General features: G+C 46.7%; 1 protein-coding gene across 1 annotated transcript; it reads right to left on the reverse strand.

Moving 5' to 3' along the window:
* Positions 1-7,289: 7,289 nt before the first annotated feature.
* Positions 7,290-57,729, reverse strand: LOC140398259 (V-set and immunoglobulin domain-containing protein 2-like). The gene is made up of 7 exons (XM_072486713.1): positions 57,271-57,729; positions 35,721-35,884; positions 32,731-32,938; positions 23,343-23,504; positions 20,230-20,349; positions 14,183-14,321; positions 7,290-10,192 (listed from the first exon to the last, which is right to left on the reverse strand). Exons 1-7 carry the CDS (start codon positions 57,323-57,325, stop codon positions 10,078-10,080), a joined length of 963 nt encoding a protein of 320 aa, XP_072342814.1. The 5' UTR covers positions 57,326-57,729; the 3' UTR covers positions 7,290-10,077.
* Positions 57,730-58,246: the final 517 nt, after the last annotated feature.

Below are 58,246 nucleotides of genomic sequence, written 5' to 3' on the forward strand. Positions count from 1 at the left end.
CGTGGTGCCTGTGCTCTGGGGTGCTGTCCTTCATGTCTGCCCTCATTTACCCATGCTGGGTCCTGATTAGTCCTGACTGGGTGCATATTCGCCTCTGCCTTTTCCTGATCTGCCTTCCTATGTAGATTGTTCCCAAGCTCTGGAGAGTCACTTTAAAACCCAAACTTAGTTACGTGTGGCATCTGCGGAGTCATAATTTACACAAGCCTTTTGACCTGCTTCTGTGGTGTGGGAGACTAAAGTAAGGGCCCATTTAGTAGTGTCATCGTTATCTAAGTGTGTGCGGTTCAAATCCCCAAATACTGCTTTAAAATGGATCCAAAGGTGACCTGCAAATGCAGTCGGATGCTCTCCCTTCTTTTGCCTACAAAGGCTCAAACCTTCTACTGGGTCTCCCTTGTTGTTCCCAATCGCATCTAAAATCGCCATTTTCATTTCTTCTAGGCTTCCTCCTCTACATTCTGGGGTTCTGGTAAAGCTGAGCTAATGAACGGGTCAAGGCTCATGACTATAACCTTAACTTCCTCCCTTTCGTCTAGACCGTACATAACCGTTTGCTGTCGTACTCTCTCAAAGAAATTATGTGGGTCTGCAGTGGGTTCAATTGATTCAATTTTGGCACAGGCATCACTCAATTGGGTGATGGTTAGTGGAGTGGTATAAACAAAATCAGTCTCATCCCGATCTGATGACGTGCGCTGTGTGGTGAATGGATTCATGGGGGTGTGTGCTGCCTGTGCAGTCGGTTGTGCGGGTGCTTTCCTTTTCGGGGCCTGGGGGGCTCTATTGTGATTTTTGGTATTCTCCACATATCTATGGGCAGTTTCATTTAGTTCTTGCCAATTGGGGCCATTCTCCTCATCGAAATCTTGTCGAAAGGGTCCTCTGAATCCGTTTTGCACTGACAGCAGTGACTGCAACTTCTCTATTTGTCATCTACATTTCGTGTGATCTACTGTGCTCTGTCTTTGTTCTTGATAGACATCAATTCGGTCGAGATGCTGAGTGGTAGTGAACCGATGCTGTAATAGACTAAAAGTGTGCCAACCTGTAGCTCCTCCCGTACTGCAAGACTGTCCCAGATCGACGGGCTTTATACCTCCACAGAGGGGCGGAGCCAACAGCAGCACCAATAACAACATTCCAACAGTACAACAGCAACAACCAATAACAGAACAGCAATAACAGTAAGTATATACAACAGTGGAGATAATGATAGTACTAGAACAGTAGAACAACAGTGAGCATATATATAACAGCCTTACGTAGCCATACGTGGCTCACCACATTCACCCCGTTAAGAAAAAGGTCCGGCGGGGGTGAAGCGGACTCACAAGTTCAGTCTCACAGGGGGATGAATTGTTCGCTGCGAATGCCTCAGCTCCGGCTGTGGCGTGGACACTGGCGTCAAAACCTTCGGTTTCGGGAGCACATCGTCCACACAACAGGGTCCCGGATAAGGTGACGACGCAGAGGCAGGGCTAAAGGACCACAGTGGCTTGTGCCTCCTTCTCGACAGAGGAGTGACGAATTTCAGAAGCATGGAGGGTACCGGAGAAAAAGGCGGCTGGCCTTCCTGCCTGGTTGAGGGTAGCGGCCAGGGCAAAGTCAGATGCATCGCTCTCCACCTGGAATGGAACCACAACGTGCATTGTGGCCTTGGCAATGTTGGCTCTGATGCGGTTGAAAGCCAAGCGGGCCTCAGCCGTCAGCAGAAAAATGGTGGACTTAATGAGTGGGCGGGCCTTGTCCGTGTAGTTGGGGACCCACTGGGCATAATACGCCAAAAACCCCAGGGATCGTTTCAGGACCTTGGGGCAGTGGGGAAGGGGGAGCTGGAGAAGGGGGCACATGGGGCGGGCCCTAGGACACCATTTTCCACGACATAGTCAAGGATGGCTAGCCGGGTTGTGCGGAAAATGCATTTCTCCTTATTGTAGGTTAAATTAAGGAGTCGGGCGGTGCGGAGGAATTTGTCTAGGTTCGCGTCATGGTCCTGCAGGTCATGGCCGCAGATGGTGACATTATCCAAGTGCGGGAACGTGGCCAGCAGCCCGTACTGGTCCACCATTCGGTCCATTGTTCGTTGGAAGACCGAAACCCCGTTGGTGACGCCAAAGGGGACCCAGAGGAAATGGAAGAGGCGGCCATCTGCTTCGAAGGCAGTGTACTGGCGTTCTTCCGGCCGGATAGGGAGCTGGTGGTACGCGGACTTCAAGTCTACCATAGAGAAGACTCGATACTGCGCAATCCGATTGACCATATCAGATATGCGCGGGAGGGGGTCCGCATCGAGCTGCGTGTACCGGTTGATCGTCTGACTGTAGTCGACTACCGTCCGGTTCTTCTCCCCAGTCCTGACGACCACCACTTGCGCTCTCCAGGGGCTGTTACTAGCCACGATGATCCCTTCCTCCAGGAGACGCTGAACCTCTGACCTGATGAAGGCCCTGTCCTGAGCACTGAACTGTCTGCTCCGGGTGGCGACGGGCTTACAGTCTGGGGTGAGGTTCGCGAAGAGGGAAGGAGGGGCGATCTTCAGGGTCGCGAGGCTGCAGATCGTGAGAGGGGGCAGGGGTCCCCCGAATTTTAGAGTTGGGCTTCTAAGGTTGCACTGGAAATCTAAACCGAGCAGGAGGGGAGCGCAGAGATGAGGAAGGACGTAGAGCTTAAAGTTAGTGTACTCCACGCTTTGTATTGACAGGTTTGCGACGCAATACCCCCGGATCTGCACCGGAGGCGAGGGATATAGTCTGCGAGACGGGGAGGACCCGGAGGGAGCAGCGCCTTACCATATCTGGGTGGACGAAACTATCTGTGCTCCCGGAGTCGAAGAGGCAGGACGCCTCCTGCCCGTTGAGTTTGACGGCCATCATAGAATTTCGCAGATAGTAAGGCCGGAACTGGTCGAGCTGGACCGAGCTGAGGTAATGCGGAGAACTATCTGTGGCAACAGCGTGATCACAACATGGCAGCATCGATGATGTTGGCCAGGATGGCGGCCCCTACGGGTCGCACGTGGCGGGCCGCGTCGACGACAGCGGCCAAGATGGCTGCCCCACGGGTTGCACGCGACGGATGACGCGTCGGAAGGGGGCGGTCCCGGCAGGCACAATGCCACGTTGCGAGGTCTGTGAGCCTCATGCCGGCCCTGACAGGCTTTTGATTTTGGAGCTTTAGAGCAGCTCAGACATACCTTCGCAAAATGACCTTTCTTGCCGCACTCATTACACACAGCGCTGCGTGCTGGGCAGCACTGCCGGGGATGCTGGCCCTGCCCGCAGAAATAACAGCAAGGTCCTCCGGAGCTGGCCGGCAGCTGCGCGGCGCAAGAGTGAGGTACGCCTGGGTCGGGTGATGGCTTCACCTCTGACGTCCCCGAGGATGCCGCGTGGTCGGATGGGAAGGCCTTGAGGCTCTGGAAAGCCACTTCTAATGAGGTAGCCAGTTCATTGTCGCCTCAATGCCGAGAGTCCCTTTTTCGAGGAGGCGCTGCCGGATATAGCTGGACCGGACTCCAGCCACATAAGTGTCCCGAATCATTAGCTCCGAATGCTCCGATGCAGAGACCGCCCGGCAGTTACAACTGCAGGCGAGTACCCTCAATTCACGAAGATATTCTGCGAGTGACTCACCCTGGCGCTGACGCCGCGTGGTCAGGAGGTGTCGAGCGAGGACCTCATTGACCGGCCTCACAAACTGTCCGTTGAGTACATCTACAGCCTCCGTATACGAGGCCGCGTCCCTGATTAACTGGAAGATCCTGTGGCTCACTCGGGTGTTGGGGAGATGCTGTTTGAGTGCCGGGGAGACCACAGCAGTGGAGGAGTCGAGGTAGGCCTCGAAGCAACTGAGCCAATGCTCAAAGACAGCTGACGCTTCAGCGGCCTGCGGGTCCAGTTCGAGACGTTCAGGTTTGAGGGCAACATCCATTATCAAAAAAAACTTTTAGTCTATTAAATTGATAGACATCAGTTCAGTCGAGACGCTGAGTAGTAGTGAACCGATGCTTTAATAGGCTAAAAGTGTGCCAACCTGTAGCTCCTCCCGCACTGCAAGACTGCCCCAGATCGACGGGCTTTATACCTCCTCAGAGGGGCAGAGCCACAGACGGAGCCAACAGCAGCACCAATAACAACATTCCAACTGTACAACAGCAACAACCAATAACAGAACAGCAATAACAGTAAATATATGCACGACAGGTGGTGATAACGATAGTACTAGAACAGTAGAACAATAGTGAACATATATACAACAGTCTTACGTAGCCATACGTGGCTCACCACAGTTCTGTAGTGGAACTATGGAGCGCTCGTAAAGCTGCCTTTAAATCTGCGCATTGTCTTGTTAACTGTGCTACTTGTCTCTTCTCGTACCAAATTTGCGCGCTGTGTGTCTTGGTAGGCTTTATCGTACTGGGTCTGAAAGCTGCTCAGGTGAACTAAGCAAGATTGGTGTGCCTATTTGACTTCTGCCATCTCTTTATCTTTAGCTGCCAACTGTTCCCGGAGTTGCTCATTAATCTTTTCACATTCATTATAGTTTCCCTCATTCTCCTCCTCTTTCTCAACTAGCTGTCTGCAGAGCATCCTCACGACCTCCTCTGTGCCTCGCAATTGTGCCAAACAGGACACTATTGCCATCGGCTTACGAACTTTCGCTGCATTCTTCTGATGTACCTCGGTTAGGTTGTCCCACCAGATTTGGCCTATGCTTCCTGGACCTGACTCATCATTTGAACAAAACTCGGATCAAAAGGGCCATCCTTTCCCCTTCAAATACTTCCTCAACTCTTCTTCCCATATGGGACACTGCTCTGCTCTGTTGGTCGCTGCGACCTCGGGTTCCTGCGGGCTCATTAGGCGTTCCATCGCTTTTGTGGCCATTGCTACTATTATCTCTGTTTTTCCAACCGTTAATCTCTGTTTTCCTCCCGCTAAGTTCTCTTTTGCTTTGCTTCTAACTTCTCTTTTCCTACCATCAATTTGGGACAGGGGGAATAAGGCGGTGATTCGAACAGCGGGTATGGCCTAGGCTATTTTCTGATTCACAATACTCCTGATAGTTTTATGCAAAATCTAACGAGTTTACTTTATATCCCTATTAGTACGCATGCAAGTTAATACACACTTCCGAATCTTGGTGATTTGATCGATACGGGCCTTACACTTGTGGTGTCTTTCACTTTTCCTCAATTGGATTTCTAATGCAAAGTTTTGTGGGTTCTCTCGGAGTGACAAAATCACCTCTAATTCGAGTTCTGTCAGAGTTCGACAATAATGTTGCCAATTGGCACCGGAGACGCCAATAATGTTGCTCTTTTTAATGAGTGGAATACTATCCCACCAATCGGCACCAGTAATGTTGCCAAATTAACTAGATATGGCAGTTATTAATGATATTAATGCTTTTCAGAGTCGCCAGTTGTCAAATGATACCACCACAAGGCTTTACCGGATATCGATCAAAGACCAAACAACCAGTTAGTCAGTTCAAGTTCAAAGATAGTTTATTTACACACAAGGATTACTTTGACATGCAACATAAAACGCTACAAGTTAAACTACACCTAACAACTACAATAACCTATACTTAACATCTGCTCTATGCAGATGAACAAGGCCTTTGTTCGGATCTTGCGTGGCTGGGTAGAAGAAGTGGCTTTGTTTCTGCTGGGCTCATCCGTCTGGTAGCGTTCGTTGGTCTTGAACTTGTCTTCTGGTCATAATGCTACACTTGGTTTTAGACGTAGGCCGGGGCCAAGAGAGACCGACACATGGTTGTGTCTCTTTTTATTCCTCTGGGATTTCGCGCTCTTTAGGACGGTCTTTATCTTTGAACCCAATAATTCGACAGGCTGCGATCACTGCCTTCGATTTTGGCCAATAAAGGGGCGGGTGCCTTGATGGCTGGGCGTGTCCTGAGCGGTCATTGACCTTGGCTGTTTGGGCTTTCTTAGCAAAGGGAGTGGCGCGGGTTCGTCTGCATCTGTATAGGTTACCTGAGTACAGTCCTTTTGTTCTGGGGAAATGGGCCATTAGAATGCAAACTAGAGGGGGTTTCAATCGGGTCTATCTGGGTTGCAAATACACACACAAGCTCTGAGTGTGTCTGAGTCCTGTGTTGGCCATAATTCCCATGGTCCTTTGCAGGTGGCTATCTGAGATGGCTACAGTACCCAACCACTACTCCACATAGAATAAAGCAAATTGGCTGCCCGCTAGTATCTATGGTGAAGAAGTCATCGGGGGGAGGCTTAGAGGATCATTCACTTGGTACTTTTGGGTGAAAATACTTTCAAATACTTTACTCTGGCCTATTCACCACATGCTGAACTCCGCCATGTTTGAGATTATGGGTGTTTCTGGAGCCTCCTCTTTGCATTAGATGCTTGGTTCTACATCAGCATTATTGACTGGACAAGACAGGGCAGCCATGATGTCCTCTTACCAATTGATTATGTGACTGTTTAGCTCTGTCTATAGCCAGTTGCTTTGGAAAATCCCATCAGTGGCTTCCATACGTTCATGCCTTATTCCAAGACATATCTGACACTGCTCCTAGCATGCCCTTCTAAAGAATACATTGATCCAGAGTTTATATCCTGGCTTGATGGTAATTACAGAGTGAAAGATATGCCTAATATCAGGTTACAGGATGACACAATTCTATTACTGGTTACAGGACATTTTCAGCCCAAGAATGGTCAGTTTTGGGCAGCTAGACAGACCCTTAATTTGCTCTACTAAACAATTGAGGACTACCCCACAGCAGAAACAATACTTTACCTTCACAAGAAGTGTACAATAGCCACTTCTATCAATGTCACTGTGGACAGACAGGTCTGAAACAGGTGGAGTATATTATAAGGCTGATGAAAAATGCCTTCATGGAGAATGCAGATCAGGGAATTGTAGCTATAATTTTGTATCCCTATCTTCAATTTAAACTCCATATAGGATTTCTGCATTGCAAGATAGCAATCACCCTGAATATGCAAGAATTCATGCAGTAGAATTTGCACATCATAATTTCAAGGACTGAATGTGTTTTGCTGAGTTCAGTCCATTCATTGGCCTGGACTGCTCCCATTCTGTGTCATAACATAACTAAAATGGATTAAAGTTGTGAATTCACTGTGGCCAAACAGCGGCAACTCCAAGGAAATTCCTGGCCTTTAGCAAGTTCATGGTCTACTGAAAATGCTCCCCCACCCAACCCAGCACACGGCATGTCCAAAGACCTTTTATATTACAATGTTTAAATGGAATGGCAATAACACTGCATAAAAACAAAAAACAGTTTATTACAACACAAGAAAATGAAATTATCCCTCAGAGCACACATACAACTTCAGGTCAGCGCATACAATATACTTGAAACAACGTCAATAATACGTTTAATGAGTTCAGTTTCAAATCCTACACTCAGTATGGTGAAGCATGCATATTTATCAAATGGAAATAATAATTGATTCGAAAGATAACAAAGGCATTTGGTTCATGCACCGTACTTGCTAAATTAATCCAGGCGCACTATCAGAGAAAACGCTAAAGCTGCCAACAATACTAAACTACTATTTAATGAAAGGTTGTGGACCTGAAATGTTGGCCAGGATATGCTGTTGGAGCGCAGTAGAGAGGAGTAATGAATGGGAAGCCCGGACAAATAGGTAAAACATGGATCTCATGCAACCCAGAAGTAAATTTGGTCATGAAGACTTTTCCACCAGGGCTCAATGCCACTAACATGAATCATGGTAAAAATGTTTCAGCAGTGACAATATTGCTTAGGAGCTGCACACATCTTTCAAAACAAAACCAAGTTATACCAGCTGTTACAAGAACAGTATCTGAAGATGATAAAGAGTCTCTATCCTCCAAACTTAGGTTTCCTTCATTGATACTTCTCCAAATACCTCCTTTGGTGAGACTGGGTGGGGTTGAGGTTTTTGTTTCCATTAAAATAGGTAAATTGGAAACAAAGGTGTGTAGCCTTGCATTGACTGGTGATTCAATTACTAACATTATTCAAATCCCATTATCATCCATGTTGTTGTGACAAGCAAAAGTCAGGTAGGTTCAATCAGAACCAGCCATTCTTCAGAATATTGTAAGGGTCCTTCCTGTTTATTCGCCTCATTTCCCCTTTTATTTTGCCATTCTTGTTTTGATCCAGGGACGATTAATGGACATATCTCTTTAAGGCAAGCAGCCTGTATCTTTAGTTCAAGCAGAATAATCCAGAAGTTACAGGAGAGGTCACTTTGCTGGCCTGTGCTGAATTGAACAGGAGACCACAGACTTGCCGGCACCAGTGAGAGTGATGGGTTAGGACTCGGTTTGATTGATTCGCTGGTGGCTAATGAATTGGCCCAAAAGGCAGTACTCTGTCTGGTAGCAGGTGGTGATTGGACCCTGTCCCAATGGGATGCTGTTTAGAGTCCTAAGGAGTTTCAGTTTTGATTCTAGCAGTGCAGAGGGAGAACCGACTATCGCTCTCTCCAGAAAACCTTTTGTGAGTGCTATATTCCTCCAGAAATTCTGAGTGCTATCTCTATCCAGAAAGCTGTGAGTGCCATCTCTCTTCAGAAAGCCTGAGTGCCATCTCTCTTCAGAAAGCCTGTGAGTACTGTATTTCTAAACTACAAAGAAACTGAATGAATGAATCTACAGAGACCATTGCAGGCTGCAAACAAAAACTTTAACCTGCAAATTTGCTGTGAAGGTGTGCTAAAAACCATCATTTGAAACAAAGACTCTTTTCCCTTTCACTTATTATTTTTACCCCTTTCCAACCCTGTGTGTCCGTCTGTCTTGGGTGTGTGTAGCGGGTGGGGGATAAGTTAAAGTGGGGAGTTAGCAATTAGTTAATAGTTAATCAGTTGTATTTGCTGCACAATTCATTGTAATTCTTATTATAAATAAACAGTAATTGTGTTTAATCTTACAAACCTGGCGAGTGTAATTATTGTGCAGCTAAGGGCCAAAGACTTTTGGTTTTTTTCAAAGCATTATTGGTTAATTCACTTGTGTCGTGACTCCGGGTCAAGTGGGCTGCAATTGACTGCGCAGTATCCCAGGGTGTCGTAACAATATCCTCATTATCAGTTGACAACAGCATTATCAGAGGCCTGGAGGCAGGTCACCTTCCTACTTTATCAGAGATGGACAGCCAGTTAAGGCCAAAAGGTGAGAAAGGAAGGAAGAAAAATTTGGATCTTGCAAATAACATGCTTTAATCATGACAATGGGCTGGATTCTCCAGTCTCTCTGCACCGTGTTTCTTTGCGGCACACTGTTCTGTGGTACAGCAATTCACTGCTCCCGCCACTTGTCAATGGGATTTCTCATTGAAGTCACCACACACCGCCGAGAAACTCAAGGGTGGCGATGCGCTACCAGCAGGAACAGTGAATCCCAACAGCTGGAGAATTCCAGACAATATTTTTGATCTGGATAGTAGATCTCTCTATATAGTCCTCACTACTAACTAAAGCAGAGTGGATAGCACTTTTGTTTGCATTTAAATGAGGTCTACTTAAATTCTAGATTGCTCCCCTCAGCCCAGAGCATGTCCAAAGTCCCTTTTTATTCCAGCATTTAAATGGAATGATGATAAAGCTGCATAGAAACAAAAACAAGTTATTAAGACACAAGAAAAGATTGACTATCACCGATTTTGCCTCACGCTATCAAAGTCTATTCCTGCAAATTGCCCAGATTTGCAAACAAACTGAGAACTGAATTGAAGATGCCCATCCACTGAAGAGAATTCAGTTACTAAGGCTATCCAATTAACATTTCTGTTTCAAAATAGTGAGCCTATTAATAGTCTGTTTTTAATTGCATTCCTCTCCCAGTTTCATGGATCTACAACTGAAGTAACTGATCATCCGTCGGATTCACAGCCAGTAAAACTCAGCTTGGTAATAATGGTAACAACGTGCAGAAAATTGCTTTGGTAGTACACAGCCAAACAAATATAAAGTACAAGAAGAATTTTTTTTTACAAAACTTCAACCTCTTTGGTCCAGAATTTTGTGCAGTGCAATGCTTGAGATCTGAGTGGGATTCAGACAACAATATTATATTTTGAATTCATGCTGTTTGTGTTGGTTTCGTGACTGTGTACAGATGATGTCAGAAGATGAGAGTTCGCTTCTTTACCAGGAGCCACTGCATCCTCTCTGAAAACAATATATTAAACCATTAAAAAGGTGTCCATACCACATAGTTAAATACCAGTATTTAATGTTGCAACATTGTACTTTATTGTATTGTATTGGACTCGGTGTCGGTCATAAAATGGACGTTGAGGGGTTTACAAAAGAAAAATTCAAGTGTTTCTTGACATCAATTAACCTCAGGAATAAAGTTCAGCTTTCATCATCATTCCCACACGTTCATTATTTCAGGTAACATATTTATTAAAATCTCGGTGTAGATGAAAACATTTTGGAAACAGATGGGTTAACTAGGAGCAGACAACTTGGCTTCAGAATGTGAATCATAAACCAGAGGAAGGTTAAGATTAAAGGTTTCAATAGAATTAGTGGATAGAAGAAAGTTCTGCTATCCTGAGGAACTAACTGCCAGCAAAAAGTAACTAAGGCTGCGATTATTATTTTTTCCTTATTCTTTCATGGGATGTGGGCGTCACTGGCAAAGCCGCCATTTGTTGCCCATCCCTAATTGCCCTTGAACTGACTGGTTTGTTGGGCCATTTTAAAGGGCAGTTAAGAGTCAACCACTTTGCTGTGGGCCTGGAGTCACATGTAGGCCAGACCATGAAAGGACGGCAAATTTCCTTCCTGAAAGGGCGTTAGTGAACCAGATGTGTTTTTAGAACAATCAATAGTTTCATGGCCATGTTACTGAAACTGGCTTTATACTTCAGATTTTATTGACTGAATTTAAATTCCATCACCTGCCATAACGGGATTCAAACCCATGTTCCCAGGGGATTGGCCTAGCTCAGTGACTTTGCCACCATCTTCCCCTAATTAGAATCTTCATAATAATTAGAATCTTAGAATGATATAGCGCAGGTGGCCATTTGGCCCATCACAGCTATGCCCCATCTTTGAAAGAACTATCCAATCTCAATGAGGTGATGGTGTAGTGGTATTGTCACTGGACAAGTGACGCAGAGCAATAATCTAGGGACCTGCGTTCTAATCCCCCACAGCAGGTGATTGTGTCATTTGATTTTTTTAAAAATTAAATCCAGGAATTATAAAGTCGAATGATGACCATGAAATCATTTGGTAAAAACCCATCTACTCACTAATGTCCTTCAGGGGAAGGAAATCTGCCATCCTCACCTGGTCTGGCCTACATGTGACTCCAGACCAATAGAAATGAGGTTGACTTTTAACTGCTTTCTGAAATGGCCTATCAAGCCACTCAGCTGAAGGGCAGTTTGGAGATGAGCAACAAATGCTGGCCCAGCCAGTGATGCCCACACCCCATGAATGAAGTTTTTGAAGAAAACTGGTTCCATTCCTCCATGGCCTGTAAATGTTCTCCCTTCACATTCATATCCAATTCCCTGGTACCGCTGAATCTGCTTTTATCACGTGTTCTGGCATTTTATTCCAAATCACTGCATAAAAGCAGCTCAATTCGCCTCAGTTTTTTCATCTATTATCTTACAACTGCATACTCTGAGCTCCAGTCCATAGACAGTTGCTCTTCATTTACTCCATTCAAGATATTTTAACACATCTATCAAATGTCCTCTTAACCTTCTCTTCTGTTACCAGTTCTAACTTCTTCAGTCCCTCCATGCAGCTGAAGTCCCTCTTCCTTTGAATCATTCTAGTGAACATCTCCATAGAACCAGAGAACCATAGAATTGCTATAGTGCAGAAGGAGGTCATTCGGCCCATTGAGTCTGCGCCGACCATCTGAAAGTGTGCCGTATCTAGGCCCACTCCCCCGACCTATCCATGTAACCTTGTAACCCCAACTAACCTGCACATCTTTGGACTGTGGGAGGAAACCGGAACACCTGGACGAAACCCACACAGATACAGGGTGAAAGTGCATCTACACATAGACAATCACTCAAGGCTGGAATTGAACCCAGGTCCCTGGTACTGTCAGGCAGCAGTGCTAATCACTGTCCCTCTATACTAGATATTCTCCTCCCCTTCCCTAAAGTCTCAAGATCTTTTCAAAAATATAGCGCCCATATTTGAATTCAACAGTCCAGCTGAGATCTAACCGGTATTTTCAAAGGTTTAATCTTGCTTTTGTACTCCAGACCTCTATTTATGGAGCCATGGATTGTATGGCTGCAAAATCTCTGGTTTTGAGACTAAGTACGGCGTGAATCCCGCTGGGACTAGGCGCAACGAGAAGATGGGATTCCCTCACTTTTAGCATGCTGAAATATGCATAGCGGCTAACATGCCGGCCAACCTGCAGCCGGCTTAGCATCCAGAGACAGGCCCCCTCCCCCTCCACAATGGAAATGGTGACCCCCGTTGACAAGGAGAGCACCCCCGACCCCTCATCAAAGAGGGGTACCCTCCCCCTCACCACAGAAATAACGGGTCACCCTCCCCACACCATACACGCATGAGGGTGACCTGACCCCGACTCCTCCCCACCCCCAACCACCCCCTCAGCTGCCCCCTTAGCATTGCCTCTTGGCATTGCCAACAGTACACTGCCCTTTGTCACCTTGACAGTGACAGCCTGGCCAGGTGAGTTGGATCCCGAGGGGTCCCACTCTGTGCAGAAAGCCTGTTTGGCTAGCAGAGCAGCACTGGAGATTTGTGACGGGTCTGCCACCCAGCGCAGATCCTGTTTTGGGGCCAATGTGCTCCCGATCTTACCCGTGGGGAGCAGAGAATCCTGGTCCATGTGTTTTATTTTTTATTAACATCCTCATCAGCTTTTCCTGCCACTTTCAAAGATTTATGTACACACCCGCAGGTCTCTGTGTTCCTGTACCCCACTTAAAATTGTGTAATTTAGGTCATATTGCCTCTCCTCAATTTTCCTAACAAAATGAACCACATCATAGTTCTCTGAATTAAAATTGATCTGCCATTTCACCACCTATTTATCTCCAACTCTTAAAGTCTTTTATCATCCTCCTTACTTTTAGCCTTACATTTAGAAAATCATAATACTCCCAGGCAGATTCCCCATGGATTTGCGAAAAGAAAATTACTTTCCCCAAGTGCTGGGAGAACTAAAGGCTGACAAATCCCCTGAACATGATAACCTTTGGTGGGAAGAATAGAAAAACAGAAAATTATTTAAATGAAAAGAAAATGCTGAGGGATTTGGGTGTCCTTGTACATGAAACACCAAAAGTCAGCATGCAGGTATACTTGCAGGTATAGCAAGTAATTAAGAAAGCAAGTGGTACACTGGCCTTTACTGCAAGAGGGATGGAGCATAAAAGTAGGTAAGACGTGCTGCAACTTTGTGGGCATTGGTGAGGCAGCACCGAGAGAAGTATGTATAGTTTTGGTCGCCTGACTTAAGGAGGCACTTAGTTCCATTGGATCCAATTCAGAGAATGTTCACTAGGCTGCTTCCTGGGATAACAAGGTTGTCTTATGAGGAAAAGTTGTGCAGTTCGGGCCTATACTCATTGCAGTTCAGAAGAATGAGAGGTGATTACATTGAAACGTAAGATCTGAGGGGGGCTTGACAGCTTGCTGAAAGGATGCTTCCCTCATCAGGGAATCTACAGCTAGGGACCACAGTTTTAAAATAAGGGATCTCCCATTTAAGGCGGAGGTAGGAAACAATTTCTTCACTCATAGGGTCTTTGGAATTATGTTCTTTAATTTTTTTCTCTTTCTGTATCTAATTTGATTCTGATTCAACCTGTTTCCTTCTCTGCCACTCACTCTGTTTCTTTATCCTTAAAACTCCCCGGTTAAGGCAACAGACTGCTCATCACTTCATTCTCCAAGACTTTGCCTTTGTTATCAGCTCACATTTCTGACAGTCGACGGTGGAAAGTAAAATTGAGCTGAAGGTGAGGGAAAATAAAATTGAGCTGAAGATGAGGGAAAATATCCACCTCGTGGAGCATGCTGCGATTGCTGGCTCCAGCAACTTATGGCCCAATGCATGGAGTCCCAAAAGTGACCTGATTTTCTATTCCCTAGCCCAGGAGTATTGAGGCTGACTATAAATATCCAAACCTCAATTCATGTCCAACAACAGGAACTTTGGGGTTCTTCCTTTTCTGGCGAAGTAAGTGGTATGTAACAACGGCAATCAGAAGCAGACCCACGAGGGTACCAATCACTGCTCCAACAATTGCTCCAGCCTCATTTTTCACTGTAAAAGAGGAAGAAAGATCAAAATTCATTAATACTCACAGGAACAAATCATACAATTCAGTAAAACACTGTATCTAGCTCCGATCCAAATCAGGCTGATAAGATGGATGTCATATCTTTCTTGCAGATGTAAAAGCAATTCATTTTCAATAGTCACAATCAAGTCGATCAGAGCTACTTCCAGGTCAGGCAGACCATTCAGTCCATATTAAATACACCAGCTCAGAACAACTCTACTCTTCAGTCTTGCACCTCAATATTTCTTCAATTGTTCCACCTCTTTACTTTCACGGTTTATCCATTCCAAACATTGATCACTCTCTGCACAGCAAAGAATCACTTGGTATCCATCCGAAAATTTGGTTTTACCTGTTTGAACCAGTGTCACATCATCCTACTCCTGCTGTTTAATTGAAAATAATAACGTAGGTTAACTTTTTCTGCACTATTGATGAGCAATGCATATCTACCAAATGGCTTCCCTCTAACGAGCAAACAGGATCAGTATTTTAGCCTTTAATGTTGAAAAATAAAGTCATGGAGTCATAGATGTTTACAGCATGGAAAAGGGCCCTTCGGCCCAGCTTGTCCATGCCGCCCAGTTTCTATCACTAAGCTAGTCCCACTTGCCCGCATTTGGCCCATATCCCTCTATGCCCACTGATATACCTTCAATTCACCAAGAGGCAGAGAGAGTGAGTGAACATTAGGCTTTATTCGTCATGAACTTGCCTAGCCAGAGTCGGTTGTACAGATGAATGCCGCCCACAGGCGGCCGGTCTATATATGGCCCCGGTGAGGGCGGAGCCAGAGACGGAGCCCATCGGGGTTACAGTACAGTACCTGGAAGCAGCTCGTATCGCCACTTCCAGGTCATAGGTCATAGGTTACAGTATCATGCATGCATTAGGTGAATATATTCACCACACCCACCCTGCCCATGTAACTGCCTAACTTTTTGAAAGGAAAAAATAGTACCCATCTCTACCACTGCCTCTGGCAGCCCGTTCCAGATGCTCACCACCCTCTGTGTGAAAGATTTTCCCCTCTGGTCTCTTTTGTATCTCTCCCCTCTCACCTTAAACCTATGTCCTCTAGTTCTAGACTCCTCCAACTTTGGTAAAAGATGTTGACCAACTACCTTATCTATGCTCCTCATTATGGGGCAGCACAGTGGTTAGCACTGCTGCCTACGACGTCAAGGTCCCAGATTCAATCCCGGCCCTGGGTCACTGTCTGTGTGGAGTTTGCACATTCTCCCCGTGTTTCTGTGGGTGTCACCCCCACAAACCAAAGATGTGCAGTGGATTGGCCACGCCTAATTGCCCCTTAATTGGAAAAAATAATTGGGTACTCTAAATTTATTTTTTAAGTGTTGGAAAATGTCTTGCAGGCACATCAAAGGTGCTACCAAAATGGTTAAAAACAGAAACATTAGCAATGGTCAAATAGTCTGGTCAAGGAAGTGGCATTTAACGAGGATCCCAGACTTTTTATGGAAAATTGATATTAAACTAATTTAGAATTGTGGTTGAGAATGCCTGACCATTTTAATATTAATGCACCTGTATCTCCTTGCTATATCACAAAAAGAGAAAACTTTATATTGTCAAAGATGAAAAGTTGTTTGGAAGAGTGTAATGAAAGCAAAGCTTCATTACAAGTGAAGGAAACAATAGCTGAAAATCACAATCAATTTTATGATCCATCATTTTCCATGTTGCTTAAATAAAGAAAAAAACATCTTCAGCTATTTAGGATTCCTCACGACCACCAGATGTCTCAAAGCACATTTCAGCCAATGAAATCCCATAGTTTAGAGGACAACTTTGGCTGTTGCTCTGATACTTGGATTGAAGTATATGCAGAGTTTTTTAAATTCTTTCATAAGATATGGGCATCACTGGCAGGGCCAGCATTTGTTGTCCATCCCTCTTTGGGGTGGCACGGTGGCACAGTGGTTAGCACTGCTGCCTCACAGCACCAGGGACAAGGGTTAAATTCCGGTCTTGGCTGACTGCGTGGAGTTTGCAGGTTTTCCACGTATTGCATGGGTTTCCACCAGGTGCTCCGGTTTCCTCCCACAGTCCAAAGATTTACAGGGTAGGTGGATTGGCCATGCTAAATTGCCCCTTAATATCCAGGGATGTACAGGTAAGGTTACAGGGATAGCGCGAGGAGTGGGCCAAAGGCGGGTGCTTTTTCAGAGGATTCGTGGAGACTCGATGGGCCGAATGGCCTCCTTCTGCACTGTAAGAATTATATGATTATTTTCCCTTGAAACTCAATGACTTGCCAGTTCATTTCAGAGGGCAGTTAAGAGTCAGCCACATTATTGTGGGACTGGAGGCACATGTCAGCCAGACCAGGTAAGCATGGTAAATTTCCTTTCCTAAAACTCTTAGGAATATAGAAAGTCAGCGAGATCTGGGCATACAGGTCCACAGATCTTTGAAAGTGGCAACAGAAGTGGGCAAAGTAGTCAAGAAAGCAGACGGAATGTTTGCCTTCATTGGACAGGGCATCGTGAATAAAATCTGGCAAGTCATGCTACAGTTGTATAGAACCTTGGTGAGGCCACACTTGGAATATTGTGCACAATTCTGGTGGCCACTCGACCAGAAGGGTGTGGAGGCTTTGGAGAGGGAGCAGAGGATGTGCACCAGGATGTTGCCTGGTCTGGAGGGTGTTAGCTACGGAGGGGCTGAATAGATTCGGACTGTTTTCATGAGAACGACAGAGGTTGAGGGGTGACCTGATTGGGGTCTACAAGACTATGAGGGTCATGGATAGAGTGGATGGGCAGATACTCTTTCCCAGGGTGGCGAGATCAGTCACCAGGGGGCATAGGTTTAAGGGACGTGGGGCAAAGTTTAGAGGAGTTGTGCGAGGCAGGTTTTTTTTTTTTTTTTACACAGAGGGTGGTAAGTGCCTGGAACGCGTTGCCAGGGAAGGTTGTGCAAGCAGTTACATTAACGGCTTTCAAAATACATCTCAACAAATACATGGATAGGATGGGTAGAGAGAGATATGGCACTAGGAAGTGCTGAAGGCTATGGCAAAGGGTGATATCATGACCGGTACAGGTTTGGAGGGCCGAAGAGCCTGTTTCGCTGCTGTATTGTTTTTTTCTTTTTTGTTCTTAAAGGGCATTAGTGAACTACATGGGTTTTGACGACAATGGTAATAGGCATGGTCACCATTACTGAGCTAGCTTTGTATTTCAGATTTATTCATTGAATTTAAATACCGCCAGCTGTAGTAAGATCTCCTCTCCCGTTGGCGTTAACCCCTTGCTCCGATAGTGGCCATGCTTTGCATGTGAACTCAGAACTCAGGAAACACTAGCTGACTCTCCCTTTGTAAAATCAGAGTGCTGAAGCCAATTGGTAGTGCCCTCCCTTCCTCCGGATTGCAACGCGATAACGCATCAGCTCAGTGGGGATTGGAAAATGAACCTGGAATCTCACTACAAAAGTGAAATAGTGGGGATACTGGAAATCAGAAATAAAAGCAGGAACTACTGGACCCCATAATTTAGGCAGCCGGAGGGAGAGTGAACATTTCAGGCCGATGACTTTCAGTGGGACTCTTCTGGGGACTAAGTCCCCACACCGGTGGGAAAAGCGGCGCCAACCACTCTGGCATCAACAGCGCCCGAAAGTGCGGAATTTTCCGCACATTCGGGGGTTAGGTGAACGGCGGAGTGGTTGGCGCCCCTCCAGCTGGCGCCGAAGGGCGAGCGAACAACGGCGCGAGTTCGCACATGTGCCGAAGGGCCGGCGTGATCTTAGACCATAAGACCATAAGATATATGCGCAGACTGGCCAGCGTATTTTGGCACATGCAAGGGGGGTTCTCTTCTCCAAGCCGCCCATGGCTAAGCCCTACAGGGGACAGCGCGGAAGGAAGAAATGCCCCCACGGAATAGGCCCGCCCGGGGTCAGATCCCCCGCGCCTCCACCCCCCGAGGACCGCCACCGCCGACATACCTGCCAGGTCCCACCGTGTTGGACCATGCGTAACCCACGCCGGTGGGACTGGCCAAAAACGGATGGCCGCTCAGCCCCTCGGGGCTGCCCCCGCTCGGAAAACAGCGCCGGAGAATCTGGCAGCCGGCGGCGGGATTCACGCCTGGGGATTCTCTGACCCGGCAGGGGTTCGGAGAATCCCGCACCTTGCGTCAGCATTGACCAAAAGTCTCACTCATTCCAATACCATGCGGTGTCCGTCATAGAATCCCTACAGTGCAGAAGAAGGCTATTCAGCCCATTGAATCTGCATCCGACCTTCTGAAAGAGCACCCTCCCTAGGGTCAGACCCCCACCCTATTCCCATAATCCAGTTACTCCACCTGACCTTTTGGACATTAAGGGACAATTTAGGATGGCCAATCCATCCAACCTGCACATCTTTGGACTGTGGGAGGAAACCGGAGCACCCAGAGGAAACCCACACAGACACGGGGAGAAAGTGCAAACTCCACACAGACAGTAACCTGGGGCCGGTATTTAACCCTGGTCCCTGGCGCTGTGAGGCAGTAGTGCTAAACACAGGGCAGTGCGGTGACATAGTGGTTAGCATTACTGCTTCACAGCGCCGAGGTCGCAGGTTCGATCCCGGCTCTGGGTCACTGTCCGTGTGGAGTGGGTTTCGCCCCCACAGCCCAAAGTTGTGCAGCGTAGGTAGATTGGCAATGCCAAATTGCCCCTTAATTGGAAAAAATGAATTGGGTACTCTAAATTTCTTTTTTAAAGTAGTGCTAAACTCTGTGCCACCATGACCCCCAGGTGGACCACCATCATTCAACAGCAGCATCAAAATGGCTGAAACTGTGAGAATTCCTCCAAGGGTAAGAAGATTATTCTTTGTAAAACATTCCCTCTAATAACAGTGAACTCACAAGGAACTCACATGAATTCTGGGTTTACCAAACTAACGGAAATTACAATATTGAAGATCTCCAAGGTCAGACTCAGTGCCAATGTTATGTCATGCAGATCCCCCTTTAGATTTTGCCAACAGAATATCTTTAGCTAGTCTCATGAAGCATTCCCTACTGGTCGAACATGACATTTATATTTCTCCCACTGCCACATTCTGAGTGAGGTTGGCCATTAAGTCATCAATTACAGGCAATGTTGCTCACTGTTCGCTGTCATCCACTAGTGATTAGATTTGGACAGCATGGACTAAGTGCACATAATTAGCCATTAAAAAGTGGACTGCCTTTCACTTTTATTACACTGAACTAAATTAGATTCAAGTCCCAGAAGTGAAATCACGTTTTTTAATTCTTTGTTCAAAATCTGATACAACTTAACACGCTTATGCTTCACAGTGGCATGACGTTAGGTGTTGGACTCTAGTCAACTGCAGGTGCACTAGAATCTAATCCAATAGGTACCCTGTAATCCTTTGGTTGTAACCATGCAGACATTCTCAAATGGTGTTGCGATCGAACTGAACTAATAATAGGGATAAGAATGCCTCAAGTTCATTGGCTGTTGTGACATCATTAAACCAGTTTCGGCAGAGTTCCTCTTTTAGTGAAAATCGTGCAAAAAATAATTTTTGAACACAAGACCATGTTTACAAATTTGCTATATCTGGTGAATTGATGAATTGATACCATATTATCATGTCTGCGCTTTAATTGTCAAAGTTCTTTTTCCCTCAATTTGCTAATTCCCTGCTGATTCCCACCCACACCATTCACAAGATGCCACAGGGCTGTGAAGTCTTGTTTCTCAAAAAAGAGCAAAAATAAAATGACGGTTATATTGAAAACTGAAAGATAGCTCAGTGCCATCTGTTTGCAGTGCCATTTGCTCCAAACTATATTTAGGGCTATTTTTTCTGAAAGTACTACAAGGCTGAACTCCACAGAAGAAATCTATCCTTGCCTGTGACTGTGAGAACCAGCTGACACGACCGTTCCCCAAGGACGTTGGATGCCACACATATGTACGTTCCTGAATGCTCCATCGTCAGGTTCCTCAGAAATAGAGAGCCTTTGTTGGAATCTACAATAATGGAAGAGAAGAAAAGAAATGTCTGAAGTAAAACTCAAGATGCTTACAATTAAGGAGGAATCAGATGAAGGAATAAAGGATCACTGCAGTCGCAAACCACTAAGCCACAATCAAGTGGGCTCGGCGGCAGCAGGACTAAACTGCTAGACTCCTACTCAGAGCATTAATTAGTTTCAGACCGACACTGTTGGAGTCTGACTGACAATTTACTTTGCTGGCATTTGAGCTTTGATGAGAGAAGAGCCATATGAAACATATGAAAGTTAAGAATACAATGTTAGCATCGTTATGGGTTATTCGATTCAATACAAAATGACAGATTTCCACGTAATATGGTGGCTAGCACAGAAATGCTGGGCGGGATTCTCCCCTAACCAGCGGGGCGGGGGGTCCCGGCGCCGAGGAGTGGAGTGAACCACTCCGGCGTTGGGCCGCCCCAAAGGTACGGAATCCTCCACACCTTTAGGGGCTAGGCCGGCCTCGGAGTGGTTTGCGCCGCGCCAGCCGGCGGGGAAGGGGCTTGGTGCCATGTCAACCGGCGCCGAAGGGCCTCCGCCGGCCGGCGCGAGTTGGCGGAAGCGCCAGCGTGTGCTGCCGTCATCCCAGCGCATGCGCAGGGGGGGATTTTCTCCGCGTCGGCCATGGCGGAGGACCACAGCAGCCAACACGGAGGAATAGAGTGCCCCCACGGCACAGGCCCGCCCATGGATCGATGGGTCCCGATCACGGGCCAGGCCACCGTGGGGGGCATCTCCCAGGGCCAGATCCCTCCATGTGTCCCCCGAGGCCCCGGAGGCCCCCCGCCCCACCAGGTCCCGCCAGTAAGGACCTACTCTAATTTATGCCGGCGGGATCGGCCGAAAATGGGCGGCCACTCAGACCATCGCAGGCCGGAGAATCCCCAGGGGGGGGCCAGCTGCCAGCAGCCGCCGACCGGCGCAGCGCGGCGCAATTCCCGCCCCCGCCAAATCCCTGACGCCGGAGAATTCGGCAGCTGGCAGGGGTGGGATTCACGCCGCCCCCCGGCAATTCTCCGACCCGGCGGGGGGTCGGAGAATCCCGCCCGCTAAATCTCAGCCGGAATTCTCCAATCATTGGGATTCTCTATTCCCACTGGCAACGCGCCCCTGTCTGCGTGGGTGGACTACCAAAGTAGTCCTGTGTTGTAGCTTCACCAGGTTGACCCCTCATTTTTAAGTATGCCTGGTGTTTCTTCTGGCATTCCCCATTACACTCTTCATTGAACTAGGATTGATCTCCTGTCTTGGTGGTAATGGTACAGTGGGGATATGCCAGGCCATGGTTGAGTACATGTCTGCTGCTACTGATGACCCACAGCGCCTCAAGGGTACCTCGTCTCAAGTTGCTAGATCTGTTCAAAGTCTATCTCATTTAGCATGGTGGCAGTACCACACAACGTGATAGAAGGTATCCTCAATATAAAGGTGGGACTTAAACTCTACAAGGACTGTGCAGTGGTCACTTCTACCGATACTGTCATGGACGCAAGTTGCGGCACGCAAGTTGATGAGGATGAGGTCAAGTATGTTTTTCTCTGTTGTTGGTTCCCTCACCATCTGCCGTAATTCCAGCCTAGCAGCCATGTCTTTAAGACTCAGCCAGCTCAGTCTGTGGTGGTACTACTGAGCCACTCTTGGTGATGGACATTGAAGTCCCCAACCCAGAGTCCATTCTGCACCCTTGCCACATTCGGTGCTACCTCCAAGTGGTGCTCAATGTGGAGGAGTACTGATTCATATCAGCAGAAGGTTCAATTAGGCCTTGGGTCACTGTCTGTGTGGTGTTTGTATGATCTCCCCACGTTTGCGTGGGTTTCCTCCGGGTGCTCCGGTTTCCTCCCACAGTCCAAAGATGTGCGGGTTGGGTGGATTGGTCATGCTAAATTGCCCTTAGTGTCCAAAAAGGTTAAGTGGGGGTTGCTGGGTTATGGGGATAGGGTAGATACGTGGGCTTGAGTCGGGTGCTCTTTGTAAGGAACGGTGCAGACTATATGGGCTGAATGGCCTCCTTCTGCACTGTAAATTCTATAATTAGCAATTGACAAAGAAAATGGTGCTATTGGCATGTTTATTAAGACTGTTAAAGCCCTTACACAGCCCCTGTTTTACTGTACCAATCCACAATTTTCCACTTTAAATAGGAATCAAGATTGTCCCATTGTTCTGTAGTACAGACTACTGATACTACTTCTAATGGATGACAAGTACACAGTGCCTTGCCTACATGTTCAATGGGTGCTGGGTACAAATTAGCACAGTCGTTTAAATTCAAAGTGAACTACAATGCGCTGGCAGAACACTTGAATAACTAAGCACACCTGTGGAGGAGGGTGTGACAAGTGGAGAGATAATTATATTTGGCTGTCCAAAGAATACGAATAAATGAAAAGAAACATATTTGCACTTACAAAGCACCATATCACAATTAAGATATCTCAAATCATCTCACACAATGACATTTTTGAAGTGTAAATACAGACCCATATGGGTGCCAGCCTGGAACTGCTAGGGTGCCCAGGTGGCATTTTACCCGAGCCAGGGATCGGGCCCAGGGTGCCCTGCCCATTTGAGGTAGCATGCAATGTGGCTTGAGGACCCCCCAACAGGTGAGCTGGGGCATTGGGAGATGGGGGGGGAGAGGATCCGGCAGTCATTTTGGGATGTCGAGAGATCAGGGTGCCATTTCTGACAAGCAGAGCTCATTAATGCATGAAATGCGACTGAATGTGGCCTCGGCAGGGCAGGCCCGATTGAGGCCCTAAAACAAATCCAGAGGGCTGTTAGATTGCGGGGTCATTCTCAGCACTATAAAAGTCAGGAACGATCCCTCTAATCCCGCCCAGAACATGCTCTGTTTTCTTTTAATTAGATTGTGCACTATATAGGCACAATTTTTTAATTTCTGCTTTACTAGAGTTAAGAATTGACCAAGTTCTTCATGAGGAATGCCTGCATCCAGCATACCTTTTATCGTGAATTTTGATGAAGATTTCACAGCGCTAGGGTTAATCTCTGACCATGTGTACCGAGGCATTGGCCAACCCTCTTCTGATCTGCACAGCAACGTCACATTGTTCCTGAGGTATGGTCCTCCAATCACTTTGCACTCTGGAGTAGATGGTGGTACTGTCCAATTAGAAAGAAGTGGCACATGTCAGTATCACAGACTAAAGGTATTGGAGGATTTAATGAATTTATGCATCAATAACTATAAGGTTGATTACTGGGATTACAAGAATACAGAAGTTCAAAGGGACCAAGGCACATGAATGGTTTATTATCAATTACCTGGTTCCTAACTAATCTGAGCCTTAGTTTCCCACTGTTGGAGTTCAGTGTCCACAATTTGCCTGCACCATACTCAGAGTATGTCTGCCACTATGTATTCTAAAGGAGGTGAGATGCATGCTATCTCTCCAATTAACAACCTCCTAGTGAATTTCTTTACTCAGAAACACCACATCTTCTAGCAGCGAGTCCTCCTGGGTTTTGTTAACAGGTCAATAATTAGAAAAAGGCAGGCATTTATAGGTACAACTCGAAATTTTCTACTTTTTTCTATATAGAGAGCAATAGAATTCACACTCAAATGCTGCACTCAGGCTGTTGAGAGAGAGCTGCGGTGCAACAGAAATCTCGAAATTATATGAAAATGCAAATTAGGAGGAGGAGTTGGCCACTCGACCCTCAAGCCTGGTCTGCCATTCATTAAGATCCTGGCCAATGTGTTTGTAACCTCAGCCCCACATTCCGGCATAACGTTTCTCCCCCTTGTTAATAAATAATTAATCTAGCTCGGTCTTAAAAGTATTTCAAGACTCTGCTTCCACTGCCTCACAACTCTAAGTGAATAAAATTCTCCTCATCTCTGTCTTAAATTGGGCAGCGCGGTGGTGCAGAGATTAGCATTGCTGCCTCATGGCGTTGAGGTCCCAGGTTCGATCCCGGCTCTGGGTCACTGACTGTATGGAGTTTGCACATTCTCCCCGTGTTTGCGCGAGTTTTGCCCTTACAACCCAAAGAAATACAGGGTAGGTGGATTGGCCACGCTAAAATTGCCCCTTAATTGGAAAAAAATGAATTGGGTACTCTAAAATTTAAAAAACAATCTGTCTTAAATGAGTGACCATGTATTTTTAAACAGTTATCCCTAGTTCTAGATTCTCCCACATGAAGAAACAGCTTCTCCTCATCCACCCTGTCAAGAACCCTCAGGACTGTAAAAGGTTTCATTCAAATTGGCTCTGCCCCAATGTAGACTGGGACAGTGGTAATGTAAAGGGTGAATGGGGGCAAAGATTGCTAGATTGTGTTCAGTAAAGTTTTCTATGGAAGAATGTGCCTCGCCCAACAAGTGCGTCACAGTATCACTGATGCTTCATAGCGCCAAGGACCTATGTTCGATTCCGGCTTGGGTCACCATCTGTGCCGAGTCTGCACGCTCTCCCAGTGTCTGCGTGGGTTCCCTCCGGGTGATCCGTTTTCCTCCCACAATCCTGAAAGCCGTGCTTGTTAGGTGAATTGGACATTCTGAATTCTCCCTCAGTGTACCCGAACAGGTGCCAGACTGTGGTGACTAGGGGATTTTCACAATAACTTCATTGCAGTGTTCATGGAAGCGTACATGTGACATTAATAAGGATTATTATTATAAAGAGGGAATGCATTGTTGGACCTGGTTTTTGGAAGTGAGGTGGGCCAAGTAGATCAAATGTCAGCGAACAAAGAAAAGTACAGCACAGGAACAGGCCCTAGGTTTGATCCTGGCCATGGGTCACTGTTCGTGTGGAGTTTGCACATTCTCCCTGTGTCTGCATGGGTCTCATCCCCACAAACTAAGGATGTGCTGGGTAGGTGGATTGGCCATGCTAAATTACCCCTTAATTGGAAAAATTAAAAAATCAATAAACTTGTGAGAAAAGTTATAGCTTCTGAGAGGGGGGTGGGGGGGGGGGAGGCGTCATCCATGCCTTTGGGGAGGGGGGGTCTGGGGAGGGGGACGTTCTGTGCTGATCAGGGTGCCATCTTCAAAGATGATGCCCCAATCTCTATGGTTCTACCAGACCTCAGAGAAGTGACAGCAAAAATAACACCCACTCGTTTTTTTTCAGAATTCCAGAAAACCTGGTCTAATAGCTCAGCTGTACAGCTGAAGAAATATGGGAAAATTCCACCCAATGATCAAGTCTGGAATGTACTGTCTGGAAGTGTGTATGAAGGTACAATCCAGGCATTAAAGAGGGCATTAGATGATTATTTGAATGGACATGATGTGCAGGGGTATGGGGAAAAGGCAGGGAAATGGCACTAAATCATGATACTCTTTTGGAGAGCTGGTGCAGACACCAGGGGCCAAATGTCCTCCTTCTGCATCATAACAATTTTTGGTTCTTACAAGTCTAACCTGCGCAACCTAGCCTCATAAGACAACCTACCCATTCCTGGTCTTAACCTGGTAAACCTTTTCTAAACAGCTTCTAACGCATTACGGGCATGATTTAACATGCAAAAAAAAGTCCCGTTTTGGACGGGTTTAGCTGCCAAGGTGGCGCTTAGCTCATTTCCTACACTGAAGAGCTCAGCTCACCTTGTCAGTGCATGCAGAGATCAGGGCGCCATTTTTAAATGCCGCCCCGCTCTCGCGACCAATCGGACACCACACCCTGGCCTCCGGACCACCTCTCTGCCCCAACTTACCTCTTATGCAGTCCTCAAGCCACCCCCCCTCCCCTCCCCCTCCCCCCCACCCACCCCACCTCTTAAGGGCAGGGCACCCCCGGGCCCAACCCCTGGCACGGGCAATTTTGACACCTGGGCACCTTGGCACTGTCAGACTGGCACCCTGGCAGTCCCCCTGCCAGCCATGGGGCCAGGGTGGCAGTACCAAAGCCAGGATGGCAGTGCCAAGGTACCACCTTGCCCTGAGCCCGACTACCCAGGGAACTCTGATGGTCTGGGAGATCCCCCTCCCAGGTGCTGTTACACCTGAACCATAGACTCATAGAAAAGGTACAGCACAAAACGAGGCCATTCGGCCCATCCTGTTCATGCCAGCCCTAGGACACCCGGGTGCCCTTTCAAATCCCACCTTCCTGCACCCAGTCCATAGCCCTGTAGCTCAGAGCACTTAATGTACAGATCCAGGTACCTTTTAAGAGTTTACGTTCTCTGCCTCCACCACCAACTCAGGCAACGAATTCCAGACTCCCACTACCCTCTGCGTAAAAAAAGTATTTCCTCATGTCCCCTCTACAACTTCTGCCGTTTATCTTGAATCTTTGTCCTCTAATTCTAGAATTCTCCACCAGAGAAACAATTGTTTCCTGTCCACCCCATCTCTTCCCCTCATAATTTTGTGCACCTCATTTAAGTCACCCCTCAGCCTTTTTTGTTCCACGGAAAATAACCCCAACTTATTCAATCTCTCCTCGCAGCCACAATTTTCTCGCCCTGGCAACAGTCTTGTAAACCACCTCTGCACTCCAGAGCAATAACGTCCTACCTGTAATGTGACCAGAACTGCACAGATTGGCCTCACCGGTGTTTTATACAATTATAATATATCCTTCCTTTTTTATTCTATACCTCTGAAGGAGAGCATTCCATATGCTTTCTTAACAACTTGTCTACTTGAACTGCTGCCTTTAGAGACCTGTGTACCTGTACGCCAAGATTCCTCACTTAATCTGCCCCTCTTAGTATATTCCCATTTATTGTGTACTCCTTACAACTGTTCGGTCCCCCTAAATGCATGACCTCACACTTATCTGCCACGACTTCCGGTGACGGTGATGTGCTGAGCAATTGCACATCAGGTGGCTCTCCTCCAGAATACAATCAAATAGGCACTTTTAGTCGACTTTAACCTGAAAATTCAGACTTATTTTACCCACAAGTAAGAAAGGGAGAGAATAAGTACAACATTCCAGCATATGGGAGCTCAAGAGGCCGCAGAGAAGGCAGAAGCTCAGGAAAAGGCCAAGTGCAGTGGGTGAGAGAGACGGCAGACACACCAGGCGAGGTTTGAGTGGACCAGTGCTAAACGGCGCCATGGTGTGGTCTCCCAGGTACGGGCGTTCGTTACCAGGCCTCAGGAGAATTGGTCGTCTCACATCGCTCAGTGAAATATGTTAATCTGGATCTTGCCCAGCAAGGGCCTGATCCAGGTTTTGACGTCTCACGAGATCTGAAACCTTTCAAGCATTGCAAATCTTGCGAGATTTATCAGTCTCATCGTGTGACTGAGGCTGGCGCAACAAGGCCATTTGATCGCACCCTACATCTTTCAATCAATCACCGTGTAGTGCAGAACTTATAACCAAGTCCTTTGGTGGTTCACTATCAATCAGGAAATAATAGTGTCTGAGAGGAACACTTAAATCACTGAACGTAATTTCACATTCTTTCCACCTAACCTCCCAATAATAGTCACCAGAGGCCTGTCAAAATAATTTTATTAGACAATTATAGATTAGATATTTCTAAAGATAGCAAGAACAACAATGTTGGAAGTACCTGCTATTTTCCTTCTTTCCGATTAAACCTCAAGAATCTATTTATTAAAGACTGATTCTATTGGTCATTCTGTTGAAGAATTGCATTTTTCTGTCTTTCCTTTTGGTTTGAAAATTGAAGCACTGGGTGGCACAGTGATTAGCACGGCTGCCTTGCAGCGCCATGGACCCAGGTTCAATTCTGGCCTTGGGTGACTGTCTGTGTGGAGTTTGCATATTCTCCCCTTGTCTGCGTGGGTTTCTTTTGGGTGTTCCAGTCTCCTCCCACAGTCCAAAGGTGTGCAGGTTAGATAGATTGGTCATGCTAAAATTGCCTCTTAGTGTCCATTTAACGAGGTACAGAACGAATATATACCCCCTGAGAGGAAATAGCTCCGTTTCACAAAAAAAACAGCCAAAGACAGCACGGTAGCTCAGTGATTAGCACAGTTGCTTCACAGCTCCAGGGTCCCAGGTTCGATTCCGGCTTGGATCATTGTCTGTGCGTTCTCCCCGTGTCTACGTGGGTTTCCTCCGGGTGCTCCAGTTTCCTCCCACAGTCCAAAGATGTGCAGCTTAGGTGGCACAGTGGTTAACATTGCTGCCTACGGCACTGAGGACCCGGGTTCGAATCCCGGCCCTGGGTTACTGTCCGTGTGGAGTTTGCACATTCTTCCCGTGTCTGCGTGGGTTTCACCCCCACAGCCGAAAAGATGTACAGTATAGGTAGATTGGCCATGCTAAATTGCCCCTTAATTGGAAAAAATAATTGGGTACTCTAAATTTATTTTAAAAAAGATTAGGTGGGGTTACTGGGTTACGGGGATAGGGTGGAGGTGTGGGCTTAAGTGGGGTGCTCTTTCCAAGGGCCGGTGCAGACTCGATGGGCCGAATGGCCTCCTTCTGCACTGTAAATTCTATGACAATTAACATGCTTAGGGACAGCATAAAACTAAAAGAAAGGGTTTACTAAAGTGCAAAGCATAGCACAGATCTGGACGAATGGGATAGATACAAAGACCAGTAAAGGGTCACAAAGCAGCTCATAAGGGCTACTAAGAGGGATTATGAAAGGAAACTTGCAAGGGACATCAAAATCAACAAGAGGAAATGTTATAGTTATATAAAGGGAAAGTGGGTGGTCAAGAGCAATGTAGGCCCACTGAATGCTGAAATTGGAAATATTGTCATTGATAATGGGGAAATGGCAGATATGTTGAACAATTACTTTGCCTCAGTATTTGCAGTTGAAAAAGAGGATATCTTGCTGGAAATTCCCCCAAAATAATAGTTGACAGAGGATAGGGGCTTAATACAATTAACATAGTACGAAGTCTTACAACACCAGGTTAAAGTCCAACAGGTTTGTTTCGATGTCACTAGCTTTCAGAGCGCTGCTCCTTCCTCAGTTGAATAAAGAGGTATGTTCCAGAAACAAATATATAGACAAATTCAAAGATGCCAGACAATGCTTGGAATGCGAGCATTAGCAGGTGATTAAATCTTTACAGATCCAGAGATGGGGTAACCTCAGGTTAAAGAGGTGTGAATTGTGAGGCTGAATGCCCTTGATTACTGAAGTGTTCCCCGACTGGAAGGGAACATTCCTGCCTGGTGATTGTCGCGCGATGTCCGTTCATTCGTTGTCGCAGCGTCTGCATGGTCTCGCCAATGTACCACGCTTCGGGTAAGCGTTCTCCAAGGCGGCCTTCAGGACGCGCGACAACGCAGAATCGCCGAGCAGAAACTTATAGCCAAGTTCCGCACACATGAGTGCGGCCTCAACTGGGACCTGGGATTCATGTCGCATTACATTCATCCCCCACCATCTGGCCTGCAAAATCCTACCAACTGTCCTGGCTTGACACAATTCACACCTCTTTAACCTGAGGTTACCCCATCTCTGAATCTGTAAAGATTTAATCACCTGCTAATGCTCGCATTCCAAGCATTGTCTGGCAGCTTTGAATTTGTCTATATATTTGTTTCTGGAACATACCTCTTCATTCACCTGAGGAAGGAGCAGCGCTCCGAAAGCTAGTGACATCGAAACAAACCTGTTGAACTTTAACCTGGTGTTGTAAGACTTCGTACTGTGCTCACCCCAGTCCAACGCCGGCATCGCCACATCACAATTAACATAAGTATAGCATCATTAACTGGGAAATTAATGGAACTAGAGAGTGACAAATCCACAGGACCTGACGGTTTCCATCTGAGGTTTTTGAAGGAAGTAAGGGAGCACAGTGTAGATGCCCTAACTATGATATTTCAGAGTTCCCTCGATTCAACAGTAGTCCCTCTGGATTGGAAAATCACACATGTCATTCCACTTTTTAAGGGTGAAAGGGGGAAACAAGGGAATTACAGACCGATTAGATTAACATCTGTGGTGGGGAAATTGCTGGAGTCTATAATCAGGGATGGGGTAACTCAACATCTCAAAAACTTTTGTTGATCAGGGAGGGCCAGCAGGGATTCATGAAGGGAAGGTCATGCCTGACTAATTTTATTGAATTTTTGAAGAGGTGACGAAGGTAGTTGACAGGGGAATGTCTAAGGATGTTATTTATATGGACATCCAGAAGGCAATTGATAAAGTCCCACATAGGAGATTGTGGAGGCCCACAGAGTTGATGGCAAATTATTTATATGGTGAGGAAATTGGTTGAGTGGCAGGCGACAGAGAGTGTGGATAATGGGTAAGTTTTCTAATAGGCAGGATGTGACTAGTGGTGTACCACAGAGATCTGTGTTGGGCCTCAATTATTCACACTATTCATTAATGACTTGGATGATGACATAGAAAGTTATATATCCAAATTTGCTGATGATACAAAGTTAGGTGGCATTACAGACAGTCTAAATTGCAAGAAGATATTGACAGACTAAGTGAATGGGCAAAATTGTGGCAGATGGAATTCAATGTAAATTGAAACAGGTTAAGTACAGTGGATGTCCAAAAAGATTTGGGGGTCAGGTGCATCGATCCTTAAAATGCCATGAACAAGTGCAGAAAATAATCAAAAAGGCTAATGGAAATTATATTTAGAAGATTGCGTAAAAAGACAAGTTATTCTGCAGCAATTCAAAACCCTGGTTAGACCCCACTTGGAGTATTGTGAACAGTTTTGGGCACCACACCTTAGGAAGGATATTTTGGTCTTGGAGGGAGTGCAACATCGGTTTAAGAAAATGATACAAGGACTATAGGGATTGAGGAGAGATTACACAAATTAGGCCTCTTTTTGCTAGAATTTAGAAGGTTAAGTGGTGATCTGATCGAAGTATAAGATATTAACAGGGAAAGACACTGGGTGGAGATTCTAAAACTTAGGTGGCATCGTCTAAAAATTAGGGGTAGACTGTTCAGGAGAGATGTGAGGAAGCGCTTCTTCCCGCAAAGGGTGGTAGAGGTTTGGAACTCTCTCCTACAGTTGAAGCTATAACAATTTTTCATTTTATATCTGAAATAGATAGATTTTTGTTGAGCAAAGATAGTAAGGAATATGGGCCCAAGGCAGGTATATGGAGTTAGGTCACAGATCAGCGTTGATCTCATTCAATTGCGGGACAGCCTCAAGGTGTTGAATGGCCTACTCCTGTTCCTATTCTTATGTTCCCATGCCTAAAGATGTGCAGGTTAAGTGGGGTTACGGGGATAGGGTGGGAGGGGTGGCTCTAGATAGGGTTGGTGCAGACTCAATGGGCCGAATGGCCTCCTTCTGCACCGTAGGAATTCTATGGATTCTAAGGAGGCCATTTTGCCTATCATGTCTGTATCAACTCTGCAAGGGGAACTCAGCTGGTTCCAATCTCCCTGCTGTTGTTTGTTCTATTTCTTCCCACACCTAGTGGTGCACAAGACAGACTTTAATCTTTTCACATAGCTACTTTTTTCCAGAACAGGTCGCTAGCCTGCCTCAAGGGGCTTATAGCTTGAGGGGCGTACTCTGCATCAAAGACAACTGACCAGGAATCTCTCCCACTCTTACTGCCTGCCACTGGTGTGTGTTGGAAGGATTTTGCAGGTTGATACTCAACCTGTTAACTGTGTTATGAACACATCTTCCTTGGCCAGAAAGTTCTGGGTTGGAACTTGAACCTGGAGCTTCTGGATCAGACACAGGATTGCTCGGCACGGTAGCACAGTGGCTAGCACTGTTGCTTCACAGCACCAGGGACTCGGGTTGGGTTCTTGGCTTAGGTCACTCTCTGTGTGGACTCTGCACGTTCTCCCCGTGTTTGCGTGTGTTTCCTCTGGTTGCTCCGGTTTCCCCCCACAAGTCCCAAAAGGTATGCTGTTAGATGAATTGGACAGTCTGAATTCTCCCTCAGTGTACCCGAACAGGCGCCGGAGTGTGTCGACTAGGGGATTTTCACAGTAACTTCATTGCAGTGTTAATGTAAGCCTACTTGTGACACTAATAAAGATTATAATAATTATAACCACTGCACCACAAGACTTCCAATCCTTTCCCTTGTAGTCCTGCAAATTCTCTCTCTTCAGATACTTATCTAATTCCTTCTGAAAACCATGATTGGATCTGCCCCACCACACTCTTCTTGGGCTGTGCAGTTCTAGATACTAACTACTCGCTGCTTAAAATTCTTTCTCATGTCGCCATTGGTTCTTTTGCCAATCATCTCAAATTGATGCCCTTTGTTGTTCTCAACCCTTCCACCAATTTTAATTACATTTAAATTAAAGGTCTATTTGATGCTTTTAAGAAGAAAAACCTTTAATTTAAAATAATATGTAGCAATGAATTATTCCCAGTACAATGGGCAGATAGTGGTGCAGTGGTTACCAATTACCAAGATAACAAGCAGCAGAGCATGAGGTTCATTCTTCTTACCTTGGACAACTAAATTGATAAATGCCTCACTTGGTCCAGAAGTGTCCGGAGGATTGTTTATATCACAAGAATACCGACCAGTGTCTGATGACTGGGTGTTTTCAATTCTAATCGATGCAACTCCATGAGTCGGATTCTGGTCAATCAATTTGATTCGATTAGCTTGATGTCCAATTCTGTACGTTTTCCCATCAATATAGTAAAGAATCTGAACAGATAGAATTTTATTAAAAATTAATCGGTTTGAAAAAGGTAAAGACTAAAGACCTCAGTTCTCTAAGTCTGAGGAGTGATATCACGAGGGCATGCATATCCTGTGCCTGTTAGTTTCAAGAATCTTGTCCCGGGCTTCTACTGCTAAGCAACCGCAGCCAAAATCTTTTCCTTTGAGTTATCCTCTTTTTAATACTTGGAGTTTCCCAGCCTCCAAGTAATAGTGTTCCATGTAATGGTGAGCTTGCAAACTCCAGTAGGGCAGGCACTGACCTTGTGCATATTAATAGAATGCTGGAAAGCTCTAGTACTCCAAACAGCTGAAGCACTCCCAGAGAAATGCCTTCATTATGATTGGATTATTCTCAAACTGTATCAGTGCTGCTCGGAAACTGTAACATATCATTTCAATATTCAGAGTTTTGATGTAATTTCCTCCAAGAGGCCAAGTCACCTGATCCTATCAGCAACTGCATACATCTCATCTGAGACAATGGGCAGAATTTTAACTACCAGTGTGGGGGTGGGAAGTTGGTGAGGTTGGGGGGGTGGTCGTGAGAGGTGTTAGGGGTTGTGTTTGAGTGCAGGTGGAGGATTAAATCCCCCAAAGATGTCAGTAGGTGGATAACCTGACATGATCCTGCCACGAGCTGAAAACCTATCCCCCGCCTTGGCGCTATTGGTCAGATATTTCAATAATCAACTAATTCACACTTTAGCTTTTAATTGTGGCTTTGACAACAAATTACTGGGTTTCTTAAGATCAATGAAATTGATTACTGGGTTTCTCAAGATCAATGAAATTGATTACTGGGTTTCTCAAGATCAATGAAATTGATTACTGGGTTTCCCAAGATCAATGAAATTGACAGGTTGGAAAGCCTTTAAAGAGTGAGACTGTAGATCTGCTGCCCTGCCTATTTGAAAGGCTGTGCTCACAGCATTTGTTCAGTGAGTGTGATTTCATTGCTTCACGGGTTATTTCCAATGTTTCAGAAGCCATTTTACCTATCTTGGCAGCCTTCCCAGATCTCCTTTCTATTCCTGTGTGGCTGCTGATGCCTGACCCGTGCCAGGATCCCTTTCAGTAGAAATCCTTCCATTGACAGTTGCGGGTCATCACCACACCCGCACCTGTGATTGGTTGGGAAACCCAGAAGCCAAATGCTAGTGCCGTGGTTAAGCTAAAGAGCCGTGACAAAGCCCATTCTAGTAATAAGCGGTTCTGAAGTCACGGACAGCTCACACCGCACCCCCAACCCAACCCAACCTTAAACACACAAGTCTGGTATATTACAATTCTGCTCCATTTCTCACAGACTTAAACACGAATAATGTCCCACAAATTCATGCATACCCACAAAGGTGACATGGGGACATAGGAGTAGGAGGAGATCAGTTGGCCCTTTGAGATGAAAATTGGTAGAAGATAAGATTTTAAATCAAGGTCACAAGAGATGTTTCAACAGCCCCCAGAGCAATTTGAAGAAGAACAGGAAGTTTGCCTGGCAAGATGTCCAACCTCAACCCCAATCCAATCAGAAAGGAGAAATAGGGATTTACCTCTCTTCACCTGGAGGACATCTGGCACTGAAGAAGGTAAACAAGCCAGTCCACTTACTGTTCTCCCATGTGGAGATTATCTTAAAATTGGACGCTGAGAGGTCATAAGACTCTCCAGAGGCCTTATGGGTTTATTCTATTCTGCATCATAGTACATAAACGTGACCCAAAAGTCACCTTTACACCCAACAATGGCTCTCCCCCTCAGTAGGAATGGATGGAATGTGGAGGCCCTCATAGCTAAGTAAAACCTGAATTGTAGCTGAACCACAATGATTGGTAGTATTCCTTTGGATACCATAAAAATACTTTGGGTAGCTGCCATCCTGGCTTCTCCTTAACCCTCTTCCATGTTCCTGAACCCTCCTATTTCTGTTGACTTAACTTGCTGCTGGCTTGACGTCCTCCACGACACCCAATATTGTTCTAACTAAAGTCTGGCAAATTGCCACTGGGAGAAAGGAAGGTAACAGTTTCCATTCAAATTGATTTCCGCCATGAAAATGAACTGCAGCTCCCAGACATACTTCCTGCTCATTGTAATGGCTGACCATGCAAAATTTATAATTCTCACTCATTTAACTGGTCATCCATCGTATTGTTTGTGGGATCACGCTGTGTATAAAATGGCTGCTGCTTTTGCCGATATACCTATGGCTACACTTCAAAGTAATTCACTGTATACTAAATCCTTTGACATAAAAGGAACTTGCATTCATATAGCATCTTTCATGATATCAGCCCAAATTTACAGTCAACAAAGCACTTTCTCACGATTATAATGGAGACATGCTGCAGTTAATTTCTGCCCAGTAGGATCCTACAAACAGCAATGTGACAAAGCGCAGGTAATTTAGTGGTACGTGCTGAGGGATAATCTTGATCCACACCAAGACGGATCCCTGCACGTCTTTAGTATATTTTATGGCCACTTTGGTTTAACTTCTCACCTGAAAAACGGCACTTCCAACAATGCAGTACTGCCCAGTACTACACTGAAGAGTCAGTCTAGATTTTGTGCTCAAATTCCTGGAGTGGGTTGAACCCACAACAGTCTAACAACTATGTGAGAATATGCTACCATCTGAGCTGGGGCAGACACATGATGAAGATGAAGCGCTGTGTACATTTCTTTCTTTTGCACTCTTTTAGGCTGGCCAACAATTAGTAAGCAGGAAACAAATGGAGAGAAATGGGACAATACAAATGTTTACCTTATCCGATTTAGCATCTGCTTTTGGGCCTGGTGCAAAGCGCCATTCCAAAGAAAACAAAGACTCAGCGTATGTTCTGTAAGTGCAATCAAGCGTGGCATTGTTGCCAACATTCACTACCACATTTGGCTGATCTGTTGTTACAGATATGGACTGAACTGCATCTGTGAAAGTAAATTGGAGAGAATTATATTTCAGAATCAATCTTTTTTAAAAAATTAATTCTCGGGAAGTTAATGGCACTGGTAAGGCCAAAATTGATTATTCGTCCTCATTACCCTGAGAAGCTGGCAGCAATGGACCATCTTGGTGTACTGCTGCAGCCCATGTGGTATTTCTTGTGGCTATTCGATACAATTGAGTGGGTTATTTACTATGTAAGGATGGTCAATTTCCATCCCTAAAGACCATTCCTGAATCAGTTAGATTTTTAGGACAATTCAATCACTTCATTGTCTCACTTGACACTTGGTAGTATTTTCCCCCAGAGTTTTCTAAGCTGAATCTAAATGTTTTCGAGCTTCCATGATGAAATTTGAACTCATAAGATTCCACCAAACTCATATGTTTCAAAACACATCTTTTAAAAAAGCTTGCAGGTAGTCCACACCTGAAGCTTGCTGAGACAAATGTTCTAGCAAGCCAAATCACCAGAGACGTGGGGAGGTCTTTAAACTAGGTATTGGTGACAAGGGATCAAATTTTGGGAGATGTGGTAAATCTGTTGCTCGTTTTAGACTTAGTTTAATTGCTCTTGTTCTATCACCTTTGCTCTTGAGTCGCCAGGTATCTTTCTGATACCGCCACGAGTTCAAGTCCGAGTAATGATCAATAATCCAACACACAGCTCAGTAAGAGTTAAATCAACGCACATTTATTATATACAGTAATCAATACTTATACATTAATTCTACTTCTAAGCTACTTCCTACAACTAACAGGCCAATACTTAACTTTGGAAATGGCCCACCAGGTCAGGGAAACGAATGGCCTTTCGTATGGGTTCTGCGCCTGCGGGATTCAAAGCGGGTACAGGTCGATAGTCAGGAGTGCCTATCTCGTAGTGAGCGTTGGAGTAAGACTTACAGTTCTTGCGGCTGTTGTAGAAGGTCAGCAGAAGAGTCTCGAAGGGTGCGGAGAGGAGAAGAGAGAACGATTTGAACTTGGCCCCTATTCTTATAGTCCCCAGGGGCTTCCTGCCTTTCGGGGCGGACCCTGTACCTGGTTCCAAGTGATTGGACTTCGTCCCAATCACTTGGTTCGATATTCTCCAATGCTGGAGCGATTCCTTGATCGATGGGCGGTTTTGGGGTGGTAGTTCACCTCTCTTTTGTGTAGGCTCCTGCTGGCGCCGAAAAGTCTGGGTTGGCTTTGTGTGTCTAATTTGCTGCGTATTGTTCCCGGGGATTGTTAATTAGTATTCAGATGGCTGGTGTGTTGTTGTGTTGATGGCTGCAGGTATCGATTCTGTCTGGCCTCCCCAGAGGCGAATACACAGTTTTTCCTGCAGCTGCCTGTTTGAGTTCTGTTGGCTGATTTTCCCATCAGCCTCTTCCGTTTGCCATTTTAAATCGGGGTTTGGCCATTCTAATCGGGAGTTAGCCATTTTAACCGGCTACAAATCAAAGAGTAGAGACAAGACAAGAGAGAAAGGTACTAATGTGGCAAATGATAAACAGCCCATGACAGAAAGAGACAGAAGGCGCGATTTACTGGGCCCATTAGCCATGGGAGCAAATTGCATTACGGCCGCTAAATATAGCGAGAGGCCAAAATTGGGATTTACGCCAGCGAGATTTTGGAACACGATCTTCCTGATGACGTGATCAGGTTCTCGCCCAAGAAGGGCATGTACCTGATTAACATGATTTTGAATCCATTAACATCTACTTAGTGGGCTTAATGTCACATCTTCAGCCCTCAACGGATCTTCCCACCCACCAGGTGTGACTACTGCTTTACAAACACGGGAACCAGGAACCATAACCTCTGCGAGATAGGAAGGAACTTAGCACCACTGACACCACTATGCAAGGGGAGTCCAAGGGGACAGAGGCCGCTGGGTAGCTCCGGTGGTGGGGGGGACAAAGAGGTCAGGAGTGTTCAGGTGGGGGATTGGAGGGGGAATCGAGGGGGGAGGAAGCCGGGGTGTGAGGTGAGTCGGGGGGCAAGAAAAAGAGATGGGAAGATATCAGAGGCATAAGGCTATGCTCACGGGACAGAGTGGGTTTCACAGTTTGTGCTGGTAGCCCTGGCGTCTTCTTTCAGTGTTGTGTGAATATGCAGTCTGTTGCACAGGAGTCTGGGATGGGGCAGCTGGAGGGTACATGGAGTGGGGTGTGATGAGATCATGAAACCAGACCTAATGGGCTGCGTGGATAAGGCCCTGAAAGAGAAAGCCACACGGTGCCCACGAGGGAGGGGGGTTGGTGGTGGTGGTGGGGGGGGGGGGGGGGGGGGGGTTGTGGTGCAGGGGGATGCTCAACGTATGGAGTAGTTGTCCAGGAGACTTAAGTGTAGAGGCATGGCAGCAATGAAGGGTGCAATTTAGTCGCCTCGTCACGCCCGATTTGGTGTCGGGCGAGGCTGTTGACACTCGTAGAGATTTCTTGCGAGATTCACGATGCTTGAAATGTCTTGCAAGTTTCAACGGAATCTTGCAAGACATCACAATCTGAATCTTGCCCTCACTGGGCGTGATCCAGACCAGCATATTTAAATGAGCCTTACAGCAGTGTCACTCGGGCACCCTGGCAGTGCCATGATGCAGGTGCCGAGAAACACCCTGCTAAATGTATGATTCAGCGGAATTTAACTCAAGAATGCTGAATCGCACCCGAGATCTCTGAATTAATTATGCAGCCTGAGTAAGAAGAATGCCTAGTAGCTCTGGTTCTCCTTGAAGCAAAGAGCAATTGTGCCCTCTAATATTTCTCAGGCTCATGCTCGTGGCACTAATTGACCATCAAGAGTTAAAATGTCAGTTCACCACAGTCTCAAAGTGAAGCAATGAGATGAAACCTCAGGGTTCAAGGTTAAAGCTTCAGAATCAAGTCGTAATGGAGTCGCTTCTCTGCTGGGACCCCAACGCCTGCCAGTAAGGATCCAGTAGCCCACAGAAAGTGGACATAACCATCCAATTGACCTAGGCCAATCGGGATGAGAGTACACAAGACCCTCCTGTAAGTGCTCCCAGAGCTTAAAGGAGGAGAAATGCAGATGTATGACAGTCTAGTGGACGAGGGCATAAGCCTGGCCCAGTCATGTTCTGGAAATGGGAATGCTCCTGAGCTGTGATTGTGCGATCGCTGCCATTGAGCCTCTGGGACTGGCCGCTTCCATGTCCAGAAGGCCAATGGGTCAGGGGAAATAATGATGGTCAGCAGCTGTGACACAAACCTGACTCTCTCTCATTCCTCAAAGGATTCCGAGCGATATCAGGATTGAGTCAGTGAAGCTGGTTGTCTTAATATTCAATGTGCTGGAGGAGCACAGACTCCTGCAATAATGAGCGGAGGTCTGAGGGAAGACCCTGCAGAACAAGACCAGGGGGCTGCAGGTAAGGGTCAGGGGCCAGAAGCTGCACCAGCCATGCAGGGGGCACAAAGGCATCGGAGGAGACCAAGGGCCTACCGGACTTGTGTGTCCCTCATGGAGCTATACGATACCAACTGCCGTCAAATACTCCACCTTACAAAGGAGACTGTGCAGCACTTGAGCCATGTCCTTGCGGACTTGCCACCAAATGGCAGTAGAGGACATCAGCTCCCTGTGGCCGTCAAGGTCACGGCAACCCTCAACTTCTGTGTCACAAGTCTTTCCAGGGCTCCACGAGAGACCTCTGTGACATCCGCCCTTTGTGTATCCGTGAGGTGGCTAATACACTGTAGGCACGAGCTCTGGACTATATTCACTTTGACCTGGACCAGGCCCAGTAGGATGAGAGGACTACAGGGTTTGGGCACATAGCTGGGCTGCTGCAGGTGCAGGGGGTGATTCCTTCATCAACCAGAAAGGGTTCCACTTCCTCATTGTCCAGCTGGTGTGCGATCAGCAAATGCGTTTCATGCACATGGGTGCCTGTTTTCCAGGGACTGTGCAAAATACCTACAACCTTGACCAATCGTAGATCCCTGGAATCTTCAAGGGCATCCCAGGCTATAGGGACACACGGGATATCCCCTCAGGTCATGGCTGATGTTTCCAGTGTAGAGACTGCAGACCGCTGCAGAGACCAGGTACAATGAGGCACACAGTGCGACCAGAGTTGCATCAGCCTGTTGAAGATGTGGTTCTGCTGCCTTGACAGGTCCGGTGGGGCCCTACGCTACAGCCCCCAGAGGGTCGTCTGCATTGTTGTGGTCTACTGTGCCCTCCACAACCTGGCTCTGCTGCAGGACGAGGAAATTCTTGAGGATGATCTCAAGGAGCAGAACATCTCCCCGGGTGAGGAGGATGTGCCTGAGGATGCCGAAGAGAACCCCACTGAGAAACCTGCGGATGGAGACCAGGCGGGGGCAAGGGTGCGCATGGTCAAGAGGACAAGCGATGCACTTATCGTCTCCCGGTTCATGGAGGAAGACCAACTTGCTATCCAACAGCGTGTGTCTTCCCCCCCCCCCACTACCCACTACCCAGGATGTCATGACCCCTATACGACCAGGGGATGAAGGTGGCCGAGATATCAATCATCAGGGTGCTCGGGCTGGGGAGTGCTGGGTGATGACAACTCGCAGTGAGGAATGGTCTGTGATGCTCCTCACTACTGCTTATGATTGGCTCCTGTCTGCTGCCAGCTTGCTGACTATCCAACTCATGTCTGAGTGAGGTTCTGCCCTACATTCCTTTGTCCCTTTTCTTTGGAGACGGATTAGGGGTGAGGGTCTAGTGTTCACAGAATCGAGAATCGTCCCTGTGCCCTGTCACTGCGATTGAAACGTTTGTTCTGAGAGGGCCTAACTGTCTAACAGGTATGGAGGCCCACTGAGAACACCAGCATCCCAATGGGGAGATGTGCCATGCCACTGGGAGGTAGGTTGAAGATTCTGAGGCATTACGTGGTAAGAAACAATAATATTTAATGGAGTGACATCTCAAAATGTAACAAGTGACAATACCCCCCAACTAGTGGTGGCTAATTTACCACTGCACCTACAATTCCCTGTGCTTGCAAACCCTCCAACTACGTCTAGGCATGTTCCCAGGATGCACACCAGAGGTAGAGGCAGCCTGCTGCCTTCCACTCCCTGTTGCCTGAGATGCCCTCAACGGAAGTCCTCTACTTTCAGCTGCCACTGGTGTTGTCGTGTCACCCTGTTCTGTCTGATGTGCCTGTCTTGTGCCAATCTCAGGCAGGGGGGATTCTTGTCAAATGTTTGACAAAGAGTCTCCCAGATTCGAAACATTAGTTCCATTCTCTCTCCACAGGTCCTGTCAGACCTACTGAGATTGTCCAGCATTTGCCTTGCCCCTTTGCATGCAATCTTACAGTTCTCTTTGACATAAGAACATAAGAACTAGAAGCAGGAGAAGGCCATCTGGCCCCTCGAGCCTGCTCCACCATTCAATGAGATCATGGCTGATCTTTTGTGGACTCAGCTCCACTTTCCGGCCCGAACACCATAACCCTTAATCCCTTTATTCTTCAAAAAACTATCTACCTTTATCTTAAAAACATTTAATGAAGGAGCCTCTACTGCTTCACTGGGCAAGGAATTCCATAGATTCACAACCCTTTGGGTGAAGAAGTTCCTCCTAAACTCAGTCCTAAATCTACTTCCCCTTATTTTGAGGCTATGCCCCCTAGTTCTGCTTTCACCCGCCAGTGGAAACAACCTGCCCGCATCAATCCTATCTATTCCCTTCATAATTTTATATGTTTCCATAAGATCCCTCCTCAATCCTGTGATTCAGGATTGATTCAGACATGCTCTGGAAAAAGTCAGCTTATTCTCATAGCATTGTCTGTGAGGACAGACACTGGGTGAGGCATGACCAAGAGATCCGGTGTTTTATGTAGATCTCTAACTGTGTACACACTACAGCTGTACTGTAGTGCAGTTCTTCATATGTGGAATCTGGGGAATTTCATTGTCAAGAATCAAAAGAAAGAAAAAAGGACTCGTATCCCAAAACCAATACATGTGGGTCTCACCAATTCCATTGCAAAATGTGGTTGAGACTGCAATCATAGGGATCAAGTGATGATGAATTTCACTCCCAGAATATATTATCCAATTCCCCTCAGCTACGTGATGTAAACACTCTCAGGAAGTCTTTTGTACGAAGGTTTACTCATTGCTGACTGGTTATACTGGTCATATCCCCTCGGCCATTTCAAACAACCTTCAGGAGTAACTATGTGAGGTCACTTCACTGATGAGTGTGTACATAATCTTCTGTTTATACCGTGCAGCAGAGCCATGCTATCTGTGGTTTACTTCAAACACAATCCCTCAAGAAATGCCTTTGTCGTTCAGTCATGTTTGCTCCTTTCCCCTCACCCAGTTCACAAATTACACAGCAGCCTGAAGATGTTTAAGAAACTTAGAATGCCTTTCGTAAAGTAGCATTTCCTCTACAGGTTGTTTGTACTCCCAATCGCTCAATGAGTAAATTAAACTCATTGGTCCCTCCAAAGTTTCAGAACGTGTGATCATTCATTACTGCACCTTTAATGTAATGATCCCTTTAACACCGGGTTTGGAACCCTGGGGGACTCCGCCTCCGACTCCACCCCCCCAGGGAGCCATATGTGAGGTAATGTTCAGTGGGCAGTGTGCAGGGAGCACACTTCTCGGTGGCTGTCTGATTCTCTGCTAATTAAAGTCTTTGTATTACCAATCATCTCTCTCGAGTTGGAATTGAGGGTATCTCAATTTAATTAGCTGATTACTTCAAGATGGACAGCGGTCTAAAGCCGGAGAAACTCAATTTGGACGCTTGGTCGCAGGAGGCCGCTGAAATTTTTAAATACTGGCTTCGGTGTTTTGAGGCCTACCTGAACTCCTCAGACTCTCCAGTCGACGGCCCTCGCAAGCTGAGCTTACTACATGCCCGGGTGGGCCACAGACGCTCCTCCGCGATCGAAAAGGCCACCACGTACGAGGCAGTGGTTGAAATCTTGCAGAAGCGCTTCATTAAGACAATAAACGAGGTACACGCCCGGCAGTTGCTCTCGACCTGCCGGCAGCGTTCCGGGGAAACGCTGGACGAGTACGTGGAAAGACTCACTAGGAACTGCGACCACAAGGAGGTGACGGCAGAAGTCCATATGAACTTGCACATCACAGATGCTTTCGTGTCCGGTATACGATCCACATACATCAGGCAGCGACTCCCTCGAAGACGGAGCAAAAGATCTCCAAGGCACGGTAACGCTCGTCTCCTCTCTGGAAGTGGCCCACCATAATCTCTGCACGTACTCCACGGACCTTGCAAGCCCCTCTCGATCCCTTCCAGACTCGGCCAAGCTACAGGTCTGTGCCGCGCGGCGACCCGCTCACACCAGGGGCACACCGTGCTATTTCTGTGGACAAGGCCAGCACCCACTTCAGCGTTGCCCAGGCCGCTCCGCTATCTGTAAGGACTGCGGAAAGAAGGAGCACTTTGCAAAGGTCTGCCTAGTTGGGCCCAAGGTCCAGAAACAAAAGTCTCATCGGGCCCAAAAATCGAGCTCCCAGGCCCACAGACCCCGCAACGCGGCTGCGCGCCAGCTGGACACGCCCACTTCTGACGCGTCATCGGCCTCGTGCGAGTCATGGGGGCGGCCATCTTGGTGGCGGCCATCTTCAAAATCCGACATGCAACCGACGACGGTGGCCATTTTGTGACTCCGGGCGGCCATTTTGGGAGTCCGACTCAACTGAGGACTCCGACTACCCGCAACTGGGAGCGATCACTCTTGATCAATCATGGCCAAAGCACCTACGGAACTCCATGATGCAGGCCCAAATCAACGGGCGCGACACCCCCTTCCTTTTTGACTCCGGCAGCACGGAGAGCTTTATTCACCCAGAAACGGTGAGGTGCTGCTCCTTGCGCACCTACCCCGCCTCCCAAACTATCGCCCTCGCGTCCGGGTCCCACTCGGTCCAAATCACGGGGTATGGTGTCGCGAACCTCGTGATCCAGGGTGCCGACCACACCCGTTTCAAACTTTATATCGTCCCTCACCTCTGCGCCCCTCTGCTGCTCGGTCTGGACTTTCAGTATAGCCACCGAACCCTGACACTGAAGTTCAGCGGACCCCTGCCCACACGCACAGTATGCAGCCTGGCAACACTCAAAGTTGCACCATCACCCCTGTTCGCGAACCTCACCCCCGACTGTAAGCCCGTCGCCAATAGGAGCCGGCGGTACAGTGCCCAAGATATGACTTTTGTCAAATCAGAGGTTCAACGGTTACTGAAAGAAGGGGTCATAGAGGCTAGCAACAGCCCCTGGAGTCCGGTCTGGGGAAAAGAAACGAATGGTGGTGGACTATAGTCAGACCATAAACCGTTTTACGCAACTCGATGCGTACCCGATTCCCCGCATAGCAGAAATGGTTAACCAGATCGCCCAGTACCGGGTATTCTCCACGGTTGACCTAAAATCCGCCTATCATCAGCTTGCTATCCGCCCGGAGGACTGCCCCTACACGGCCTTCGAAGCAGCCGGTCGGATTTTTCACTTCCTCAGGGTTCCTTTTGGCGTCACAAATGGGGTCTCCGTTTTTCAAAGGGCGATGGACCAAATGGTGGACCAGTACGGCTTACGGGCTACATACCCGTACTTGGACAATGTCACCATCTGTGGCCATGACCAGCAGGACCACGACGCAAACCTGAAAAAGGTCCTCCAGACCGCCCGGGCCCTCAATCTGACCTACAACAAAGAGAAATGCGTTTTCTACACAACCCGACTAGCCATCCTCGGCTACGTGTGGAAAAATGTGGTCCTAGGCCCAGACCCCGACCGCATGCGCCCCCTAAAGGAACTTCCCCTTCCCCGTAGCCTCAAGGCACTCAAACGGTGCTGGTGGCTCTTTTCCTATTACGCCCAGTGGGTCCCCAGATATGCTGACAAAGCCCGACCACTCATTAAGACCACGGTCTTTCCCCTGACGGCTGAGGCCCGGTCGGCCTTCAGTCGTATCAAGGCTGATATCATCAAGGCCGCCATGCACGCGGTGGATGAAACCATCCCCTGTCAGGTAGAAAGCGATGCATCAGACGTCGCCCTGGCTGCTACCCTCAACCAGGCAGGCAGGCCAGTAGCCTTTTTCCCCCGAACCCTCACCGCCTCCGAGATTCGGCACTCTGGAGTCGAGAAGGAGGCACAAGCCATTGTGGAGGCTGTGCGGCATTGGAGGCACTACCTAGCCAGTAGGAGGTTCACCCTCGTTACCGACCAACGGTCGGTAGCCTTCATGTTTGATAACGCACAACGGGGCAAAATAAAAAATGATAAAATTTTGAGGTGGAGGATCGAACTCTCCACCTATGTGTAAGATATTACATATCGTCCGGGGAAGCTCAATGAGTCCCCAGATGCCCTGTCCCGCAGCACGTGCGCCAACGTGCAGAAAGACTGTCTGCTGGCCACCCACGACGACCTCTGTCACCTGGGGGTCACCCGGCTTGCCCATTTCATCAAGTCCCGCAATCTACCTTACTCCACTGAGGAGATCAAGGCCATGACCAAGGCTTGCCAGATCTGTGCGGAGTGCAAACCGCACTTCTACCGACTAGACAAGGCTCGCTTGGGGAAAGCCTCTGGGCACTTTGAGCGACTAAGCGTGGACTTCAAAGGGCCCCTCCCGTCCACCAACCGCAACATCTATTTCCTCACTGTCATCAACGAATTCTCCCGCTTCCCATTCGCTCTCCCCTGCCCGATATGACCTCGGCCAGCGTAATCAAGGCACTGCACAGCATCTTCACCCTGTCCGGTTTCCCCGCCTATATCCATAGCGTCCGGAGTACATCGCTCATGAGCGATGAGCTGCGTCAGTATCTGCTCAACAAGGGCATCGCCTCGAGCAGAACGACCAGTTATAACCCGCGGGGAAATGGGCAGGTGGAGAGGGAGAACGCAACAGTTTGGAAGGCTGTCCTCATAGCCGTACAGTCAAGAGGTCTCCCAACCACCCGCTGGCAGGAGGTCCTACCCGATGCCCTACATTCCATTAGGTTGCTCCTCTGTACGGCCACGAACGAGACCCCTCACAATCGCTTGTTTGTCTTCCCCAGGAAGTCCACCTCTGGGGTCCCGCTTCCACGTTGGCTGGCGACTCCGGGACCGGTTCTACTCCGGAGGCACGCGAGGAGCCATAAGACGGACCCTCTAGTCGAGAGGGTCCAGCTGCTGCATGCGAACCCTCAATACGCCTACATCAAGCACCTCGATGGAAGGCAAGACACAGTTTCCCTGCGAGTTCTGGCATCCGCTGGCTCTCCCACTGACGCCCCCCCCCCTCTACCGACGCTCCCCTCCTCGCACCGGCTGCCGACACCGACAACGCCCCCCTCTAGCGCCCCCTCCTCCCCCGCAGGCGCCGGCACCAATCACTCTAGTCACCCCGGATACCCCCCTGCTCCAACACGGGCAAAGGCTCAGACTACCGTGCTCCCGGATATACCCCCACTGAAGACGACCGTGTCCGCCGCACCACCGCCGGAGCTGAGAAGTTCAACACGGACAATCAGACCACCCAAAAGACTGGACATGTAATTCCACTTCACCCCCGACGGACTCTGTGTTTTTTTTTAAAACAGGAGGTGAATGTGATGATTGATTACTGCACCTTTAATGTAATGATCCCTTTAAGACCGGGTTTGGAACCCTGGGGGACTCCGCCTCCGGCTCCACCCTCCAGGGAGCCATGTATAAGATAATGTTCAGTGGGCAATGTGCAGTGAACACACTTCTCGGCAACTGTCTCGTTCTCTGCTAATTAAAGCCTTTGTATTACCAATCATCTCTCTCGAGTTGTAATTGAGGGTATCTCAGAATGTTTTGCATGTTGTAAAATACCGTCACAAACACAGGTCACACCAGCAGCACAAACACATTAGAACATAGGAACTGTTGATTCCCAAATTTCTTAATCCGTCAGTCTGGCCTCAATAAAAGTCGAGATGGATTTGCAAGTAAAACAGAAGTTATTTTATTCAGCTTGCAAGCTACCTAGTCCACAGTGATACAGATAACATGTTGCTGTCTGCAGCCCCGGGAACTAAGTGAATGTCCCAGACAAAGAGATCAGTACTCATACATTCAAATGGCATCAAGTTTCACATACTCGACACCCATAGGTCATCCTATGTCCCTCCTGACTTGTTTGATCTATTCTGATTGGCTCACTTCCAATCCCTTTCTCCGGCCCCTATCAATGCAGCATCACTCTCATAGACACACCTCTTCCTGCTTTTTCCATGCGGTCTCAAATCCTTTGTCTCTACCTGCCAGAATCAAAGTGGCTTATTTCTACATTACATTAACTAATATCTCGAAAGTAACTATTTTATATCACATTCGTCAGAACAAGGAGCTGGAGGAGACCATTCAGCACTCAAACCTGTTCCACCTTTTCAATGAGATCATGGCTGATCTGAGACCAACCTCAAATCTGCATTCCACCTACAATAACCTATCAACTCCTTGCTTTCGAAGAATCTATCCATCTCTGCCTTAAAAATATTCAAAGACTCTGCTTCCATCATTTTTCAGAAAGAGCAGGGCGGCACAGTGGCACAGTGGTTAGCATTGCTGCCTCACGGCACCGAGGTCCCAGGTTCGATCTCGACTCTGGGTCACTGTCCATGTGGAGTTTGCACATTCTCCCCATGCTTGCGTGGGTTTCGCCCCCACAACCTAAAGATGTGCAGGGTAGGTGGATTGACCATGCTAAATTGCCCCTCAACTGGAAAAAATGAATTAGGTATACAAAATTAATTTTTAAAAAACATTTTCAGAAAGAGTTACAAAGCCTCATGGACCTCAGTGAAAAAAATTCTGTTCATCTCTGTTTTGAATGAGTGACCCATTATTTTTAAACAGTGACCCTTAGTTCTAGATTCTCCCACAAGATGGAACATTCTCTCCACAGCCACACTGCCAAGACTCCTCAGGGTCTCATATGTTTTAATCAAGTTGCCTTTTAATCTTCTAAACTCTGGTAGATACAAGCCTTTTCTGTCCAATCTTTCCTCATAAGATAATCACACATTCCAGGTATTAGTCTGGTAAACCTTCTCTAAACTGCTTCCAATGCATTTACATTTTTTCTTAAATAATGTGACCAATATTGTAGACAGTACTCCAGATGTGGTCTCACTAACGCACTATACAACTGTAGCATAACCTCTCCACTATGGTGTTCAATTCCCTTTGTAATAAATTATAACATTCTATTAGCTTTGCTAATTACTTGCTGTACCTGCATTCCAGCCTTTTGTGATTCATACACTAGGACACCCAGATCCTTCTGCACCTTAGAGCTCTGTAATGTCTCACTATTTAGATAATAAACTTATTCTTTATTCTTCTGGCCAAAATGGACAATTTCAAACTTTCCCACATTATACTCCATTTACCAGGTCTTTGCCCACTTACGTAACCTATCAATATATTTTTGTAGCTTCCTTACGTCATGACTTTTCTACCTTTATTTGTGTCATCAGATTTGGCAAACATCCCATCCATTCCTTTATCTAAGTCAATAATATAAATTGTAAACATTTAAGGTCCCTGCACTGATTCCTGTGACACACCAACCGTTACATATTGCCAATCAGAAAAACACTCATTTATGCCAGCTTCCTGTTAGGCAGCCAATCTTCTATCCATACCAACATGTTACCCTCTATAATAGGAGCTTTTACTTTCCGCAATATTTTTGATGTGGCACCTTATCAAATACGTTCTGAAAATTTAAGTTGCTGAAATTTAAACGCAGCACAAATACACAACAGTACAATCACAGATCATACAAGCAGCACATACGTCACAACAGAACGAACACAGGTCACACCAGCAGCATAAACACAGATCATACCAAAAGCAGAGTAGCTAAAGTGAATGTTGGTCTCTTGGAGGATGAAACTAGAGAGTTAATAGTGAGGAACACAGAAATATTTTGCCTCAGTTTTCACGGTGGAGGACACTAGTAACTGGCAATGCAGAGGTAATAGAAAGGGAGGAACTTAGAACAATCATAATCAATTGGAAAAAAGTACAAAACAAAATATTGGGACTGAAGGCAGATATGTCCCCAGGGCCTGATGGTCTACATCTTAGAGCGTTAAAGGAAGTGGCAGTAGAGATAGCAAATCCATTGGTTTTAATATTCCAAAATTCCCTGAATGTGGGAAAGGTTCCAGTGGATTGGAAATATGCTAAAATGCTTATTCAATCGGGAGGGAGGCAGAAAGTAGGAAACTAAAGACCAGTTAGTTTAACTTCTATTGTTGGGAAATTGTTGGAATACATTATTAAGGAAGTAATAACAGGACATTTGGAAAGTCAAATTGTATTCCTTCAGAGTCAGCATGGCTTTATGAAGGGTAGATTGTGTTTGACTAATTTGTTGGAGTTTTTCGAAGATGTAACAAGCCAAGTGGATAATGTGGCTCCTGCAAATGTAGAATAGAGCAAGAGCACAAACACAGGTCACATAAACAACACAATAATAATCTTTATTATTGTCACAAGTAGGCTTATATTAACACTGCAATAAAGTTACTGTGAAAATCCCCGAGTCACCACATTCCGGCGCCTATTCGATGCACGGAGGGAGAATTCAGAATGTCAAATTCACCTAACAAGCATATCTTTTGGGACTTGTGGGAGGAAACCGGAGCACCAGGAGGAAACCCATGCAGACACAGGGAGAACGTGCAGGCTCCACACAGACAGTCACACAAGCAGGAATCGAACCTGGGACCCTGGCGCTGTGAAGCAACAATGATAACCACTGTGCTAGCATGCTGCCCAAACACAGGTCATACCAACAGCACAAGCACAGGTCACACAAACAGCACAAACGTAGGTCACACGAACAGCCCACACACAGGTGGTACCAACAGCATTAACACAGGTCACACAAACAGCACAAACACAGGTTGCACCAACAGCACAAACACAGATCACGCCAGCAGTGCAAAAAGATCACACCAGCAGCACAAACACAGGTCACACCAGCAGCACAAACACAGGTCACACCAGCAGCACAAACACAGGTCACACCAGCAGCACAAATACTGGTCACACCAGCAGCACAAACACAGGTCACACCAGCAGCACAAACACTGGTCACACCAGTAGCACAAACACAGGTCACACCAGCAGCACAAACACAGGTCACACCAGCAGCACAAACACAGGTCACACCAGCAGCACAAACACAGGTCACACCAGCAGCACAAACACAGGTCACACCAGCAGCACAAACACAGGTCACACCAGCAGCACAAACACAGGTCACACCAGCAGCACAAACACAGGTCACACCAGCAGCACAAACACAGGTCACACCAGCAGCACAAATACTGGTCACACCAGCAGCACACATACTGGTCACACCAGCAGCACAAACACAGGTCTCACCAGCAGCACAAACCACAGGTCACACCAGCAGCACAAAAACAGGTCACACCAGCAGCACAAATACTGGTCACACCAGCAGCACAAACACTGGTCACGACAGTAGCACAAACACAGGTCACACCAGCAGCACAAATACTGGTCACACCAGCAGCACAAATACTGGTCACACCAGCAGCACAAATACTGGTCACACCAGCAGCACAAACACAGGTCACACCAGCAGCACAAAAACAGGTCACACCAGCAGCACAAATACTGGTCACACCAGCAGCACAAACACTGGTCACGACAGTAGCACAAACACAGGTCACACCAGCAGCACAAACACTGGTCACACCAGCAGCATAAACACAGGTCACACCAGCAGCACAAACACAGGTCACACCAGCAGCACAAACACAGGTCACACCAGCAGCACACATACTGGTCACACCAGCAGCACAAATACTGGTCACACCAGCAGCACAAACACAGGTCACACCAGCAGCACAAATACTGGTCACACCAGCAGCACAAACACAGGTCACACCAGCAGCACAAACACAGGTCACACCAGCAGCACAAACACAGGTCACACCAGCAGCACAAACACAGGTCACACCAGCAGCACAAACACAGGTCACACCAGCAGCACAAACACTGGTCACGGCAGTAGCACAAACACAGGTCACACCAGTAGCACAAACAAAGATCACACCAACAGCATAAACAAACATCACACCTGCAGCATAAACACAAGTCACACCAGCAGCACAGTCACAGGTCACAACAACAGCATAAACACAGGTCACACTAACAGCAGAATCACAGGTCGCACCAACAGCACAAACACAGGTCATGTCAAAACACAAACAAAGGTCACAATAGCAGCACAACACAGGTCACACCAGCATCCCAAACACAGGTCACAACAACAGCACAAACACAGGTCACAACAACAGCACAAACACATGGGAGACGAAAGATTGGCCATGATCCCCACTCCCAATCACTTGCTGGGATGTACATATTAGGATTGGAAAGTACACTCAACTCTCAACATGCAAAATACCCTCAGTCGTTACTGTCAAGATTCACAAATGCAGAAGGAACGGGAAGGCCATATTTCCCATTACCTTCAGGCAGAGGAAGGGGAAAAATGGGAAAACAGGAATCTGTTCTGCCATTGCATCGCAAATGGGAAAACTACTGAACTCAAGTCAGCACGGTAACTGAGTGTTGATGAGATACAGTATTACTTGCATGAACAGGCCAGAATCCAGGAATTCTTTCACAGTGAGAGTATTTTTAGAGCATGGCTATCTTTAGTTAAATCTGTGTTACTGTGAACTGATTAAAGGACAATGCCATGTTAATAATGTAGTGAAGAGACTCTGCTTTCAACAGCAGGATCTGCCCTAATTCTGTCAGGCAAAATTCTGCGCTAAAAAATATTTATAGCGGCTCCGGTTGCCGATTTGAGATTTTTCATCCCCTCAATATTCCAGTTCGTTACATTTTTCCAAACTGAGGTAAATAACTAATGGCATTTGGTTTGCTGATGACTCGGTGTGGTACTGAAGCCAAAAATCCTAAATTCTACTCCTGGACTTTACAGAAGAAGTGACCTTAGAATGATAGAGAGCGGGGGCGATGCAACGGAGTTCCTCATCACAATATCAAGGGCAAATACATCATATCTAATGAACTACTTCTGAAACATAGTCACTGTTGTTATAGAGACAAATTAGTAGTGGTGTAAGTGGGCCAGAATTGGGTTATAAGGTCTCAAAGCCAGGCTGGTATCTTATGGAAAATGCAAGGATATTGAATTAAGAAAGTATCATTATTGATGGAATGATCTCCATGATGCAACAACCTGCCAATACTGTGGTAGATGGAGGCAAAGAGTACACGAGAGGACAGGCTGACAGGGTACAACTCACTTTACTCACAACTAGTCACAATAATCACTCCTCTCCACTCTCCGCAGGGTCTCCTTCCTCGGCCTGCTTCCGGGTCGGGATTTATATTCTGTGGGGAGCTCCTCCAATTAGTAGGAAGCTCCTACCCTAGTTACCCGAGTAGCTCATTCTCAGGTGCGTAGGAGGGGAAGCGGATGTTATACAGCTCTGTCCCTTGTAACAAATACCATCTATGCTCACTATAAGAGATGGAAATGGATAAGTTGTTTATTGGCCTGCTTGCCTCTTTGCTAGAACCAAGGCAGCATTTACAGGAATGATGGCAGTGATTTACAGAAATGGAAAACAATGAAGAGGAGCTTGTGAGGGAGCAAGTATTGAAGGGTTTCTTCAGCTTAAGTACTTGGGTGGTGATCATGGTCAGAACTTCTCACTCCCTCAGCAGTGAACTTTTCAACGGGGCGTGGAGAGGTCAAATTGAAGAAATAGGATTCCTTTCGGGTTCCCACCCACCCCAACCATGCAGCAATTTTACAGTGGGGTGGGCAAGGCCTCGGATGGGAAGCCCACCTTTGACCCAAATGAGGCCCTTAATAATTGGTCACATCAGGACCATTTCCTGCCCAGCTTCAATTGTTAAGCTAGCGGGACGGTTGATCTTGTGTGGGGGAAGTCAGAGAATTAACACACTTAGATCTAGGGTGGGAAGAGGCCAATATCGGAGGTTCAGCGCACCTTCAGGTTTAGAGGCATCCGGACCTCCCTCGTTGCATCCCTGGCCTTACCCCTAAAGACCTGGATCATCCCCTTTGCATTCCCCCAACCAAGCCTTTCCCACTGTGGGCCACTTTGGCCTCCCATGCCCGATCTTAGACTCAGAGGCAGCACGGTAGCACAATGGGTAGGTATCACAGTTGCTTCACAGCTCCAGGGTCCCAGGTTCAATTCCCGGCTTGGGTCACTGTCTGTGTGGAGTCTGCACGTTCTCCCTGTATCTGCATGGGTTTCCTCTGGTTGCTCCGGTTTCCTCCCACAAGTCCCGAAAGATGAGCTTTTAGGTAATTTGGACATTCTGAATTCTCCCTCTGTGTACCCAAACCGGCGCCGGAGTGTGGCGATGAGGGGCTTTTCACAATAACTTCATTACAGTGTTAATGTAAGCCTACTTGTGACAATAAAGATTATTATTCTAGGTATCCTCAAGCAATTCCTGTGCCGTCCACTGCAGCCCTGGTCACTGCAGAGACTGGGGTGCTGCTGGCAGCAGTTCTTAGGTGTGACTTGCTCCTGAGTGGAGTCCCACCTGCAGCCACTTGATGCTCATTCTAGTATGAAATGGCTCGTGTCTGCATGGGTCTCACCCCCACAATCTAAAGATGTGCAGGGTAGGTGGACTGGCCACACTACATTACCACTTAATTGGAAAAATTAATTTAAAATTTTTCTTTAAAAGTATGAAATAGCTGTGGGGCACTCACTCAGTGGGTTTCCCGCTGACTCTTCGGCTGGCTGGAAGGGAGAGCCTGCCATCTGAAAAATTCAGGCCCACGTATCTGGCAAGTTGCCAGGGAGTTTTTTTGTGTCTTTCGCAGGATGAGGGCATTGCTGACTCGGTCAACCTATGTTGCCCATTCCTAACTGTCCTTGAAGATGTTTTGATGAGCTACATTCTTGAACTGCCAACCACTATCTGTGAAGCTGCTAAGTGTATGGATCAATCAATAATCATTTTAAATCGCTGGGGATCTGAACAGTCACTCCAAGGAATTTTACCTTCAAGGTATTTTTGTTTGAATGTCCTCTTCTTGAGGTTTGTTTAAACAATGATTTTTATCCTGTCATCCAATTTTGGCTCCCCTCCTGGAGGTACTGACTTATTCTTGGATACTGTCCATGGACACCCGCCTTCCCAGATGTCACCCAGAACCAAGCCTTGTGGGTGGTGAAGAGTCTCGCCGGCACTGAGCATGTGTAAGAACATTGGTTTCTTGCAACCATTTCAAGGAAGAATCCAGTTTCCCCACTGAACCATTTGGGGATGAATGAGGCGATGGTACCAGCATGCCACGACTCCATTTAAATATTTGAATAACTTGTTGAAAGGACTCACACCAAGTTTTGCATCTTTGGTCAAGGCTTTGTCAATTGTATGCGGCTCACGGATAAAATCGGCACCTGCTCAAGTAGCTCTCGCCCACCCATATCCTTCTGTTTAGCTTTGCTCTATTTATAAGTTGCTTCGGTTGGGTAGTACTCCATTTTTAAGTTTGTGTGTTTATATTCTTGCCAAGGATTACCCAGAGAGCAATGATGGGGTTCCAATTTCACTGCAAATTGGGATGTGTTTGGGGATTTTATATGGTTTCCCCATAATTGCCACCAGTCTAGTCTTTTTGAGCTATTTGATCCCTATTGGTTGTGCGGACATATGGAGATCAATTGTGATGGCGACCATCAGCAACCATCATCCTTTGACATTCAATGGCATTACCATTGCTGAATCCCCCACTATCAACATCCTGGGGGTTACCATTGACCAGAAACCTGAACTGAACTAGCCATATAAATATGTGGCTACAAGGGAAGGTCAGAAGCTATGAATCCTATGGTGAGAAATTCACCTCCTGACTCCCCAAAGCCTGTCTATCACTTATAAGGCACAAGTCAGGAGTCTGATGGAATACTGTCCACTTTCCTGGATGAGTGCAGCTCCAACAACAGTAAAGAAGCATTACACCATCCAGGTCTAAGCAGTCCACTTGATTGGCACCTTGTCCATAAACATTCACTCCCTCCACCAACAATGAACAGTGGCAACCGTGTGCACCATCTACAAGATGCCCCGCAGGAACTCACCAAGGCTCCTCAGGGAGCACCTTCAAAATGTATGGCTGCTACCATCTAGAAGGACAAAGTCAGCAGCTGCCTGGGAACACCGCCACCTGGAATTACGCCTCCAAGTCACTCACCAACCTGACTTGTAAATATATCGCCGTTCCTACACTGTCTCTGAGTGCAAATCCTGGAACTCCCTCCATAACAGTACTATGGGTGTACCTATACCACATGGATTGCAGCGGTTCAAGGAGGCAGCTCACCTCCAGCTTCTCAAGCGCAATTAGAGGTGGGCAACAAATGCTGCCCTAGCCAGCAATGCCCATATCCCATAGATGAATAAAAAAACATTACACAAGATTGACCCTAATTTACAAAATACCTTACAACACAAACCTCTCTCCGATTTTAACTGAAACTTATTATCACACACATCGCTAGTTGTTACCAATGTTGACTGTTGGCCTGGATCTAGAGATAACGTGTCTCGGTCCTTCGTCTCTTGATAGCAGTGCCTGCTCCCCAATGTCATTCTCCATTATAATGATTCATATCGCACTATCACAGGCACAGATCTTGTGACCATGCCATTGAGTCATCTGGTTTATTCCCTGCCGTGGTCCAGACAGGACTGTACAGACTTGGACGTTAATTCTTCTGCTGTTCTCATCACAGAGGGATACCTGGCTCCAAGATTAACTGAGGTGTGAAAGTTCCTTCCGTTGCTGGCAGGAACTAAATGAGCTTTGTAATGGCAGCTGCCCTCTGCCATTGTCCTTTTGATGAGTCAGAGTTTCAGTTAGCTCACCCCTCTGTTTGTTAGTTAATCCCTTATCATCCGTACAATTCACCTCTGTGCGTGGTTTTGAGGTTTAGCGGTTTTATATTCTTACAGCTCAAGGGTCATGTCCTTCACACCACCACTTGCAAGTTTCCCTGCAAGTCACTTACCATCTTGACTTGGAACTACATCACCGTCCCTTCACTGTCACTGGGAGAAAATCCTGGAACTTTTTCCCTAACAGCACTGTGGGTGTTGGATGGACAGCTGGTTTGTGATACTGAGCGAGGCCAACAGTGCGGGCTCAATTCCTGTACCGGCTGAGATTATCCATGAAGGCCCTGCCTTCTCACTCTTGCCCCTCGCCTGATGTGTGGTGTTGCTGGGGTTAAATCATCACCAGACAGCTCTCCCCCCCTCAAAGGGAAAGCAGCCTATGGTCATCTGGGACTGTGATGACTTTACTTTTACCCAACAAGGACTGCAGCTGTTTAAGAAAGCAGCTCACCACCACCTTTTCAAGGACAATTATGGATGGGCATTAAATGCAGGTCTAGCCAGCGGTCACCAGATCTCATGAAACAATAAAAAAATAAGTGAGATAAGTGATTACATGCAATGAATGCGATATATGTCTCACACAATAGAAATGCAGAATCGACAAGACAGTGATTTAACAAGAATCTTCCAGCATTTTAAAATGGAACATTGGAGCAACCAGTCTCATCGTTCACAATTCCAGCTGTAACTATAGCAACTCTCTCAGAACTTAAGTCTCAAAAAGCGGTGGCCTTATCTGTATTCAACTGGAATTAGGAAGTAAAATCAAATAACGACTTTCAAATGCGGCAGGAGAGTGGGGCAAGAGTGATACAGGTGGGGCGTATTTAGGGGAGACATCAGGAAATCATTCTGTAAACAAAGGTTCCTGAACAAGTAAAACATGTTTTAAAACAAAAGATCATTTGAGACTATGCTTTGTTGCATATTTATTCCCCCTTCAGAAAAACGGTGAAAACACTGTCTGAATAAAATGGAGCCAAAAAACCTTCCAAAGCCCGTCCACTCTACCAGCCAGCATGAACAACCATTTCACTCCTTACAATGGGAAAACATCAGGCGCTTGTGATCATTGCGTTTCTTGCTCCCAATGTCCTAATAAGAATTCTCGGGTGTCAGCGACACTGTGAACACAAGATTCCCATTGTATTCTTCTTGTAGAATATCTTTACTTTGTTTCTGTAAATAGAGACCAAAGGAAAATTTACCTCCCCTGTTCCCCACTCCACCCAGTGTAATATTGGTGACGGGTTTGCGACTGGTCAAATCAAATGGCAAATGATTTGTGACCCTTTAAGCCTGCCTCTGCTGCCAACATGAGTGTGACCTTGATTAAAAACAACATTATCATACCCATGAATTATTGAGAGCGACTTACCGAAATCCGAAGTGAGAAAGAGCAAAAGAACGAGCCGAATGTGTTTCCACGGCATTCTAAGGAGAAGCTTGGTCTGTTGCAGTCCCAGTCCCGGCCCCTCCCTTTCACCGTCAAAATGGACGAAAAGAATGAAAGTGATTCGCGTCGTGATAAAGGACTTATCTCTCCCAAGCCCTGAGCAAATATTTCACTAAATGTTTTCATCAGTCTGACATGAGAACTGAATTGAACGAATGGCGCAACCAGTTACTCATTCACCAATCTCCAAACTTTGAGACTTTCGGTTAACCACTTGAAAAGATTCCACAGAAATAATTAGCAATATTTTAGAATATTATTGTTAATTGCCAACTAATAAACCAGAATCTGGCAAAGGTTTAACCAGCTACAGCTACTGTTTACGAGGTGTGGGTAACCTTAGTAAAGAGCAGGAGCGATTTTGATCGAAACTGCCTTTCAACAATTAACTGGGTGAATCACTTTACAAATGACAGTGTTACTGGTTGGGTTGAGTTTGGGGTTACTTAATAGAAGGTCACACATTCCACCTTCCATAAAGTAACCCTACTTAACTTCTGAATGATGGCTTTCATTTATAGAGGAAAGTATATAGATTGGTTTGTGATGCAGAGCGACACCAACAGTGCAGGTTTAATTTCCATACCAGTTGACGTTATTCAAGAACACCCCGCCTTCTCGACTGTGCCCCTCGTCTGAGGTGCGGGAGAGCAGCCTGGTGGTGGTGAGCCAACTTCTTGAACCATTACAGCCCATGTGTTGTCGCAACACTTGCAATGCTATTAAGGAGGGAATTCCAAATTTTTGGCCCAGCAACAGTGAAGGAACAGCAATATTTTTCCAAGGCAGGAGGGCGTGTGACTTGGAGGGAGATCTGGAGGTGTGGTGTTCCAATGCATCTGTTGCCCTTGCCCATCGAGGTGGTTGAGGTCACTGGTTTGGAAGGTGCTGTCAAAGG

The sequence above is a fragment of the Scyliorhinus torazame genome, chromosome 21 (assembly GCF_047496885.1).
Source record: "Scyliorhinus torazame isolate Kashiwa2021f chromosome 21, sScyTor2.1, whole genome shotgun sequence".
NCBI classification, from domain to species: domain Eukaryota; kingdom Metazoa; phylum Chordata; class Chondrichthyes; order Carcharhiniformes; family Scyliorhinidae; genus Scyliorhinus; species Scyliorhinus torazame.

Excerpts from the sequence above, each read along its gene's own strand:
- LOC140398259 (XM_072486713.1), bottom strand. The coding sequence starts at position 57,325 with ATGCCGTGGAAACACATTCGGCTCGTTCTTTTGCTCTTTCTCACTTCG. Across the intron at positions 20,350-23,342 it reads ATCAAAATTCACGATAAAAG|ATTCCAACAAAGGCTCTCTA; the intron begins GTATGCTGGATG and ends CCATTATTGTAG. Across the intron at positions 10,193-14,182 it reads GTTGTTGGACATGAATTGAG|AGAGGATGCAGTGGCTCCTG; the intron begins GTTTGGATATTT and ends TATTGTTTTCAG.